This window comes from Pituophis catenifer, unplaced genomic scaffold (genome assembly GCF_029215685.1).
Source record: "Pituophis catenifer annectens isolate HBS135680 unplaced genomic scaffold, rPitCat1.0.hap2 SCAF_18, whole genome shotgun sequence".
NCBI lineage: Eukaryota > Metazoa > Chordata > Lepidosauria > Squamata > Colubridae > Pituophis > Pituophis catenifer.
The window spans coordinates 5710002-5772701 of NW_027256898.1; the positions used below are offsets into that span (position 1 = coordinate 5710002).

The 62700-nt window shown below is 42.0% G+C and overlaps 1 protein-coding gene and 1 long non-coding RNA gene across 3 annotated transcripts; both read right to left on the bottom strand.

Moving 5' to 3' along the window:
• Positions 1-27482: 27482 nt before the first annotated feature.
• On the bottom strand, positions 27483-38974 carry GPR157 (G protein-coupled receptor 157). Of its 2 annotated transcripts, XR_011601132.1 has the most exons (5): positions 37583-38973; positions 32825-33038; positions 30382-30579; positions 29167-29447; positions 27483-28583 (listed from the first exon to the last, which is right to left on the bottom strand). XR_011601132.1 is itself a non-coding variant. In XM_070956210.1 (4 exons), the coding sequence occupies exons 1-4, from the start codon at positions 37957-37959 to the stop codon at positions 29223-29225; spliced, it is 1014 nt and encodes a 337-aa protein (XP_070812311.1). In that variant the 5' UTR covers positions 37960-38974; the 3' UTR covers positions 29165-29222. The 2 variants fall into 2 exon arrangements, 1 of the variants encoding a protein (XP_070812311.1); XM_070956210.1 differs by lacking the exon at positions 27483-28583 and having other exon boundaries at positions 29165-29447; positions 37583-38974.
• Positions 38975-42891: 3917 nt separating this feature from the next.
• Positions 42892-48909, bottom strand: LOC139326106 (uncharacterized). Its single transcript, XR_011601134.1, has 3 exons — positions 48839-48909; positions 45526-45797; positions 42892-43201 (listed from the first exon to the last, which is right to left on the bottom strand). It is a non-coding gene; the product is annotated as an uncharacterized lncRNA (long non-coding RNA).
• Positions 48910-62700: the final 13791 nt, after the last annotated feature.

The following is a 62700-nucleotide window of genomic DNA, read 5'->3' on the forward strand; positions in this document are numbered from 1 at the left end:
CTTTTTAAAAATCGAGCCTTTTTGGTGCCTGGGGAAGAAAACGCGTGACTTAATGGTCAGGAAAAATGCTGCCCAGGAACCAAAATGTTTTTTGAAGCCAATTTTTTTTTTTTGAAACCAAATGCAAAAACGGACACCAGGATGAGTTTCGGGATGAACTTCCATGTCTAAAAATGGTGTTGCTTCCACTTTTTAAAAATCGAGCCTTTTTGGTGCCGGGGGAAGAAAACGCGTGACTTAATGGTCAGGAAAAATGCTGCCCAGGAACCAAAATGTTTTTTGAAGCCAATTTTTTTTTTTTGAAACCAAATGCAAAAACGGACACCAGGATGAGTTTCGGGATGAAATTCCATGTCTAAAAATGGTGTTGCTTCCACTTTTTAAAAATCGAGCCTTTTTGGTGCCTGGGGAAGAAAACGCGTGACTTAATGGTCAGGAAAAATGCTGCCCAGGAACCAAAATGTTTTTTGAAGCCAATTTTTTTTTTTTTGAAACCAAATGCAAAAACGGACACCAGGATGAGTTTCGGGATGAAATTCCATGTCTAAAAATGGTGTTGCTTCCACTTTTTAAAAATCGAGCCTTTTTGGTGCCGGGGGAAGAAAACGCGTGACTTAATGGTCAGGAAAAATGCTGCCCAGGAACCAAAATGTTTTTTGAAGCCAAATTTTTTTTTTTGAAACCAAATGCAAAAACGGACACCAGGATGAGTTTCGGGATGAAATTCCATGTCTAAAAATGGTGTTGCTTCCACTTTTTAAAAATCGAGCCTTTTTGGTGCCGGGGGAAGAAAACGCGTGACTTAATGGTCAGGAAAAATGCTGCCCAGGAACCAAAATGTTTTTTGAAGCCAAATTTTTTTTTTTGAAACCAAATGCAAAAACGGACACCAGGATGAGTTTCGGGATGAAATTCCATGTCTAAAAATGGTGTTGCTTCCACTTTTTAAAAATCGAGCCTTTTTGGTGCCTGGGGAAGAAAACGCGGTACTTAATGGTCAGGAAAAATGCTGCCCAGGAACCAAAATGTTTTTTGAAGCCAATTTTTTTTTTTGAAACCAAATGCAAAAACGGACACCAGGATGAGTTTCGGGATGAAATTCCATGTCTAAAAATGGTGTTGCTTCCACTTTTTAAAAATTGAGCCTTTTTGGTGCCTGGGGAAGAAAACGCGTGACTTAATGGTCAGGAAAAATGCTGCCCAGGAACCAAAATGTTTTTTGAAGCCAATTTTTTTTTTTGAAACCAAATGCAAAAACGGACACCAGGATGAGTTTCGGGATGAAATTCCATGTCTAAAAATGGTGTTGCTTCCACTTTTTAAAAATCGAGCCTTTTTGGTGCCTGGGGAAGAAAACGCGTGACTTAATGGTCAGGAAAAATGCTGCCCAGGAACCAAAATGTTTTTTGAAGCCAATTTTTTTTTTTGAAACCAAATGCAAAAACGGACACCAGGATGAGTTTCGGGATGAAATTCCATGTCTAAAAATGGTGTTGCTTCCACTTTTTAAAAATCGAGCCTTTTTGGTGCCGGGGGAAGAAAACGCGTGACTTAATGGTCAGGAAAAATGCTGCCCAGGAACCAAAATGTTTTTTGAAGCCAATTTTTTTTTTTGAAACCAAATGCAAAAACGGACACCAGGATGAGTTTCGGGATGAAATTCCATGTCTAAAAATGGTGTTGCTTCCACTTTTTAAAAATCGAGCCTTTTTGGTGCCTGGGGAAGAAAACGCGTGACTTAATGGTCAGGAAAAATGCTGCCCAGGAACCAAAATGTTTTTTGAAGCCAATTTTTTTTTTTGAAACCAAATGCAAAAACGGACACCAGGATGAGTTTCGGGATGAAATTCCATGTCTAAAAATGGTGTTGCTTCCACTTTTTAAAAATCGAGCCTTTTTGGTGCCTGGGGAAGAAAACGCGTGACTTAATGGTCAGGAAAAATGCTGCCCAGGAACCAAAATGTTTTTTGAAGCCAATTTTTTTTTTTTGAAACCAAATGCAAAAACGGACACCAGGATGAGTTTCGGGATGAAATTCCATGTCTAAAAATGGTGTTGCTTCCACTTTTTAAAAATCGAGCCTTTTTGGTGCCGGGGGAAGAAAACGCGTGACTTAATGGTCAGGAAAAATGCTGCCCAGGAACCAAAATGTTTTTTGAAGCCAAATTTTTTTTTTTTGAAACCAAATGCAAAAACGGACACCAGGATGAGTTTCGGGATGAAATTCCATATCTAAAAATGGTTTTGCTTCCACTTTTCAAAAATCGAGCCTTTTTGGTGCCTGGGGAAGAAAACGCGTGACTTAATGGTCAGGAAAAATGCTGCCCAGGAACCAAAATGTTTTTTGAAGCCAATTTTTTTTTTGAAACCAAATGCAAAAACGGACACCAGGATGAGTTTCGGGATGAAATTCCATGTCTAAAAATGGTGTTGCTTCCACTTTTTAAAAATTGAGCCTTTTTGGTGCCTGGGGAAGAAAACGCGTGACTTAATGGTCAGGAAAAATGCTGCCCAGGAACCAAAATGTTTTTTGAAGCCAATTTTTTTTTTTGAAACCAAATGCAAAAACGGACACCAGGATGAGTTTCGGGATGAAATTCCATGTCTAAAAATGGTGTTGCTTCCACTTTTTAAAAATCGAGCCTTTTTGGTCCCTGGGGAAGAAAACGCGTGACTTAATGGTCAGGAAAAATGCTGCCCAGGAACCAAAATGTTTTTTGAAGCCAATTTTTTTTTTTTTAAACCAAATGCAAAAACGGACACCAGGATGAGTTTCGGGATGAAATTCCATGTCTAAAAATGGTGTTGCTTCCACTTTTTAAAAATCGAGCCTTTTTGGTGCCGGGGGAAGAAAACGCGTGACTTAATGGTCAGGAAAAATGCTGCCCAGGAACCAAAATGTTTTTTGAAGCCAATTTTTTTTTTTGAAACCAAATGCAAAAACGGACACCAGGATGAGTTTCGGGATGAAATTCCATGTCTAAAAATGGTGTTGCTTCCACTTTTTAAAAATCGAGCCTTTTTGGTGCCTGGGGAAGAAAACGCGTGACTTAATGGTCAGGAAAAATGCTGCCCAGGAACCAAAATGTTTTTTGAAGCCAATTTTTTTTTTTGAAACCAAATGCAAAAACGGACACCAGGATGAGTTTCGGGATGAAATTCCATGTCTAAAAATGGTGTTGCTTCCACTTTTTAAAAATTGAGCCTTTTTGGTGCCTGGGGAAGAAAACGCGTGACTTAATGGTCAGGAAAAATGCTGCCCAGGAACCAAAATGTTTTTTGAAGCCAATTTTTTTTTTGAAACCAAATGCAAAAACGGACACCAGGATGAGTTTCGGGATGAAATTCCATGTCTAAAAATGGTGTTGCTTCCACTTTTTAAAAATCGAGCCTTTTTGGTGCCTGGGGAAGAAAACGCGTGACTTAATGGTCAGGAAAAATGCTGCCCAGGAACAAAAATGTTTTTTGAAGCCAATTTTTTTTTTTGAAACCAAATGCAAAAACGGACACCAGGATGAGTTTCGGGATGAAATTCCATGTCTAAAAATGGTGTTGCTTCCACTTTTTAAAAATCGAGCCTTTTTGGTGCCTGGGGAAGAAAACGCGTGACTTAATGGTCAGGAAAAATGCTGCCCAGGAACCAAAATGTTTTTTGAAGCCAATTTTTTTTTTTGAAACCAAATGCAAAAACGGACACCAGGATGAGTTTCGGGATGAAATTCCATGTCTAAAAATGGTGTTGCTTCCACTTTTTAAAAATCGAGCCTTTTTGGTGCCTGGGGAAGAAAACGCGTGACTTAATGGTCAGGAAAAATGCTGCCCAGGAACCAAAATGTTTTTTGAAGCCAATTTTTTTTTTTTGAAACCAAATGCAAAAACGGACACCAGGATGAGTTTCGGGATGAAATTCCATGTCTAAAAATGGTGTTGCTTCCACTTTTTAAAAATCGAGCCTTTTTGGTGCCGGGGGAAGAAAACGCGTGACTTAATGGTCAGGAAAAATGCTGCCCAGGAACCAAAATGTTTTTTGAAGCCAATTTTTTTTTTTGAAACCAAATGCAAAAACGGACACCAGGATGAGTTTCGGGATGAAATTCCATGTCTAAAAATGGTGTTGCTTCCACTTTTTAAAAATCGAGCCTTTTTGGTGCCTGGGGAAGAAAACGCGTGACTTAATGGTCAGGAAAAATGCTGCCCAGGAACCAAAATGTTTTTTGAAGCCAATTTTTTTTTTTTTTTGAAACCAAATGCAAAAACGGACACCAGGATGAGTTTCGGGATGAAATTCCATGTCTAAAAATGGTGTTGCTTCCACTTTTTAAAAATCGAGCCTTTTTGGTGCCGGGGGAAGAAAACGCGTGACTTAATGGTCAGGAAAAATGCTGCCCAGGAACCAAAATGTTTTTTGAAGCCAAATTTTTTTTTTTGAAACCAAATGCAAAAACGGACACCAGGATGAGTTTCGGGATGAAATTCCATGTCTAAAAATGGTGTTGCTTCCACTTTTTAAAAATCGAGCCTTTTTGGTGCCGGGGGAAGAAAACGCGTGACTTAATGGTCAGGAAAAATGCTGCCCAGGAACCAAAATGTTTTTTGAAGCCAAATTTTTTTTTTTGAAACCAAATGCAAAAACGGACACCAGGATGAGTTTCGGGATGAAATTCCATGTCTAAAAATGGTGTTGCTTCCACTTTTTAAAAATCGAGCCTTTTTGGTGCCTGGGGAAGAAAACGCGGTACTTAATGGTCAGGAAAAATGCTGCCCAGGAACCAAAATGTTTTTTGAAGCCAATTTTTTTTTTTGAAACCAAATGCAAAAACGGACACCAGGATGAGTTTCGGGATGAAATTCCATGTCTAAAAATGGTGTTGCTTCCACTTTTTAAAAATTGAGCCTTTTTGGTGCCTGGGGAAGAAAACGCGTGACTTAATGGTCAGGAAAAATGCTGCCCAGGAACCAAAATGTTTTTTGAAGCCAATTTTTTTTTTTGAAACCAAATGCAAAAACGGACACCAGGATGTATTTCGGGATGAAATTCCATGTCTAAAAATGGTGTTGCTTCCACTTTTTAAAAATCGAGCCTTTTTGGTGCCTGGGGAAGAAAACGCGTGACTTAATGGTCAGGAAAAATGCTGCCCAGGAACCAAAATGTTTTTTGAAGCCAATTTTTTTTTTTGAAACCAAATGCAAAAACGGACACCAGGATGAGTTTCGGGATGAAATTCCATGTCTAAAAATGGTGTTGCTTCCACTTTTTAAAAATCGAGCCTTTTTGGTGCCTGGGGAAGAAAACGCGTGACTTAATGGTCAGGAAAAATGCTGCCCAGGAACCAAAATGTTTTTTGAAGCCAATTTTTTTTTTTGAAACCAAATGCAAAAACGGACACCAGGATGAGTTTCGGGATGAAATTCCATGTCTAAAAATGGTGTTGCTTCCACTTTTTAAAAATCGAGCCTTTTTGGTGCCTGGGGAAGAAAACGCGTGACTTAATGGTCAGGAAAAATGCTGCCCAGGAACCAAAATGTTTTTTGAAGCCAATTTTTTTTTTTGAAACCAAATGCAAAAACGGACACCAGGATGAGTTTCGGGATGAAATTCCATGTCTAAAAATGGTGTTGCTTCCACTTTTTAAAAATCGAGCCTTTTGGTGCCTGGGGAAGAAAACGCGTGACTTAATGGTCAGGAAAAATGCTGCCCAGGAACCAAAATGTTTTTTGAAGCCAATTTTTTTTTTTTGAAACCAAATGCAAAAACGGACACCAGGATGAGTTTCGGGATGAAATTCCATGTCTAAAAATGGTGTTGCTTCCACTTTTTAAAAATCGAGCCTTTTTGGTGCCGGGGGAAGAAAACGCGTGACTTAATGGTCAGGAAAAATGCTGCCCAGGAACCAAAATGTTTTTTGAAGCCAAATTTTTTTTTTTGAAACCAAATGCAAAAACGGACACCAGGATGAGTTTCGGGATGAAATTCCATATCTAAAAATGGTTTTGCTTCCACTTTTCAAAAATCGAGCCTTTTTGGTGCCTGGGGAAGAAAACGCGTGACTTAATGGTCAGGAAAAATGCTGCCCAGGAACCAAAATGTTTTTTGAAGCCAATTTTTTTTTTGAAACCAAATGCAAAAACGGACACCAGGATGAGTTTCGGGATGAAATTCCATGTCTAAAAATGGTGTTGCTTCCACTTTTTAAAAATTGAGCCTTTTTGGTGCCTGGGGAAGAAAACGCGTGACTTAATGGTCAGGAAAAATGCTGCCCAGGAACCAAAATGTTTTTTGAAGCCAATTTTTTTTTTTGAAACCAAATGCAAAAACGGACACCAGGATGAGTTTCGGGATGAAATTCCATGTCTAAAAATGGTGTTGCTTCCACTTTTTAAAAATCGAGCCTTTTTGGTCCCTGGGGAAGAAAACGCGTGACTTAATGGTCAGGAAAAATGCTGCCCAGGAACCAAAATGTTTTTTGAAGCCAATTTTTTTTTTTTTTGAAACCAAATGCAAAAACGGACACCAGGATGAGTTTCGGGATGAAATTCCATGTCTAAAAATGGTGTTGCTTCCACTTTTTAAAAATCGAGCCTTTTTGGTCCCTGGGGAAGAAAACGCGTGACTTAATGGTCAGGAAAAATGCTGCCCAGGAACCAAAATGTTTTTTGAAGCCAATTTTTTTTTTTTTAAACCAAATGCAAAAACGGACACCAGGATGAGTTTCGGGATGAAATTCCATGTCTAAAAATGGTGTTGCTTCCACTTTTTAAAAATCGAGCCTTTTTGGTGCCGGGGGAAGAAAACGCGTGACTTAATGGTCAGGAAAAATGCTGCCCAGGAACCAAAATGTTTTTTGAAGCCAATTTTTTTTTTTGAAACCAAATGCAAAAACGGACACCAGGATGAGTTTCGGGATGAAATTCCATGTCTAAAAATGGTGTTGCTTCCACTTTTTAAAAATCGAGCCTTTTTGGTGCCTGGGGAAGAAAACGCGTGACTTAATGGTCAGGAAAAATGCTGCCCAGGAACCAAAATGTTTTTTGAAGCCAATTTTTTTTTTTGAAACCAAATGCAAAAACGGACACCAGGATGAGTTTCGGGATGAAATTCCATGTCTAAAAATGGTGTTGCTTCCACTTTTTAAAAATTGAGCCTTTTTGGTGCCTGGGGAAGAAAACGCGTGACTTAATGGTCAGGAAAAATGCTGCCCAGGAACCAAAATGTTTTTTGAAGCCAATTTTTTTTTTGAAACCAAATGCAAAAACGGACACCAGGATGAGTTTCGGGATGAAATTCCATGTCTAAAAATGGTGTTGCTTCCACTTTTTAAAAATCGAGCCTTTTTGGTGCCTGGGGAAGAAAACGCGTGACTTAATGGTCAGGAAAAATGCTGCCCAGGAACAAAAATGTTTTTTGAAGCCAATTTTTTTTTTTGAAACCAAATGCAAAAACGGACACCAGGATGAGTTTCGGGATGAAATTCCATGTCTAAAAATGGTGTTGCTTCCACTTTTTAAAAATCGAGCCTTTTTGGTGCCTGGGGAAGAAAACGCGTGACTTAATGGTCAGGAAAAATGCTGCCCAGGAACCAAAATGTTTTTTGAAGCCAATTTTTTTTTTTGAAACCAAATGCAAAAACGGACACCAGGATGAGTTTCGGGATGAAATTCCATGTCTAAAAATGGTGTTGCTTCCACTTTTTAAAAATCGAGCCTTTTTGGTGCCTGGGGAAGAAAACGCGTGACTTAATGGTCAGGAAAAATGCTGCCCAGGAACCAAAATGTTTTTTGAAGCCAATTTTTTTTTTTTGAAACCAAATGCAAAAACGGACACCAGGATGAGTTTCGGGATGAAATTCCATGTCTAAAAATGGTGTTGCTTCCACTTTTTAAAAATCGAGCCTTTTTGGTGCCGGGGGAAGAAAACGCGTGACTTAATGGTCAGGAAAAATGCTGCCCAGGAACCAAAATGTTTTTTGAAGCCAATTTTTTTTTTTGAAACCAAATGCAAAAACGGACACCAGGATGAGTTTCGGGATGAAATTCCATGTCTAAAAATGGTGTTGCTTCCACTTTTTAAAAATCGAGCCTTTTTGGTGCCTGGGGAAGAAAACGCGTGACTTAATGGTCAGGAAAAATGCTGCCCAGGAACCAAAATGTTTTTTGAAGCCAATTTTTTTTTTTTTTTGAAACCAAATGCAAAAACGGACACCAGGATGAGTTTCGGGATGAAATTCCATGTCTAAAAATGGTGTTGCTTCCACTTTTTAAAAATCGAGCCTTTTTGGTGCCGGGGGAAGAAAACGCGTGACTTAATGGTCAGGAAAAATGCTGCCCAGGAACCAAAATGTTTTTTGAAGCCAAATTTTTTTTTTTGAAACCAAATGCAAAAACGGACACCAGGATGAGTTTCGGGATGAAATTCCATGTCTAAAAATGGTGTTGCTTCCACTTTTTAAAAATCGAGCCTTTTTGGTGCCGGGGGAAGAAAACGCGTGACTTAATGGTCAGGAAAAATGCTGCCCAGGAACCAAAATGTTTTTTGAAGCCAAATTTTTTTTTTTGAAACCAAATGCAAAAACGGACACCAGGATGAGTTTCGGGATGAAATTCCATGTCTAAAAATGGTGTTGCTTCCACTTTTTAAAAATCGAGCCTTTTTGGTGCCTGGGGAAGAAAACGCGGTACTTAATGGTCAGGAAAAATGCTGCCCAGGAACCAAAATGTTTTTTGAAGCCAATTTTTTTTTTTTAAACCAAATGCAAAAACGGACACCAGGATGAGTTTCGGGATGAAATTCCATGTCTAAAAATGGTGTTGCTTCCACTTTTTAAAAATTGAGCCTTTTTGGTGCCTGGGGAAGAAAACGCGTGACTTAATGGTCAGGAAAAATGCTGCCCAGGAACCAAAATGTTTTTTGAAGCCAATTTTTTTTTTTGAAACCAAATGCAAAAACGGACACCAGGATGAGTTTCGGGATGAAATTCCATGTCTAAAAATGGTGTTGCTTCCACTTTTTAAAAATCGAGCCTTTTTGGTGCCTGGGGAAGAAAACGCGTGACTTAATGGTCAGGAAAAATGCTGCCCAGGAACCAAAATGTTTTTTGAAGCCAATTTTTTTTTTTGAAACCAAATGCAAAAACGGACACCAGGATGAGTTTCGGGATGAAATTCCATGTCTAAAAATGGTGTTGCTTCCACTTTTTAAAAATCGAGCCTTTTTGGTGCCTGGGGAAGAAAACGCGTGACTTAATGGTCAGGAAAAATGCTGCCCAGGAACCAAAATGTTTTTTGAAGCCAATTTTTTTTTTTGAAACCAAATGCAAAAACGGACACCAGGATGAGTTTCGGGATGAAATTCCATGTCTAAAAATGGTGTTGCTTCCACTTTTTAAAAATCGAGCCTTTTTGGTGCCTGGGGAAGAAAACGCGTGACTTAATGGTCAGGAAAAATGCTGCCCAGGAACCAAAATGTTTTTTGAAGCCAATTTTTTTTTTTGAAACCAAATGCAAAAACGGACACCAGGATGAGTTTCGGGATGAAATTCCATGTCTAAAAATGGTGTTGCTTCCACTTTTTAAAAATCGAGCCTTTTGGTGCCTGGGGAAGAAAACGCGTGACTTAATGGTCAGGAAAAATGCTGCCCAGGAACCAAAATGTTTTTTGAAGCCAATTTTTTTTTTTTGAAACCAAATGCAAAAACGGACACCAGGATGAGTTTCGGGATGAAATTCCATGTCTAAAAATGGTGTTGCTTCCACTTTTTAAAAATCGAGCCTTTTTGGTGCCGGGGGAAGAAAACGCGTGACTTAATGGTCAGGAAAAATGCTGCCCAGGAACCAAAATGTTTTTTGAAGCCAAATTTTTTTTTTGAAACCAAATGCAAAAACGGACACCAGGATGAGTTTCGGGATGAAATTCCATATCTAAAAATGGTTTTGCTTCCACTTTTCAAAAATCGAGCCTTTTTGGTGCCTGGGGAAGAAAACGCGTGACTTAATGGTCAGGAAAAATGCTGCCCAGGAACCAAAATGTTTTTTGAAGCCAATTTTTTTTTTGAAACCAAATGCAAAAACGGACACCAGGATGAGTTTCGGGATGAAATTCCATGTCTAAAAATGGTGTTGCTTCCACTTTTTAAAAATTGAGCCTTTTTGGTGCCTGGGGAAGAAAACGCGTGACTTAATGGTCAGGAAAAATGCTGCCCAGGAACCAAAATGTTTTTTGAAGCCAATTTTTTTTTTTGAAACCAAATGCAAAAACGGACACCAGGATGAGTTTCGGGATGAAATTCCATGTCTAAAAATGGTGTTGCTTCCACTTTTTAAAAATCGAGCCTTTTTGGTCCCTGGGGAAGAAAACGCGTGACTTAATGGTCAGGAAAAATGCTGCCCAGGAACCAAAATGTTTTTTGAAGCCAATTTTTTTTTTTTGAAACCAAATGCAAAAACGGACAGCAGGATGAGTTTCGGGATGAAATTCCATGTCTAAAAATGGTGTTGCTTCCACTTTTTAAAAATCGAGCCTTTTTGGTGCCGGGGGAAGAAAACGCGTGACTTAATGGTCAGGAAAAATGCTGCCCAGGAACCAAAATGTTTTTTGAAGCCAATTTTTTTTTTTGAAACCAAATGCAAAAACGGACACCAGGATGAGTTTCGGGATGAAATTCCATGTCTAAAAATGGTGTTGCTTCCACTTTTTAAAAATCGAGCCTTTTTGGTGCCTGGGGAAGAAAACGCGTGACTTAATGGTCAGGAAAAATGCTGCCCAGGAACCAAAATGTTTTTTGAAGCCAATTTTTTTTTTTGAAACCAAATGCAAAAACGGACACCAGGATGAGTTTCGGGATGAAATTCCATGTCTAAAAATGGTGTTGCTTCCACTTTTTAAAAATTGAGCCTTTTTGGTGCCTGGGGAAGAAAACGCGTGACTTAATGGTCAGGAAAAATGCTGCCCAGGAACCAAAATGTTTTTTGAAGCCAATTTTTTTTTTTTGAAACCAAATGCAAAAACGGACACCAGGATGAGTTTCGGGATGAAATTCCATGTCTAAAAATGGTGTTGCTTCCACTTTTTAAAAATCGAGCCTTTTTGGTGCCTGGGGAAGAAAACGCGTGACTTAATGGTCAGGAAAAATGCTGCCCAGGAACCAAAATGTTTTTTGAAGCCAATTTTTTTTTTTGAAACCAAATGCAAAAACGGACACCAGGATGAGTTTCGGGATGAAATTCCATGTCTAAAAATGGTGTTGCTTCCACTTTTTAAAAATCGAGCCTTTTTGGTGCCTGGGGAAGAAAACGCGTGACTTAATGGTCAGGAAAAATGCTGCCCAGGGACCAAAATGTTTTTTGAAGCCAATTTTTTTTTTTTGAAACCAAATGCAAAAACGGACACCAGGATGAGTTTCGGGATGAAATTCCATGTCTAAAAATGGTGTTGCTTCCACTTTTTAAAAATCGAGCCTTTTTGGTGCCTGGGGAAGAAAACGCGTGACTTAATGGTCAGGAAAAATGCTGCCCAGGAACCAAAATGTTTTTTGAAGCCAATTTTTTTTTTTTGAAACCAAATGCAAAAACGGACACCAGGATGAGTTTCGGGATGAAATTCCATGTCTAAAAATGGTGTTGCTTCCACTTTTTAAAAATCAAGCCTTTTTGGTGCCTGGGGAAGAAAACGCGTGACTTAATGGTCAGGAAAAATGCTGCCCAGGAACCAAAATGTTTTTTGAAGCCAATTTTTTTTTTTGAAACCAAATGCAAAAACGGACACCAGGATGAGTTTCGGGATGAAATTCCATGTCTAAAGTGGTGTTGCTTCCACTTTTTAAAAATCGAGCCTTTTTGGTGCCTGGGGAAGAAAACGCGTGACTTAATGGTCAGGAAAAATGCTGCCCAGGAACCAAAATGTTTTTTGAAGCCAATTTTTTTTTTTTGAAACCAAATGCAAAAACGGACACCAGGATGAGTTTCGGGATGAAATTCCATGTCTAAAAATGGTGTTGCTTCCACTTTTTAAAAATCAAGCCTTTTTGGTGCCTGGGGAAGAAAACGCGTGACTTAATGGTCAGGAAAAATGCTGCCCAGGAACCAAAATGTTTTTTGAAGCCAATTTTTTTTTTTTGAAACCAAATACAAAAACGGACACCAGGATGAGTTTCGGGATGAAATTCCATGTCTAAAGTGGTGTTGCTTCCACTTTTTAAAAATCGAGCCTTTTTGGTGCCGGGGGAAGAAAACGCGTGACTTAATGGTCAGGAAAAATGCTGCCCAGGAACCAAAATGTTTTGTGAAGCCAAATTTTTTTTTTTGAAACCAAATGCAAAAACGGACACCAGGATGAGTTTCGGGATGAAATTCCATGTCTAAAAATGGTGTTGCTTCCACTTCTCAAAAATCGAGCCTTTTTGGTGCCTGGGGAAGAAAACGCGTGACTTAATGGTCAGGAAAAATGCTGCCCAGGAACCAAAATGTTTTTTGAAGCCAATTTTTTTTTTTGAAACCAAATGCAAAAACGGACACCAGGATGAGTTTCAGGATGAAATTCCATGTCTAAAAATGGTGTTGCTTCCACTTTTTAAAAATGGAGCCTTTTTGGTGCCTGGGGAAGAAAACGCGTGACTTAATGGTCAGGAAAAATGCTGCCCAGGAACCAAAATGTTTTTTGAAGCCAATTTTTTTTTTGAAACCAAATGCAAAAACGGACACCAGGATGAGTTTCGGGATGAAATTCCATGTCTAAAAATGGTGTTGCTTCCACTTTTTAAAAATCGAGCCTTTTTGGTGCCTGGGGAAGAAAACGCGTGACTTAATGGTCAGGAAAAATGCTGCCCAGGAACCAAAATGTTTTTGAAGCCAATTTTTTTTTTGAAACCAAATGCAAAAACGGACACCAGGATGAGTTTCGGGATGAAATTCCATGTCTAAAAATGGTGTTGCTTCCACTTTTTAAAAATCGAGCCTTTTTGGTGCCTGGGGAAGAAAACGCGTGACTTAATGGTCAGGAAAAATGCTGCCCAGGAACCAAAATGTTTTTTGAAGCCAATTTTTTTTTTGAAACCAAATGCAAAAACGGACACCAGGATGAGTTTCGGGATGAAATTCCATGTCTAAAAATGGTGTTGCTTCCACGTTTTAAAAATCGAGCCTTTTTGGTGCCTGGGGAAGAAAACGCGTGACTTAATGGTCAGGAAAAATGCTGCCCAGGAACCAAAATGTTTTTTGAAGCCAATTTTTTTTTTTGAAACCAAATGCAAAAACGGACACCAGGATGAGTTTCGGGATGAAATTCCATGTCTAAAAATGGTGTTGCTTCCACTTTTTAAAAATCGAGCCTTTTTGGTGCCTGGGGAAGAAAACGCGTGACTTAATGGTCAGGAAAAATGCTGCCCAGGAACCAAAATGTTTTTTGAAGCCAATTTTTTTTTTTGAAACCAAATGCAAAAACGGACACCAGGATGAGTTTCGGGATGAAATTCCATGTCTAAAAATGGTGTTGCTTCCACTTTTTAAAAATCGAGCCTTTTTGGTGCCTGGGGAAGAAAACGCGTGACTTAATGGTCAGGAAAAATGCTGCCCAGGAACCAAAATGTTTTTTGAAGCCAATTTTTTTTTTTTTGAAACCAAATGTAAAAACGGACACCAGGATGAGTTTCGGGATGAAATTCCATGTCTAAAAATGGTGTTGCTTCCACTTTTTAAAAATCGAGCCTTTTTGGTGCCTGGGGAAGAAAACGCGTGACTTAATGGTCAGGAAAAATGCTGCCCAGGAAGCAAAATGTTTTTTGAAGCCAATTTTTTTTTTTTGAAACCAAATGCAAAAACGGACACCAGGATGAGTTTCGGGATGAAATTCCATGTCTAAAAATGGTGTTGCTTCCACTTTTTAAAAATCGAGCCTTTTTGGTGCCTGGGGAAGAAAACGCGTGACTTAATGGTCAGGAAAAATGCTGCCCAGGAACCAAAATGTTTTTTGAAGCCAATTTTTTTTTTTGAAACCAAATGCAAAAACGGACACCAGGATGAGTTTCGGGATGAAATTCCATGTCTAAAAATGGTGTTGCTTCCACTTTTTAAAAATTGAGCCTTTTTGGTGCCTGGGGAAGAAAACGCGTGACTTAATGGTCAGGAAAAATGCTGCCCAGGAACCAAAATGTTTTTTGAAGCCAATTTTTTTTTTTTTGAAACCAAATGCAAAAACAGACACCAGGATGAGTTTCGGGATGAAATTCCATGTCTAAAAATGGTGTTGCTTCCACTTTTTAAAAATCGAGACTTTTTGGTGCCTGGGGAAGAAAAGGCGTGACTTAATGGTCAGGAAAAATGCTGCCCAGGAACCAAAATGTTTTTTGAAGCCAATTTTTTTTTTTTAAACCAAATGCAAAAACGGACACCAGGATGAGTTTCGGGATGAAATTCCATGTCTAAAAATGGTGTTGCTTCCACTTTTTAAAAATCGAGCCTTTTTGGTGCCTGGGGAAGAAAACGCGTGACTTAATGGTCAGGAAAAATGCTGCCCAGGAACCAAAATGTTTTTTGAAGCCAAATTTTTTTTTTGTAACCAAATGCAAAAACGGACACCAGGATGAGTTTCGGGATGAAATTCCATGTCTAAAAATGGTGTTGCTTCCACTTTTTAAAAATCGAGCCGTTTTGGTGCCTGGGGAAGAAAACGCGTGACTTAATGGTCAGGAAAAATGCTGCCCAGGAACCAAAATGTTTTTTGAAGCCAATTTTTTTTTTTGAAACCAAATGCAAAAACGGACACCAGGATGAGTTTCGGGATGAAATTCCATGTCTAAAAATGGTGTTGCTTCCACTTTTTAAAAATCGAGCCTTTTTGGTGCCTGGGGAAGAAAACGCGTGACTTAATGGTCAGGAAAAATGCTGCCCAGGAACCAAAATGTTTTTTGAAGCCAATTTTTTTTTTTTTAAACCAAATGCAAAAACGGACACCAGGATGAGTTTCGGGATGAAATTCCATGTCTAAAAATGGTGTTGCTTCCACTTTTTAAAAATCGAGCCTTTTTGGTGCCTGGGGAAGAAAACGCGTGACTTAATGGTCAGGAAAAATGCTGCCCAGGAACCAAAATGTTTTTTGAAGCCAATTTTTTTTTTTGAAACCAAATGCAAAAACGGACACCAGGATGAGTTTCGGGATGAAATTCCATGTCTAAAAATGGTGTTGCTTCCACTTTTTAAAAATTGAGCCTTTTTGGTGCCTGGGGAAGAAAACGCGTGACTTAATGGTCAGGAAAAATGCTGCCCAGGAACCAAAATGTTTTTTGAAGCCAATTTTTTTTTTTTTGAAACCAAATGCAAAAACGGACACCAGGATGAGTTTCGGGATGAAATTCCATGTCTAAAAATGGTGTTGCTTCCACTTTTTAAAAATCGAGCCTTTTTGGTGCCTGGGGAAGAAAACGCGTGACTTAATGGTCAGGAAAAATGCTGCCCAGGAACCAAAATGTTTTTTGAAGCCAATTTTTTTTTTGAAACCAAATGCAAAAACGGACACCAGGATGAGTTTCGGGATGAAATTCCATGTCTAAAAATGGTGTTGCTTCCACTTTTTAAAAATCGAGCCTTTTTGGTGCCTGGGGAAGAAAACGCGTGACTTAATGGTCAGGAAAAATGCTGCCCAGGAACCAAAATGTTTTTTGAAGCCAATTTTTTTTTTTTTGAAACCAAATGCAAAAACGGACACCAGGATGAGTTTCGGGATGAAATTCCATGTCTAAAAGTGGTGTTGCTTCCACTTTTTAAAAATCGAGCCTTTTTGGTGCCTGGGGAAGAAAACGCGTGACTTAATGGTCAGGAAAAATGCTGCCCAGGAACCAAAATGTTTTTTGAAGCCAATTTTTTTTTTGAAACCAAATGCAAAAACGGACACCAGGATGAGTTTCGGGATGAAATTCCATGTCTAAAAATGGTGTTGCTTCCACTTTTTAAAAATCGAGCCTTTTTGGTGCCTGGGGAAGAAAACGCGTGACTTAATGGTCAGGAAAAATGCTGCCCAGGAACCAAAATGTTTTTTGAAGCCAATTTTTTTTTTGAAACCAAATGCAAAAACGGACACCAGGATGAGTTTCGGGATGAAATTCCATGTCTAAAAATGGTGTTGCTTCCACTTTTTAAAAATCGAGCCTTTTTGGTGCCTGGGGAAGAAAACGCGTGACTTAATGGTCAGGAAAAATGCTGCCCAGGAACCAAAATGTTTTTTGAAGCCAATTTTTTTTTTGAAACCAAATGCAAAAACGGACACCAGGATGAGTTTCGGGATGAAATTCCATGTCTAAAAATGGTGTTGCTTCCACTTTTTAAAAATCGAGCCTTTTTGGTGCCTGGGGAAGAAAACGCGTGACTTAATGGTCAGGAAAAATGCTGCCCAGGAACCAAAATGTTTTTTGAAGCCAATTTTTTTTTTGAAACCAAATGCAAAAACGGACACCAGGATGAGTTTCGGGATGAAATTCCATGTCTAAAAATGGTGTTGCTTCCACTTTTTAAAAATCGAGCCTTTTTGGTGCCTGGGGAAGAAAACGCGTGACTTAATGGTCAGGAAAAATGCTGCCCAGGAACCAAAATGTTTTTTGAAGCCAATTTTTTTTTTTGAAACCAAATGCAAAAACGGACACCAGGATGAGTTTCGGGATGAAATTCCATGTCTAAAAATGGTGTTGCTTCCACTTTTTAAAAATCGAGCCTTTTTGGTGCCTGGGGAAGAAAACGTGTGACTTAATGGTCAGGAAAAATGCTGCCCAGGAACCAAAATGTTTTTTGAAGCCAATTTTTTTTTTTGAAACCAAATGCAAAAACGGACACCAGGATGAGTTTCGGGATGAAATTCCATGTCTAAAAATGGTGTTGCTTCCACTTTTTAAAAATCGAGCCTTTTTGGTGCCTGGGGAAGAAAACGCGTGACTTAATGGTCAGGAAAAATGCTGCCCAGGAACCAAAATGTTTTTTGAAGCCAATTTTTTTTTTTTTGAAACCAAATGTAAAAACGGACACCAGGATGAGTTTCGGGATGAAATTCCATGTCTAAAAATGGTGTTGCTTCCACTTTTTAAAAATCGAGCCTTTTTGGTGCCTGGGGAAGAAAACGCGTGACTTAATGGTCAGGAAAAATGCTGCCCAGGAAGCAAAATGTTTTTTGAAGCTAATTTTTTTTTTTGAAACCAAATGCAAAAACGGACACCAGGATGAGTTTCGGGATGAAATTCCATGTCTAAAAATGGTGTTGCTTCCACTTTTTAAAAATCGAGCCTTTTTGGTGCCTGGGGAAGAAAACGCGTGACTTAATGGTCAGGAAAAATGCTGCCCAGGAACCAAAATGTTTTTTGAAGCCAATTTTTTTTTTTTGAAACCAAATGCAAAAACGAACACCAGGATGAGTTTCGGGATGAAATTCCATGTCTAAAAATGGTGTTGCTTCCACTTTTTAAAAATCGAGCCTTTTTGGTGCCTGGGGAAGAAAACGCGTGACTTAATGGTCAGGAAAAATGCTGCCCAGGAACCAAAATGTTTTTTGAAGCCAATTTTTTTTTTTTTGAAACCAAATGCAAAAACGGACACCAGGATGAGTTTCGGGATGAAATTCCATGTCTAAAAGTGGTGTTGCTTCCACTTTTTAAAAATCGAGCCTTTTTGGTGCCGGGGGAAGAAAACGCGTGACTTAATGGTCAGGAAAAATGCTGCCCAGGAACCAAAATGTTTTTTGAAACCAATTTTTTTTTTGAAACCAAATGCAAAAACGGACACCAGGATGAGTTTCGGGATGAAATTCCATGTCTAAAAATGGTGTTGCTTCCACTTTTTAAAAATCGAGCCTTTTTGGTGCCTGGGGAAGAAAACGCGTGACTTAATGGTCAGGAAAAATGCTGCCCAGGAACCAAAATGTTTTTTGAAGCCAATTTTTTTTTTTTTGAAACCAAATGTAAAAACGGACACCAGGATGAGTTTCGGGATGAAATTCCATGTCTAAAAATGGTGTTGCTTCCACTTTTTAAAAATCGAGCCTTTTTGGTGCCTGGGGAAGAAAACGCGTGACTTAATGGTCAGGAAAAATGCTGCCCAGGAAGCAAAATGTTTTTTGAAGCCAATTTTTTTTTTTTGAAACCAAATGCAAAAACGGACACCAGGATGAGTTTCGGGATGAAATTCCATGTCTAAAAATGGTGTTGCTTCCACTTTTTAAAAATCGAGCCTTTTTGGTGCCTGGGGAAGAAAACGCGTGACTTAATGGTCAGGAAAAATGCTGCCCAGGAACCAAAATGTTTTTTGAAGCCAAATTTTTTTTTTGTAACCAAATGCAAAAACGGACACCAGGATGAGTTTCGGGATGAAATTCCATGTCTAAAAATGGTGTTGCTTCCACTTTTTAAAAATCGAGCCGTTTTGGTGCCTGGGGAAGAAAACGCGTGACTTAATGGTCAGGAAAAATGCTGCCCAGGAACCAAAATGTTTTTTGAAGCCAATTTTTTTTTTTTGAAACCAAATGCAAAAACGGACACCAGGATGAGTTTCGGGATGAAATTCCATGTCTAAAAATGGTGTTGCTTCCACTTTTTAAAAATCGAGCCTTTTTGGTGCCTGGGGAAGAAAACGCGTGACTTAATGGTCAGGAAAAATGCTGCCCAGGAACCAAAATGTTTTTTGAAGCCAATTTTTTTTTTTTTAAACCAAATGCAAAAACGGACACCAGGATGAGTTTCGGGATGAAATTCCATGTCTAAAAATGGTGTTGCTTCCACTTTTTAAAAATCGAGCCTTTTTGGTGCCTGGGGAAGAAAACGCGTGACTTAATGGTCAGGAAAAATGCTGCCCAGGAACCAAAATGTTTTTTGAAGCCAATTTTTTTTTTTGAAACCAAATGCAAAAACGGACACCAGGATGAGTTTCGGGATGAAATTCCATGTCTAAAAATGGTGTTGCTTCCACTTTTTAAAAATTGAGCCTTTTTGGTGCCTGGGGAAGAAAACGCGTGACTTAATGGTCAGGAAAAATGCTGCCCAGGAACCAAAATGTTTTTTGAAGCCAATTTTTTTTTTTTTGAAACCAAATGCAAAAACGGACACCAGGATGAGTTTCGGGATGAAATTCCATGTCTAAAAATGGTGTTGCTTCCACTTTTTAAAAATCGAGCCTTTTTGGTGCCTGGGGAAGAAAACGCGTGACTTAATGGTCAGGAAAAATGCTGCCCAGGAACCAAAATGTTTTTTGAAGCCAATTTTTTTTTTTTGAAACCAAATGCAAAAACGGACACCAGGATGAGTTTCGGGATGAAATTCCATGTCTAAAAGTGGTGTTGCTTCCACTTTTTAAAAATCGAGCCTTTTTGGTGCCTGGGGAAGAAAACGCGTGACTTAATGGTCAGGAAAAATGCTGCCCAGGAACCAAAATGTTTTTTGAAGCCAATTTTTTTTTTGAAACCAAATGCAAAAACGGACACCAGGATGAGTTTCGGGATGAAATTCCATGTCTAAAAATGGTGTTGCTTCCACTTTTTAAAAATCGAGCCTTTTTGGTGCCTGGGGAAGAAAACGCGTGACTTAATGGTCAGGAAAAATGCTGCCCAGGAACCAAAATGTTTTTTGAAGCCAATTTTTTTTTTTTTGAAACCAAATGCAAAAACGGACACCAGGATGAGTTTCGGGATGAAATTCCATGTCTAAAAGTGGTGTTGCTTCCACTTTTTAAAAATCGAGCCTTTTTGGTGCCTGGGGAAGAAAACGCGTGACTTAATGGTCAGGAAAAATGCTGCCCAGGAACCAAAATGTTTTTTGAAGCCAATTTTTTTTTTGAAACCAAATGCAAAAACGGACACCAGGATGAGTTTCGGGATGAAATTCCATGTCTAAAAATGGTGTTGCTTCCACTTTTTAAAAATCGAGCCTTTTTGGTGCCTGGGGAAGAAAACGCGTGACTTAATGGTCAGGAAAAATGCTGCCCAGGAACCAAAATGTTTTTTGAAGCCAATTTTTTTTTTGAAACCAAATGCAAAAACGGACACCAGGATGAGTTTCGGGATGAAATTCCATGTCTAAAAATGGTGTTGCTTCCACTTTTTAAAAATCGAGCCTTTTTGGTGCCTGGGGAAGAAAACGCGTGACTTAATGGTCAGGAAAAATGCTGCCCAGGAACCAAAATGTTTTTTGAAGCCAATTTTTTTTTTTGAAACCAAATGCAAAAACGGACACCAGGATGAGTTTCGGGATGAAATTCCATGTCTAAAAATGGTGTTGCTTCCACTTTTTAAAAATCGAGCCTTTTTGGTGCCTGGGGAAGAAAACGTGTGACTTAATGGTCAGGAAAAATGCTGCCCAGGAACCAAAATGTTTTTTGAAGCCAATTTTTTTTTTTGAAACCAAATGCAAAAACGGACACCAGGATGAGTTTCGGGATGAAATTCCATGTCTAAAAATGGTGTTGCTTCCACTTTTTAAAAATCGAGCCTTTTTGGTGCCTGGGGAAGAAAACGCGTGACTTAATGGTCAGGAAAAATGCTGCCCAGGAACCAAAATGTTTTTTGAAGCCAATTTTTTTTTTTTGAAACCAAATGTAAAAACGGACACCAGGATGAGTTTCGGGATGAAATTCCATGTCTAAAAATGGTGTTGCTTCCACTTTTTAAAAATCGAGCCTTTTTGGTGCCTGGGGAAGAAAACGCGTGACTTAATGGTCAGGAAAAATGCTGCCCAGGAAGCAAAATGTTTTTTGAAGCTAATTTTTTTTTTTGAAACCAAATGCAAAAACGGACACCAGGATGAGTTTCGGGATGAAATTCCATGTCTAAAAATGGTGTTGCTTCCACTTTTTAAAAATCGAGCCTTTTTGGTGCCTGGGGAAGAAAACGCGTGACTTAATGGTCAGGAAAAATGCTGCCCAGGAACCAAAATGTTTTTTGAAGCCAATTTTTTTTTTTTGAAACCAAATGCAAAAACGAACACCAGGATGAGTTTCGGGATGAAATTCCATGTCTAAAAATGGTGTTGCTTCCACTTTTTAAAAATCGAGCCTTTTTGGTGCCTGGGGAAGAAAACGCGTGACTTAATGGTCAGGAAAAATGCTGCCCAGGAACCAAAATGTTTTTTGAAGCCAATTTTTTTTTTTTGAAACCAAATGCAAAAACGGACACCAGGATGAGTTTCGGGATGAAATTCCATGTCTAAAAGTGGTGTTGCTTCCACTTTTTAAAAATCGAGCCTTTTTGGTGCCGGGGGAAGAAAACGCGTGCCTTAATGGTCAGGAAAAATGCTGCCCAGGAACCAAAATGTTTTTTGAAGCCAATTTTTTTTTTGAAACCAAATGCAAAAACGGACACCAGGATGAGTTTCGGGATGAAATTCCATGTCTAAAAATGGTGTTGCTTCCACTTTTTAAAAATCGAGCCTTTTTGGTGCTTGGGGAAGAAAACGCGTGACTTAATGGTCAGGAAAAATGCTGCCCAGGAACCAAAATGTTTTTTGAAGCCAATTTTTTTTTTTTTGAAACCAAATGTAAAAACGGACACCAGGATGAGTTTCGGGATGAAATTCCATGTCTAAAAATGGTGTTGCTTCCACTTTTTAAAAATCGAGCCTTTTTGGTGCCTGGGGAAGAAAACGCGTGACTTAATGGTCAGGAAAAATGCTGCCCAGGAAGCAAAATGTTTTTTGAAGCCAATTTTTTTTTTTTGAAACCAAATGCAAAAACGGACACCAGGATGAGTTTCGGGATGAAATTCCATGTCTAAAAATGGTGTTGCTTCCACTTTTTAAAAATTGAGCCTTTTTGGTGCCTGGGGAAGAAAACGCGTGACTTAATGGTCAGGAAAAATGCTGCCCAGGAACCAAAATGTTTTTTGAAGCCAATTTTTTTTTTTTTGAAACCAAATGCAAAAACGGACACCAGGATGAATTTCGGGATGAAATTCCATGTCTAAAAATGGTGTTGCTTCCACTTTTTAAAAATCGAGACTTTTTGGTGCCTGGGGAAGAAAAGGCGTGACTTAATGGTCAGGAAAAATGCTGCCCAGGAACCAAAATGTTTTTTGAAGCCAATTTTTTTTTTTTGAAACCAAATGCAAAAACGGACACCAGGATGAGTTTCGGGATGAAATTCCATGTCTAAAAATGGTGTTGCTTCCACTTTTTAAAAATCGAGCCTTTTTGGTGCCGGGGGAAGAAAACGCGTGACTTAATGGTCAGGAAAAATGCTGCCCAGGAACCAAAATGTTTTTTGAAGCCAAATTTTTTTTTTTAAACCAAATGCAAAAACGGACACCAGGATGAGTTTCGGGATGAAATTCCATGTCTAAAAATGGTGTTGCTTCCACTTTTTAAAAATCGAGCCTTTTTGGTGCCTGGGGAAGAAAACGCGTGACTTAATGGTCAGGAAAAATGCTGCCCAGGAACCAAAATGTTTTTTGAAGCCAAATTTTTTTTTTGTAACCAAATGCAAAAACGGACACCAGGATGAGTTTCGGGATGAAATTCCATGTCTAAAAATGGTGTTGCTTCCACTTTTTAAAAATCGAGCCGTTTTGGTGCCTGGGGAAGAAAACGCGTGACTTAATGGTCAGGAAAAATGCTGCCCAGGAACCAAAATGTTTTTTGAAGCCAATTTTTTTTTTTTGAAACCAAATGCAAAAACGGACACCAGGATGAGTTTCGGGATGAAATTCCATGTCTAAAAATGGTGTTGCTTCCACTTTTTAAAAATCGAGCCTTTTTGGTGCCTGGGGAAGAAAACGCGTGACTTAATGGTCAGGAAAAATGCTGCCCAGGAACCAAAATGTTTTTTGAAGCCAATTTTTTTTTTTTTAAACCAAATGCAAAAACGGACACCAGGATGAGTTTCGGGATGAAATTCCATGTCTAAAAATGGTGTTGCTTCCACTTTTTAAAAATCGAGCCTTTTTGGAGCCTGGGGAAGAAAACGCGTGACTTAATGGTCAGGAAAAATGCTGCCCAGGAACCAAAATGTTTTTTGAAGCCAATTTTTTTTTTTGAAACCAAATGCAAAAACGGACACCAGGATGAGTTTCGGGATGAAATTCCATGTCTAAAAATGGTGTTGCTTCCACTTTTTAAAAATTGAGCCTTTTTGGTGCCTGGGGAAGAAAACGCGTGACTTAATGGTCAGGAAAAATGCTGCCCAGGAACCAAAATGTTTTTTGAAGCCAATTTTTTTTTTTTGAAACCAAATGCAAAAACGGACACCAGGATGAGTTTCGGGATGAAATTCCATGTCTAAAAATGGTGTTGCTTCCACTTTTTAAAAATCGAGCCTTTTTGGTGCCTGGGGAAGAAAACGCGTGACTTAATGGTCAGGAAAAATGCTGCCCAGGAACCAAAATGTTTTTTGAAGCCAATTTTTTTTTTTTGAAACCAAATGCAAAAACGGACACCAGGATGAGTTTCGGGATGAAATTCCATGTCTAAAAGTGGTGTTGCTTCCACTTTTTAAAAATCGAGCCTTTTTGGTGCCTGGGGAAGAAAACGCGTGACTTAATGGTCAGGAAAAATGCTGCCCAGGAACCAAAATGTTTTTTGAAGCCAATTTTTTTTTTGAAACCAAATGCAAAAACGGACACCAGGATGAGTTTCGGGATGAAATTCCATGTCTAAAAATGGTGTTGCTTCCACTTTTTAAAAATCGAGCCTTTTTGGTGCCTGGGGAAGAAAACGCGTGACTTAATGGTCAGGAAAAATGCTGCCCAGGAACCAAAATGTTTTTTGAAGCCAATTTTTTTTTTTTTGAAACCAAATGCAAAAACGGACACCAGGATGAGTTTCGGGATGAAATTCCATGTCTAAAAGTGGTGTTGCTTCCACTTTTTAAAAATCGAGCCTTTTTGGTGCCTGGGGAAGAAAACGCGTGACTTAATGGTCAGGAAAAATGCTGCCCAGGAACCAAAATGTTTTTTGAAGCCAATTTTTTTTTTGAAACCAAATGCAAAAACGGACACCAGGATGAGTTTCGGGATGAAATTCCATGTCTAAAAATGGTGTTGCTTCCACTTTTTAAAAATCGAGCCTTTTTGGTGCCTGGGGAAGAAAACGCGTGACTTAATGGTCAGGAAAAATGCTGCCCAGGAACCAAAATGTTTTTTGAAGCCAATTTTTTTTTTGAAACCAAATGCAAAAACGGACACCAGGATGAGTTTCGGGATGAAATTCCATGTCTAAAAATGGTGTTGCTTCCACGTTTTAAAAATCGAGCCTTTTTGGTGCCTGGGGAAGAAAACGCGTGACTTAATGGTCAGGAAAAATGCTGCCCAGGAACCAAAATGTTTTTTGAAGCCAATTTTTTTTTTTGAAACCAAATGCAAAAACGGACACCAGGATGAGTTTCGGGATGAAATTCCATGTCTAAAAATGGTGTTGCTTCCACTTTTTAAAAATCGAGCCTTTTTGGTGCCTGGGGAAGAAAACGCGTGACTTAATGGTCAGGAAAAATGCTGCCCAGGAACCAAAATGTTTTTTGAAGCCAATTTTTTTTTTTGAAACCAAATGCAAAAACGGACACCAGGATGAGTTTCGGGATGAAATTCCATGTCTAAAAATGGTGTTGCTTCCACTTTTTAAAAATCGAGCCTTTTTGGTGCCTGGGGAAGAAAACGCGTGACTTAATGGTCAGGAAAAATGCTGCCCAGGAACCAAAATGTTTTTTGAAGCCAATTTTTTTTTTTTTGAAACCAAATGTAAAAACGGACACCAGGATGAGTTTCGGGATGAAATTCCATGTCTAAAAATGGTGTTGCTTCCACTTTTTAAAAATCGAGCCTTTTTGGTGCCTGGGGAAGAAAACGCGTGACTTAATGGTCAGGAAAAATGCTGCCCCGGAAGCAAAATGTTTTTTGAAGCTAATTTTTTTTTTTGAAACCAAATGCAAAAACGGACACCAGGATGAGTTTCGGGATGAAATTCCATGTCTAAAAATGGTGTTGCTTCCACTTTTTAAAAATCGAGCCTTTTTGGTGCCTGGGGAAGAAAACGCGTGACTTAATGGTCAGGAAAAATGCTGCCCAGGAACCAAAATGTTTTTTGAAGCCAATTTTTTTTTTTTGAAACCAAATGCAAAAACGGACACCAGGATGAGTTTCGGGATGAAATTCCATGTCTAAAAATGGTGTTGCTTCCACTTTTTAAAAATCGAGCCTTTTTGGTGCCTGGGGAAGAAAACGCGTGACTTAATGGTCAGGAAAAATGCTGCCCAGGAACCAAAATGTTTTTTGAAGCCAATTTTTTTTTTTTTGAAACCAAATGCAAAAACGGACACCAGGATGAGTTTCGGGATGAAATTCCATGTCTAAAAGTGGTGTTGCTTCCACTTTTTAAAAATCGAGCCTTTTTGGTGCCTGGGGAAGAAAACGCGTGACTTAATGGTCAGGAAAAATGCTGCCCAGGAACCAAAATGTTTTTTGAAGCCAATTTTTTTTTTGAAACCAAATGCAAAAACGGACACCAGGATGAGTTTCGGGATGAAATTCCATGTCTAAAAATGGTGTTGCTTCCACTTTTTAAAAATCGAGCCTTTTTGGTGCCTGGGGAAGAAAACGCGTGACTTAATGGTCAGGAAAAATGCTGCCCAGGAACCAAAATGTTTTTTGAAGCCAATTTTTTTTTTTGAAACCAAATGCAAAAACGGACACCAGGATGAGTTTCGGGATGAAATTCCATGTCTAAAAATGGTGTTGCTTCCACGTTTTAAAAATCGAGCCTTTTTGGTGCCTGGGGAAGAAAACGCGTGACTTAATGGTCAGGAAAAATGCTGCCCAGGAACCAAAATGTTTTTTGAAGCCAATTTTTTTTTTTGAAACCAAATGCAAAAACGGACACCAGGATGAGTTTCGGGATGAAATTCCATGTCTAAAAATGGTGTTGCTTCCACTTTTTAAAAATCGAGCCTTTTTGGTGCCTGGGGAAGAAAACGCGTGACTTAATGGTCAGGAAAAATGCTGCCCAGGAACCAAAATGTTTTTTGAAGCCAATTTTTTTTTTTGAAACCAAATGCAAAAACGGACACCAGGATGAGTTTCGGGATGAAATTCCATGTCTAAAAATGGTGTTGCTTCCACTTTTTAAAAATCGAGCCTTTTTGGTGCCTGGGGAAGAAAACGCGTGACTTAATGGTCAGGAAAAATGCTGCCCAGGAACCAAAATGTTTTTTGAAGCCAATTTTTTTTTTTTGAAACCAAATGTAAAAACGGACACCAGGATGAGTTTCGGGATGAAATTCCATGTCTAAAAATGGTGTTGCTTCCACTTTTTAAAAATCGAGCCTTTTTGGTGCCTGGGGAAGAAAACGCGTGACTTAATGGTCAGGAAAAATGCTGCCCAGGAACCAAAATGTTTTTTGAAGCCAATTTTTTTTTTTTGAAACCAAATGCAAAAACGGACACCAGGATGAGTTTCGGGATGAAATTCCATGTCTAAAAATGGTGTTGCTTCCACTTTTTAAAAATCGAGACTTTTTGGTGCCTGGGGAAGAAAAGGCGTGACTTAATGGTCAGGAAAAATGCTGCCCAGGAACCAAAATGTTTTTTGAAGCCAATTTTTTTTTTTAAACCAAATGCAAAAACGGACACCAGGATGAGTTTCGGGATGAAATTCCATGTCTAAAAATGGTGTTGCTTCCACTTTTTAAAAATCGAGCCTTTTTGGTGCCTGGGGAAGAAAACGCGTGACTTAATGGTCAGGAAAAATGCTGCCCAGGAACCAAAATGTTTTTTGAAGCCAAATTTTTTTTTTGTAACCAAATGCAAAAACGGACACCAGGATGAGTTTCGGGATGAAATTCCATGTCTAAAAATGGTGTTGCTTCCACTTTTTAAAAATCGAGCCGTTTTGGTGCCTGGGGAAGAAAACGCGTGACTTAATGGTCAGGAAAAATGCTGCCCAGGAACCAAAATGTTTTTTGAAGCCAAATTTTTTTTTTGTAACCAAATGCAAAAACGGACACCAGGATGAGTTTCGGGATGAAATTCCATGTCTAAAAATGGTGTTGCTTCCACTTTTTAAAAATCGAGCCGTTTTGGTGCCTGGGGAAGAAAACGCGTGACTTAATGGTCAGGAAAAATGCTGCCCAGGAACCAAAATGTTTTTTGAAGCCAAATTTTTTTTTTGTAACCAAATGCAAAAACGGACACCAGGATGAGTTTCGGGATGAAATTCCATGTCTAAAAATGGTGTTGCTTCCACTTTTTAAAAATCGAGCCGTTTTGGTGCCTGGGGAAGAAAACGCGTGACTTAATGGTCAGGAAAAATGCTGCCCAGGAACCAAAATGTTTTTTGAAGCCAATTTTTTTTTTTGAAACCAAATGCAAAAACGGACACCAGGATGAGTTTCGGGATGAAATTCCATGTCTAAAAATGGTGTTGCTTCCACTTTTTAAAAATCGAGCCTTTTTGGTGCCTGGGGAAGAAAACGCGTGACTTAATGGTCAGGAAAAATGCTGCCCAGGAACCAAAATGTTTTTTGAAGTCAAATTTTTATTTTTGAAACCAAAGGCAAAAAAGGACACCAGGACAAGATTTAGCGTTGCCAGTTGCCCATCATTTGAGCGGAGAATCCGCTTTTTTCACATTATGTTCACTATTTTTTTGTCACAAAATAGTGGACATTTTTTTTATTCAAAAGCTTTATGGTGAAATTAAAATGTTATTTAATATTTTACATATTATTATAATATATTTCATGTTTTGAATTTTAAGTCAAGTTTTGAAGTGATTATTTTAATACGTGTTAAAATGTTTGGAAGAAAATATATAATTTAATTGGAACTTTTTAAAATTTTTTTACTACTTAAACCCCCCCCCCACTTGTCCGCTATTTTTTAGACGCAGACCTGGCAACCCTAATTGCTCGACTCCAGCATCCAGCCCTAATCAGGCTAGTTGAGGATGATGGGAGTTGTAGTCTGTCTGTCTGTCTGTCTCTCTTTTTCTTCTATGATTTCCAAATAGGGCGTTAACAGACACGGCTTTCTTTTCCAAAATTTTAATAAGGAGTTGCCGAGTGGGTGTGGCCAGGGGGCGTGGCCTAGTCGGCCTCCTGCACCATGGTGGGGGGAGCGTTTTTGCCCTCCCCGTGCTCCAGAGGCTTTCCTCAAGCCTCCAGGAGGGCAAAAACAGCCTCCCCAGGCTCCGGAGGCCCTCCGGAGGCTGGAAACGGGCTCGTTTCCAGCCTTCCCGAACTTCCAGTAGACCCGTTTTTTGCCCTCCCTCAGCCTCCCCGTGCGCCCTGCACTTACCTGCATCCAAAATAGGCCGTGTGGGGAATCCTGGGAGGGGAGGGGTGGGGTGGGAGGGGCCAGCCAGGAGTGGTATTTGGGGGGTTTCTCCAAACTGCACAGAATCTTAGCTAGGGGATCTCCCGAACCTCTGCGAACCCCTGCCTCTCCTCCGTTAAACCTAGAAAGTCTTATTCCTTAACATTTCACTCAACATGTTCTCCTCTTTTATTCTTAAAACTTGAATTAAACATTTTTTAAAAAACGTGTTCATAGCATCTTTTAAAAAGTCCAACAGTCTATGATTATTATTTTTTTTTTCTCTTCCTCCTCAGGTGAATGAATATCATCCGTGATAGGCACTCGGCATCTTTGTTACCTGTCCGAACAAAACAGAAAAAAAGGACCAATGAAAGGGTACATTTGACAGCAAGGGTAGCATTTTTGCAAAGATGGAAAGCAGGGAAAAATCCCTTTGGAAGGGGAAGTAATTTAAAAAAAATCTTAGACTGTGCAGAAATGAATAGATTAACTTTGATGATTAAAGAGAGAGAGGATACGGATTATTATAAGATATGGGGAAAATTTTATGATTGGTTAAAAAAGAGATATAGATAAAGATTGTGATCATTAAATAAGGAGAAATATTATAAATATTATAAATATTGTAAATATTGTAACAGAGAAATGGATATTATCCCTTCCCTTCCCTTCCCTTCCCTTCCCGCCCCTCCCCTCCCTTCCCTTCCCTTCCCTTCCCTTCCCTCCCCTCCCATCCCATCCCATCCCATCCCATCCCATCCTATCCTATCCTATCCTATCCTAAATTCTATTCTATTCTAATTCTATTCTATATTCTATTCTATTCTATTCTATTCTATTCTATTCTATTCTATTCTATTCTATTCTATTCTATTCTATTCTATCACCTTGCAAAATTAGAGCAAGCTAAAAACACTCACGGTGAAAATCCTGCCAGGCAACATTAGGTGATTTCCATCACGATGCAGGCCAACGTTCAGGGGCTGGATAAGTCCTCCCCTGTGCTATTGCTGCCTTGCAGCTCCCAGTCTTTGCAAAGGGGAGCCTCTGCCTGGAAGCTGGTCTCCAAACTCGGCGGGGGAGGCTCCGGGTTCGAGTGTCGCCAGCAGCACAAGGAAGAAAACAGCTTATTCCGGACGACTCGGGTGCAGAAGACAAAGAGGATGCAATTTGCAGCTCCTTGAAACGTGTTCCCAACTCCCTGGTGGGAAAAGGAGAGAGATGTTTATTTTTTTTTTTTTTTCATTTTGCTTCTGGAATTAAAAAAAAAAAAAAAGAAGAAGCTCTCCTGAGCTTTTAAACAGAGTACACTTCAATTCCCAGAATCCTTTGCCATACAAAGATGATTAGGGGACTGGAGGCTCAAACGTATGATGAATGGATGCAGGAACTGGGTATGTCTAGTTTAATGAAAAGAAGGACCAGGGGAGACACGATAGCAGTCTTCCAGTATCTCAGGGGCTGCCCCAAAGAAGAGGGAGTCAAGCTATTCTCCAAAGCACCTGAGGGCAGGACAAGAAGCAACGGATGGAAACTAATCAAGGAGAGAAGCAACTTAGAAATAAGGAGAAACAATTAGAATTAACCAGTGGAACAACTGGCCTCCAGAAGTTGTGAATGCTCCAACATTGGAAGTTTTTAAGAAGAGATTGGATAACCATTTGTCTGAAGTGGTGTAAGGTTTCCTGACTAAGGAGGGGGTTGGACTAGAAGACCTCCAAGGTCCCTTCTAACTCTCTTATCGTAAAACATCTGGAGCAGTGGTGAAATTCAATTTTTTTTTTTACTACCAGTTCTATGGGCATGGCTTGGTGGGCATGGCAGGGGAAGGATACTGCAAAATCTCCATTCCCACTCCACTCCTGGGGGAAGGATACTGCAAAATCCCCATTCCCTCCCCACTCCTGGGGGGAAGGATACTGCACAATCTCCATTCCCATCCTACTCTGGAGCCAGCCGGAAGTGGCATTTGCCGGTTCTCTGAACTGCTCAAAATTTCTGCTACCGGTTCTCCAGAACTTGTCAGAACCTGCTGAATTTCAACCCTGATCTGGAGGCAGCTGGATGCGCAAGGCTCCATCCAGGAAACCTGTTATTTTTTTTTTTTTGAAACTCGGTTATTTTTCAAAACTCACGTGAAGTATTACCAGTAGCCAGTTTCGGTCTGCAGGGGAACCGGAAAGGGTCAGCACAAACCGTACAGTGCTCCAGATACGCAGGAAGATGAAAATAATTGGGATTAAGGTCAGCTTCTTGTCCGCTACGGAGGCTTCTCTCGGTTGGGAAGACGGGTTCCTGGACAAAATGGGTCGATATTCAGAGAGGGCTGCGTGCTGGGAAAGAAAAAATATGTATAATTATTTTGGAGGTTTCTATGGCTTTTCGTTTTAAAATGTGATAGGCTCCCATTGACTGGATGGGAAGGGGGCTATATAAATTGAATAAATAAATAAAAGGTGATAATGATAAATGATAGATAGAAAGGTAGACAGACAGACAGACAGACAGGTAGGTAGACAGGTAGGTAGGTAGGTATAGATAGGTAGATATAGATAGATGATAGATAGATAGATAGTTAGTTAGTTAGATAGATAGATAGATAGATAGATGGATGGATGGATGGATGGATGGATGGATGGATGGATGGATAGATGGATGGACAGACGGACAGACAGACAGACAGACGGACATAGGGAGGGAGGGTGGATGGATGGATGGGAGGGAGGAAAGGAGGGAGGGTTGATAGAGATGATAAATAGATGATAGATAGATAGATAGATAGATAGAAAGGTAGAAAGGTAAGTAGATAGATATAGATAGATGATAGATAGATAGATAGATAGATAGATAGATAGATAGATAGATAGATGATGGATGGACAGATGGACGGACATAGGGAGGGAGGATGGATGGATGGGAGGGAGGAAAGGAGGGAGGGATGATAGAGATGATAAATAGATGATAGATAGATAGATAGATAGATAGATAGATAGATAGATAGATAGATGATGGATGGACAGATGGACGGACATAGGGAGGGTGGATGGATGGATGGGAGGGAGGAAAGGAGGGAGGGTTGATAGAGATGATAAATAGATGATAGATAGATAGATAGATAGATAGATAGATAGGTAGATAGGTAAGTAGATAGATAGATATAGATAGATGATAGATAGATAGATAGATAGATAGATAGATAGATAGATAGATAGATAATGGATGGATGGACAGATGGACGGACATAGGGAGGGAGGATGGATGGATGGGAGGGAGGAAAGGAGGGAGGGATGATAGAGATGATAAATAGATGATAGATAGATAGATAGATAGATAGATAGATAGATAGATAGATAGGTAGGTAGGTAGATAGATAGATAGATAGATAGATAGATAGATAGATAGATAGATAGATATTGACAGACAAATAGAGACAAAGGGAGAGGTGTGTGTGTGAGAGAGACAAAGACAGATAGATGGTGGGATAGAGAGATAAATAGACAACTATTGATCAGTAGACAGACAGATGGAAAGAGAGAGAGAGAGAGAGAAGGAGAGAGAGGGCACCCGAAAGAAAGAGAGATGCATAAGAGAGAGAGAGAGAGGTGGGGTACGGTAAATAGGTAGAAGAGACAGCATGGAGTAAGCAAGGCCATTTTCCAGAAATGTTTATTATATTACTCAAAAAAAAAAAAAAAAAATTAGAGCATAAAAGTTCTGCGACCAAGGGGTGTGTCCCTAACACCCCAAACTTGCCGAAGTGACCTTGTGTTATGCCCACATTCCACCAAGTGTCTCTCCCACCCTACCCCACCCCATAAGATTCAGCCCCAGCTCTGTTTACAGCCAATTTAAGACCGCAAAATAGAAAACTGTAAAACGGGGTAGAATTCCCTCTACGGAGTGGGATGAATGCAAATAGGCCACTTGCAGCTGCTTTGGGTTGCCAATGGGGCTGTTGTGGAAGACGGAACTGGGAACTCGACCCATCTCGCACCACACAGGTAGTCCTCAACTTACGACCACAGTTGAGCCCAACAATTCCCTTGCTAAGTGCGTTTTGCCTCACTTTACGACCTAGCTTGCCACAACTGTTCAGTGCCGCGGTTCGGCTAGTAACTACGGTCGTTAAGTTGTTAAGTTATCTATCGTCATTTACCTGCCCCATTATATGTAGTCCTCAACTTACGACCCCAACTGGAGCCCATTTCCGTTGCAAAGCGAAACCTAGCTTAATTTCTAATTTTGCCTCATTTAACAGCCAGTTGTTGTGAAATTAATTACCGCAGAGTTAGCAACACGGGGGGGGCGTTGTTAAGTGAATCGGGCTTTGCTCGGCAGAAGGTTGCCAAAGGGACTCACATGACACAATTGTCATAAATAGGAGTCCGTGGCCAAGCGTCTGGAATTTTGACGGCCTGACCGTAAGGATGCTCCAACCCGTCGTTAAGTGGGGGAAAACAGCCACAAGTCCCTTTTGGCAGTGCCGCTGTAACTTCAACACGGTCACTAAATGAACTGTCGTAAGTCGAGGAACACCTGTATAAGCTCACCCAAGCTGATGACATTCTGAGTACCCACCGCTCGGTTGATGTGTTTCTTGATCAGGATGTACAAAAACGGCAAGGTCACATAAGCAAGGATTTCCCACAATTTCCCGGCCAGTAACATCCAAAGAAGCCGATCTTCGGCATTGATGTCAATCCAGCACCAGCCAACCGAGACATCCGACGCGTCGTAACCGATTTTTTTCAAGGCCACGGCGGCCGCGGTGATGCCAAGAGGAATCCCCCAGCTGCAAACAGGGGAGTGGGAGAGAGAGAGAGAGAGAGAGAGAGAGAGAGAGAGAGGGAGAGAGGGAGAGAGAGAGAGGGGAAAAAAAGAAAGAAAGAAAAATTTGGAGCCATCAAACTGGGCAGAATGGATGGGCTAAATGAGCTAAAGATCTCTGGGGAATGAGAGAGGGGTGAAATCTACTTACCTTCTTTACCGGTTCGGAAACGCATGCGCCGCACAGAAGGTAAAAAACACATTACTTCCTGGTTAAAACCAGGAAGTAATGACACCCTGGCGGGTGGGCGGAGCTTCACTCCACCATCGCTACCGGGTCGCTGAATCACCGGCCAAGATCGCTACCGGACCGAGTGATCCGGTCCAATCCGGGAGCATTTCACCCCTGGAACGACACCCTTTGAAGGTAGGACGCCGGAAGCCAAGATTAGATTGCAAAAATGGCAGAGCTTGCTCGAATCAGTGGAACGACTTGCCTCCGGAAGTTGTGAATGCTCCAACACTGGAGGTTTTTAAGAAGATGTTGGATAACCATTTGTCTGAAGTGGTGTAGGGTTTCCTCCTGCCTAAGCTGGGGGTTGGACTAGAAGACCTCCGAGGTCCCTTCCAACTCTGTTATTCTATATATATAGAATAGCAAAGCTAAAAAAAAAATGAGTGTTTTTTGGAAGCTTTGCAGAGGTGGTATCAGCCGGTTCGGACTGATTCGGGCAGTTATTATTCACCTTTTTGGTTCTGTTTTTTTAAAAAAAGTTTTCTTGACATGCCCAACTTCTTAAACGGGCAACTTTTTCCATTTTTTTTTAACGCTCTAAATGGCTTTTATTACAAAGAAGCCATTTTAATAGTGCATCAGAAAACAATAATAATAATTTTCAGGCAAGCGGTTGAGAATTGTTTTAGAAAACCAGTGTTCCAATTTAGGCTTCCTTAGAAAGCATACAGCACAATCTTAGTCCCGGCAAGCCTCTTTTATTCATACGGCTGTGAATTATTGTCATTCCCAGTCCGAAAGGCTTTTCAAACAGCCTTGCAGGGGAGTGTTTACGAACACCCACCTTATCTCCCTTGGAAAGCTGCCAGAGAGCTAATTGCCACACGCAGGGCAAGGCCAAACTTAGCACAGAGTCAAACAAAGCTTTTCCAGAGTTTTTACCAACCAGATGAACGAATTGCTTCCTGCAAAAAGCTCACGTCCCGTTCGCTCCTCTTTTATGTCTTATGGGAGGGGCCAATCATCTCCAAGCCTTACTCCCAAGTCGACCCTGTTGCCTTAATTGTTCCTGTCTCCTGGCAGCTCTGCGCATGCGCACACTGGGAACAGGCTCCCGCTGTTCTTCTGCCTCGCTCACGTTAGACTCTGGAGACTCCGGAGGCAGCGAAGAATTACCAGATGGCCTTGGCCCCCTCTCTGCCTCCGACGCAGAGCCCTCGTCCGAGCCTTCCCCAGACTCCAGGACTGGCCCACGTTCCTCCCCAACCTCCTCACTGTCCGACTCTGCTGCCAGCTCTGCTGACCGCTGGCGGGCCACAACACACAGTCCCAGGCCATTTCCCCCCCCCCCACTTCTAACATGCTCTGGCTGGACTCAAAACAGTGAAAACGGATTGCGGAAGTGGATTATAATTGCAATCCGGACCGACTCTTGTCCAGTTTAATCCAGATGTGAATGAATTGAGAGGCAGATCGACTAACCCACCAGTGTCTCCGAACGTCTCAGTTCTTACTCAACTGAAGTGGCTCTCTAAAATTAGCTCGAGTTGTAAAATATTCCCCCTGAGCTATAAATACACTCTAGTCATAAGCAAAGAGCCTGACATTTCACTAATGCAATTTTGTAGGTTATTTGCAATATAATCCCTCTTCCAGGCAGTCCCTGAATAGCCGACGAAGCTAACTTCCCTGAATTAATTTGCACTTCTGAAACATCGAACCCCTTGCTCTGCACAACTGCAAAAAAAAAAAGGACCCAACTCAAATTAAGACTGCAGAGGTGGGATTCCACCGCCCATCACGCAAAGCCAGACTCATATTGATGGGAGTTGTAGTCCAAGACCCCTGGTTCTTTGGGGAAATGTTTCCTTTTTTGCGGGGGGGGGGGTGTTTCTGGGTCTGGCCACGAGTTCAGGCAGGCAGGAAGTCTTTACAGATTAACAGAGTCGGAAGGGACCTCGTGGGTCATCTAGTCCAACCCCCCACCCTTGGCCAAGCAGGAGACCCCTACACCATTTTTGACCGATGGCACTCCGGTCTCTTCTTGAAAGCTTCCAGTGATGAAGCTCCCAAAACTTCTGAAGGCGGACTTCTGTTCCATTGGTAAGCTGTTGGTTAAGCTGTTCCGAAGAAGAACAGGTAATCGTGCAGAGATGCAACGGGCAGACTCATTCGGCGGAAAGCCACACACAAGGCTTAGGACCAGGGTACTTACGGGACCGCCTTCTGCCACCAGTAGCCTCTCACCGGCCAGTACGCTCCCATAGAGAGGGGCTCCTCAGGGTGCCGTCGGCCAAACAGTGTCGACTGGCAGCCCCCAGGGGGAGAGCCTTCTCTGTGGGGGCACCTACGATCTGGAACGAGCTCCCCCCGGAGATACGGAGGATCCTGGATTTACGCGCTTTCCGCCGTGCCCCTCAAGACCTTTTTATTTCAACAGGCTGGGCTGGCCTAACTTCCCTTGTAATACATTTCACCATTCTTACCCTTAAATCCTCACTCTTAACCATACAGTTCAAACATATCTATAATTTTGGGGTGTTGTTTTTTTGTTTTGCATTTTACAAGGCAGGTCAAAACCACTGGGGAATTGGAAAAGGACCTCTCAAGAATTTTTTATTTCACCAGGCTGGTCTGGCCTAATCTCTCCCATTCTCTTTTTAATGTAAATTTCAATGTAAATTTTAAATTTGTTCTTAACCTGGGGTTTTAAATTTGTCTTGGGCTCAATTGATTTAATTCGATTTTACTTCTGCTCTTAAATTTATTTATTTTTTAAATTTGATTTATATGCCGCCCTTCTCCGGAGACTCAGGGTGGCTTACAATGCGTTAAGCAATAGCCTTCATTCTTTTGTATATTTATACAAAGTCAGCTTCTCTTTTTTCTCTTTCTTTCTTTCTTTCTTTCTTTCTTTCTTTCTTTCTTTCTTTCTTTCTTTCTTTCTTTCCTTCCTTCTTTCCTTCCTTCCTTTCCTTTCCTTTCCTTTCCTTTCCTTTCCTTTCCTTTTCCTTCCTTCCTTCCTTCCTTCTTTCTCTTTCTTTTCTTTTTTTTAAAAAAATGATTTATATGCCGCCCTTCTCCGGAGACTCAGGGCGGCTTACAATGCGTTAAGCAATAGCCTTCATCCTTTTGTATATATTTATACAAAGTCAGCTTATTGCCCCCACAAACTGGGTCCTCATTTAACCTACCTTAGAAAGGATGGAAGGCTGAGTCAACCTTGAGCCTTGGCGAGATTCGAACCTGCAGTCATTGCAGGCAGCTGGTCTTAATAACAGGGTGCTTTAGACCACTGTACTACCAAGGCTCATTTTTGTATTCTAGGTGTTTTTATCTTGTGCCTGTTCACCGCCCTGAGTCCTTCGGGAGTAGGGGGGGGGTATATAAATCAAGAGCCTTGGTAGTACAGTGGTCTAAAGCACCCTGTTATTAAGACCAGCTGCCTGCAATTACTGCAGGTTCGAATCTCCCCAGGCTCAAGGTTGACTCAGCCTTCCATCCTTTCTAAGGTAGGTAAATTGAGGACCCGGATTGTGGGGGCAATAAGCAGACTTTGTATAAATATACAAAAGGATGAAGGCTATTGCTTAACGCATTGTAAACCGCCCTGAGTCTCCGGAGAAGGGCGGCATATAAATCAAATTAAAAAAAAAAAAAAGAAAAGAAAGAGAAAGAAGGAAGGAAGGAAGGAAGGAAAGAAAGAAAGAAAGAAAGAAAGAAAGAAAGAAAGAAAGAAAGAAAGAAAGAAAGAAAGAAAGAAAGAAAGAAAGAAAGAAAGAAAGAAAGAAAGAAAGAAGCTGACTTTGTATAAATATATAAAAGTATGAAGGCTATTGCTTAACGCACTGTAAGAAAGAAAGAAAGAAAGAAAGAAAGAAAGAAAGAAAGAAAGAAAGAAAGAAAGAAAGAGAAGCTGACTTTGTATAAAATGTACAAAAGGATGAAGGCTATTGCTGAGCACATTGTAAGCCGCCCTGAGTCTTCGGAGAAGGGCGGCATATAAATCAAATTAAAAAAAAAAAAATAAAATAAAATAAAATGTAAAAAAAAAAGTAAAAAAAAAAATGTTTAAAAATAACACACACACACACCCCCCAAAAAACCCCGCACCAATAAAGATGATTATGAATTGTTGCGGTTTTTTTTTTTTTGTTTTTTTTTTTGGAGGGGATGGTTAAATGCCCAGCTCTTTCTTTGGGCCAGTTGGCCAGGGGCGTTGCAAGGCGCTAGTCCTCTGCGATCCTGCTTTTTGGGGGGGGGGGTGGACAGGAGGCAGGCGGCTGGAAGAGAGGCGTGGGGGAAAGGGGAGCCCGGGGAGGCCCCCCACGCACCTCACCAGGTGGAAGAGGCAAAGCAAGCCGGCGCCGCTGGAGCCGCGGACGATGGCGCAGTAGAGGTCCAGGGCGACGGCCACGGTCCAGAAGAAGGCGCTGGTGTTGGCGAAGGTGGAGAGGGCGCCCTGAGCCACGCAGTCCCAGGACGAGCCCTCGAAGTCCTGCAGCACCCCGTAGGCGTAAGCGGCGGCCGAGAGCAGGTCGGCCCCCGAGAGGCAAGAGAGCAGCTGCCGCGGCCGCGTCCGGAGCTCCGGCCACCAGGCCTGGGTGCCCAGCAGGAGGCAGCAGCCCAGCACGGAGAGGGCGCAGGAGGAGAGCACCAGCCCGCGCTCCCAGGGGGAGACCGGCGTGGCCGGCGGGTCCCGCAGGAGCATCTCGGGGGGCGAAAGGGACAAGGAAGGGGAAGGGGAAGGAGAAAGGAAGGAGAAAGAAAGGGGAAGGAGAAAGAGAACGGGGAAGAAAGGGGAAAGAAGGAGAAAGGGGAAAGAAAGGAGAAAGAAAGGGGAAGGGGAAAAAGAACAGGGAAAGAAAGGAGAAAGGAAGGAGAAGGGGAAGGGGAAGGAGAAAGAAAGAGAAAGAAGAAAGAGAACGGGGAAAGAAAGGAGGGGGGAAGGGGAAGAAGAAAGAAAGGGAAAGGAGAAAGAAAGGGAAAGGAGAAAGAAAGGGGAAGGAGAAGGAGAAAGAAAGGGAAAGAAGAAAGAGAAAGGGGAAAGAAAGGAGAAAGAAAGGGGAAGGGGAAAAAGAACAGGGAAAGAAAGGAGAAAGAAAGGGGAAGGGGAAAGAGAACGGGGAAAGAAAGGAGAAAGGAAGGAGAAGGGGAAGGAGAAGAGAAAGAAAGAGAAAGGAGAAAGAGAACGGGAAAGAAAGGGGAAAGAAGGAGAAAGGGGAAAGAAAGGAGAAAGAAAGGGGAAGGGGAAAAAGAACAGGGAAAGAAAGGAGAAAGAAAGGGGAAGGGGAAGGAGAAGAGAAAGAAAGAGAAAGGAGAAAGAGAACGGGAAAGAAAGGGGAAAGAAGGAGAAAGGGGAAAGAAAGGAGAAAGAAAGGGGAAGGGGAAGGAGAAGGAGAAAGAAAGGAGAAAGAGGGGGGAGGGGGAGGAGAAAGAAAGAAGAAAGAGAACGAGGAAAGAAAGAAGAAAGAAAGGGAAAGGGGAAGGAGAAAGAAAGAAAGGAGAAAGAGAACGGGAAAGAAAGGGGAAAGAAAGAGAAAGGGGAAAGAAAGGAGAAAGAAAGGGGAAGGAGAAAGAACGAGGAAAGAAAGGAGAAAGGAAGGGAAAGGAGAAAGAAAGAGAAAGAAGAAAGAGAAAGGGGAAAGAAAGGAGAGAGAAAGGGAAAGAAGAAAGGGAAAGGAGCGAGCGAAGAACGAAAGGAGTGGGGGGGGGGTCTGGGGGGGGGTCTCCGGAGCGCAAAAGCGGCGCTGCCGACCTCCCTCCTCGCTCTCCAGACAGCTCCGGGGCGCGGCTCCCTTACCCTCCGGCGGGCGGGCGGCGCCGGGTTCAGCAGGGCGGAGGCATCGTCGGAGACCCGACCGGGAAGAGCCCAGCGGCGCCCCCGTGGCGCGCCACCCCCTCCACCCCCATCCCAGCTGACTGGCGTGGCTCCTCCTGCGCTCTGGCGCCGGACCAAAGCCTGCCTCGGGAAAAAGGGCGGCTCCTGAGCATGCACAGAGGGCGGCCCTTCCTGCAGGCCGGCCGGGGCTCTGCTAGGGAGGGGCGCCAAAGGGACTCCCGGGACTTGCCAAAGAGGCTTTTAAAGCCCCTCCCTAGCAGAGCCCCGGCCGGCCTCCAGGAAGGGCCGCACTCTGTGCATGCTCAGGAGCACCTTTTTTAAAAAGGGCCGTGCTGCGTCTCTGCAGGAGTCCCTGCTCTGGGCTGTAACTTGGGTTTTCTAAAGCTGCGGGTCTGCGTGGCTGGAATAGAGTGGCAGGTGTCAATCCAATCGTGCATCCAGACTGGACATGGTCAGGGGAGTGTCCCCGTGCTGTCTCTGCATGAGTCCTATTAAAGAGCCTTGGTGGCGCAGCGGACTAAAGTGCTGTTAAAGTAGCGCTTAGCTGCCAGCTGCCTGCAATTACTGCGAGTTCAAATCTCAGCAGGCTCAAGGTTGGCTCAGCCTTCCATCCTTCCGAGGTAGGTAAAATGAGGACCCGGATTGCGGGGGAAATAAGCTGATTTTGTATAAAAAAGAACATCGCAAAAGCCCTACTAAGCAGGTCTATACAAAAGTATGAAGGCTATTGCTTAAGGCATTGTAAGCCGCCCTGAGTCTCCGGAGAAGGGCGGCATATCAATCGAACCAATCAATCAATCAATCAGTCAGTCAGTCAATCAATCAATCAATCAATAGGAAAAGCTATCAGGCAGTCAGATTAAGAACGCACCTGATGAGGTGGAGTAAGCTGAAATATCACGACCGACAGGGGGCTGGGGGGCTGGGGGGGAAATCCCTCCAAGTGAACAGGAATTTATAATAAATGTTTTTATACATTTGTCTTTATATTTGGCTGTCGTTCACTGCCCGGAGTCACTTTTTGTGAGATGGGTGGCCAAATAAATTTGATTAATAAAATAAAAGAAAAAAAGAAAGAAAGAAAAGAAAACCATAAAATAAATAATAATAAAATGAAATAAAACAATAAAATAAAATAAAACCATAAAATTAAATAAATAAATAAATAAATAAAATAAATAAAATAAATAAAAATAATAAATAATAAAATAAAATAAATAATAATAATAAATAATAAAATAAAATAAAATAAAATAAAGAACTTTGGCCTCTTTGCAGTAAAATCAACCCCCTACCCTAATCATACATTTTATTATAACCCTAGAACTAAGGAAAAAGTTCCTGACAGAACAATTAACCAATGGAACTGCTTGCCTCCAGAAGTTGTAAATGCTCCATCACGGGAAGTTTTTAAGAAGAGATCGGACAACCATTTGTCTGAAATGATACAGGGTTTCCTGCCTAAGAAGGGGGTTGGACTAGAAGACCTCCAAGGTCCCATCCAACTCTTCTCTTCTCTTCTCTTCTCTTCTCTTCTCTTCTCTTCTCTTCTCTTCTCTTCTCTTCTACTCTACTCTACTCTACTCTACTCTACTCTACTCTACTCTCTTGTGGACTTCAATTTCCAGAATTCCTGAGCCAGCCTGGTTCAAGCTTGCTCAGGAATTCTGGGAACTGAAGTCCAGAGGTCGTAAAATTGCCATAGTTACCCATCCCGGCTTAGGAGGTACCCGGGCTGCTTGCTCAAGAAGATCACAAGCTTAGTTAAATAGAACCTCCATATTAAAGGGCAGTATACCTCCAAAATGCACGCCCTGGGATTGATTCGTCGTGGGCTTTTTTCTGGAGTTGGAAAGAGATGGTCAGACTTTCAGGGCGCGGCTGAGGAAACGGGCCTCCAAAGTCTGGGTGGATCGGGCCCTTTTAAAAATAAACACCCTTAAAGCAATAAAGGTGTTTTTATTATTATTATTATTGGTTAATCTTCAGTGAGATTCACAGCCTTTGAGGCTGGTTAATAGCTCAGCAGCTCGAGTTCCTAACCAAGGACCTAGGAACTGTTAAGGTATCGTCGGAGGATGTAAGCTGTTCCGAGTAAGGTGGTTTTTTGTAGTCAAAATTTATTACTATTATTATTATTATTATTATTATTATTATTATTATTATTATTATTATTATTATTATTATTATCTTTATCCTGTCCTGCTGGAATGCAGAAAAGCAGCCCTCGCCACATAATAAACCTTGAAATATTCTGCTTTAAAACTCGGTTTCTTCAGCGTTAAGCCTGATGAGAAGACAAGGATATGTTTGATTCGCTCATCAGAATGTGAATAGGACAGTGGAGAAAAATACAGGCATGAAGTGGGATTCGTTTTGATTTTTATTCAACCGAGCATGAATGTCACAGAAACACAAATTTGTGCCTTACGGATTTCTCGGGCAAAACTCCAGCCTGCAGATTTTTCCTTGTTTCTAATCTGATTTGCCCATGGTGCTAAACAGGGGTTTATTTAAAGATGTTTTATTTTATTTTTTTTAAAAAAAGTTGTTTTTTTTTTTTGCATAAGCAGAGGTTTATAGAAAGACTGCATTCACCCAACAACCGAATGGTAATCCAACAGTATCATTGGGGTGGGGGTGGGGGTGTGATATGAATAGCAGCGTTCCAATATCCGAGGGGCCGCCACAAAAAAGAGGAAGGGTCAACCTATTTTTCCAAATATGCACCTGAAGGCAGGACAAGAAGCAACGGATGGAAACTAAACGAGGAGAGAAGCAACTTAGAACTAAGGAGAAATTTCCTGACCGTGAGAACAATTAACCGGTGGAACAGCTTGCCACCAGAAGTAAGTGGGCGCTTCATCATTGGAGGCTTTTAAGAAGAGACTGGACAGCCATTTGTCCAGAATGGTGTAGGGCCATGAAGGCGAACCAATGGCATGCGTGTTGCAGGTGGCACACGGAGCCATATCGGTGGGCACACAAGCGTTGCCCTAGCTCAGCTCCAACATGCATGCACGCACCGGTCAGCTGATTTTCGGGCCTTCCGTGCCTCCTGGAAGTCGGGAAACAGGCTGTTTCCGGCCTCTGGAGGGCCTCTGGCGGGGTTGGGAAGGCTGTTTTCGCCCTCCCCAGGCTCCAAGAAAGCTCTCCTCTGCGCTATTTCTAGAATCTCCACATTTTTTTTACATCGTGGCGACGAAAACTGGATGCAGGATTCCAAGTGTGGCCTTACCAAGGCCTTATAAAGTGGTCTCAACACTTCACTGTTCTTAAAAAACCTAGAGGAAAATAAAATATAAATACACCAGCACCCCCAAATGCTGGGCCGCATGGTTGCAATATTTCCCTTCTTTCTAGGTTTCACATAGTTGTTTTCCTCACACCAGTTTTCTGGGTTCAACACCCGTTTATCGCTTTTAAAAAAACCAAAAAACAAACAAACCGGGGAACGGAAAGGAAAACTGTACCAAGAACCATTCCTTTGTTTTTAAATCAGGAACTTTTCGAGAGCTTGTGGCCTTCGCAGCTGTCCCCTTCCTGTTTCCCCACAAATTATCCATCTTCCTTATACGTCTAGGACAGGGGTCAGCAATCTGCGGCTCTGGAGCCGCATGTGGCTCTTTCACCCCTCTGCTGCGGCTCCCTGTCACTCAAAATATCACTCACAGCTGCCAATGTGTGACACTTGCCGGCACGTGATTTATTGAGTTTCTCAACCCCCGGTAGGCCAACCATGGATAAATGCAAGAAAAGAAAAGTTTCAGAAGAAAACAGAAGGTTTAATTTGACGACATATGCTAGTTTTGTGGCCGCTCAAGAAATAGTCAGGCACGGGAAGAGTTTTTGTGGCTCCCGGTGTTTTCTTTTCGGTGGGAAACGGGTCCAAATGGCTCTTTGAGTGTTTTAAGGTTGCAGAATCCCTGGTCTAGGAGAAAACGCTGTTTTCCGGGGAGGCTTGCAAATGTGCAGCACTTCTCAAGCAGTATGCTTGCTGATTGCTTCTTCAGTCATCACATCCAACAACCAGCTAAGACACTGCCAAAGAAATACGCACTGGGGTGTCGTTTCTCACCTTCCCCATCCTTTCCTCCGTCGACGCAGGCCCCTGTGCGGAGAGATGGCAAGAGACTTGGCTCAAAACAAGAAAGGTGGCAAGGAAAAAAAACAACCACAACAAATCGGTAAGTCAAACAGGACTAGAAACTTGGTTCTGATTGACTGGATTTAAATGCGTCAGGGGTAAAGACATTTTGGAAAATTGTTCTCAATCTGCCATCCTTTTTTGGGGGGAAGGGGCTTCCAGCAATGCCACATCTGTCCACTAGCCCATGGTATCATCTGGCAGATCCTTTTGCTGGATCCCGGAAGGGATCTGCCCAGGAATCCTTTCCAAAAATAGAAAGCTCAAATCAAAGGATTCCTAAAAGTCAGAGCTGAATAATCACAAATTGTCCTGAGTCATGCAAGAATTAGAAACATGACAAAAATGCATTAGGAGGGAAGGGAAGGAAGGAAGGAGGAAAGAAAAAGAAAGAAAGAGTGGAAGAAAGAAAGACTGTGGAAGAAAGAAAGTGGAAGGGAGGGAGGGAGGGAGGAAAAAAGGAAGGGAGGGGAGGGAGGGAAGGAAGGAAGGAAGAAAGAAAGAGAAAAAAGAAAGACAGTGGAAGGAAGGAAGGAAGGAAGACTGTGAAGAAAGTGGAAGGAAGGGAGGGAGGGAAAAAGGAAGGGAGGGAAGGAAGGAGGAAAGAAAGAAAGAGAAAAAAAGGCAGTGGAAGAATGAAAGAAAGTGGAAGGGAGAGAGGGAGGAAAAAAGGAAGGGAGGGAAGGAAGGAAGGAGGAAAGAAAGAGAAAAAAGAAAGACAGTAGAAGGAAGAAAGACTATGGAAGAAAGAAAGTGGAAGGAAGGAAGGAAAAAAGGAGGGAGGGAGGGAGGGAGGGAAGGAAGGAAGGAAGGAAGGAAGGAAGGAAGGAAGGAAGGAAGGAAGGAAGGAAGGAAATTAAGGCAGGCAGGCCGGTGATGAAAACAGTTCTCTGAAATAGGAGAAATCACACGAATGTTATGTGTTATTGCATTCAAGAGAGCACAGAAGAAAATTTTACTCTTCTTTAAGGAAATTGCACCCAAACGCACAGTGGTACATTGCGCCAGGTTTCTAGTCCTCAACCTTGCTAAAAAAAAAAACAACCCTCCAGAAAACTCCAAAAAATACCTCCCACATCTAGCCATCAGGTTTCTAGTCCTCAATCTGGCAAAAAAGTATGAACTAATACTCAAGCTTTATTTGTTGTGATTGTAAAAAGGGGACGAATGTCAGACCGATGTCTCAGCTGTCAGAACAAGGCCAAAAAATAAATAAAAGAAAGATAAGAAGAAAAAATATAGGCCTCTTGACACCTTCAGTTGCAATGCAAAGAAACGGCAATGACTTTTCCAGCCGGGCAAAGCTATCCAAATAAACTCAATAAACAAACTCAAGTGGCAAAAAGCTAATTTTTTTTAACGTTGGGTACCTAAGTGTAGCACAACCAACCCACAAAATCCTTTGTATGAATGCCATCTTTAACCCAACTGCAAAAAGTATCCGAGTTCCATTATTAAACCAACAATATTTACAAAAAAGTGAATAGCTCGACATTGAAAGAGATCAAGAATGTAATTTTTGTTATCCCAGAAGAAAGAAAAAGAAAGAAAGAAAGAAAGAAAGAAAGAAGCAGGGAGGGAGAGAAGGAAGGAAGGAGGGAGGGAGGAGAGAAGAGGAGGGAGGGAGGAAGGAATGAAGGAAGGAGAGATGAAAATGGGGAGGGAGGGAAGAAGATAAGTTGGGGGGAGGGAGGAGAAAGAAGGAAGGAAGAAAGGAAAGAAGCAAGCAGGGAGGGAGGGAGAAGGAAGGAAGGATAAAATGGAGGGAAGAAAGGAAGGAAGGGGAGGAGCAAAGAAGGAAGGAAAGAGGGAGGGGAGGAGGAAAAGAAAGGAAGGAAGGAAGGAAGGAAAGAAGCAGGGAGGGAGAGAAGGAAGAAAGGGAGGGAAGGATAAAATGGAGAGAGGGAGGGGATAAAATAGAGAGGGAGGGAGGAAGAAAGGAAGGGGAGGAGCAAGGAAGAAAGGAAAGAGGGGAAGGGAGGGAAAGAAAGAAAGGAAAGAAAAAAGCAAGCAAGGAGAGAGAGAAGGAAGAAAGGGAGGGAGGGAAGGAAGGATAAAATGGAGAGAGGGAGGGGATAAAATGGAGAGGAAGGGAGGAAGGGGAGGAGCAATGAAGGAAGGAGGGAGGGAAAGAAAGAAAAAAGGAAGGATTAGAGTAACTCAGAAAGAAAGAAAAGGGGAAGGAAGGGAAAAACAGAAAGAGACAAAAAAAAAAAAATAGGGAAGAACTGGAGAAATAAAATTTAAAAAAAAGGACGCAGGGAGGAAAAGCGGAGAGTTGAGCCTACCTGTTCCAATGGCATCTTTCTCCAACTGCTTCCGAGACAGGACAAACGCCAGTTTTGCCCCACCGCCACGGGCACAGATCTGGCACAGGAGCACCTTCCTCTCTCTGGGTGGGGCCTCTCCCCAGGTAGCCTTTTAACCCAGTGTGGTCACCCCAGGTGTGTATGTGTGTCTCTCCCTCTCTCTCTCGTGCACACACATACACTACACAGCAAAGACCAACCTTTGACTGGGGCGAGCTGACTCCAGCCACACCTGCCCAGATCCTCCAGAGCTGGAAAAAGCGACAAGGCAGTTGTGTATGTATATGTCACACAAGTCACTTGATCTGAACGTCGCCTCTTGCGGCTACATCCTGGTCCAGGCCGCACACAGAGAGGGCAGGAATGCAAAACTTGGCTTTTTTGTGTGTGTGTGGGGACAGGCAGTGTGTGTGTGTTTGGGGGGGAGGAAGAGCCGGAGCTTAAAACCCAAACAGATCTTCAAGCGGCTAGTCCCTTTGAATCGAGTTTGCTTGATATTGTTTTTGCTTTTTTTCCTGCCTTTAAACATAAATGAGTTGGACACGGCTTAATTCCTCCCCTCCCGGTGGATTTTATCCTGGAAATTCTTTTTTATATGGTAACGGGGGAAAAAAGAGTTAGGGGGAAAAAAAATCCCCCCCGGCCGCTTTTATTTATCTATTTATTATATTTCTATACCGCCTTTCTCCCGTAGGACTCAAGGCGGTGTACAGTCAAGAAAAACACAGACACACAAACATCATAAAATTGCTCATTAAAATTATTACTTAATTTTAGAAGTTGCAAACTTTGGGGAGGAAGGGGGTTTCAATTCCCAGCCAAACCCACTTCTCCGAACGAGCGTCCATTCTCAGCAAAATTATTTCCCCAAGAGGACGGGTTAAGAGGGAGAGAAATAAACGGGAGCGAGCAAAGGGCAGCTCACACCCTAAACATACACACACACTCAGGAGTGAATGAGTCACTGGTAGCCAGAAACCAACAGCAAATAATGCTGTGAGGGACCCACAAAAAAAACACAGAAGCGTTACGCAACGTTGACAAGAGATTGCTGACTAATGGAGTCGTTCCTAAGCTTTGCACCCTTCTAGCCAGCTTCAGATGCAATCTGAGGAGTGTTTTTTGCTGCATCTCTGGCTTCAGATGCAATCTGAGGAGTGTTCCTGCTGCATCTCTGCATGATAACCTATTCTGGGCTCACTTTCTCTTCCTTTGCCACATTTGCAAAGGAGTCCAACTGTCGCCTCCCTGAGTCCATTGTTGCCAGCTTCCTGTTACGAAGGCTTAGAAGAGTTTGGAAGGGACGAGGTTCCAAAGGGATCCACAAGATCACAAGAAAGCTGGGGGGCAGGTGTTAGAGGAGGGATTCGCGACAATGTATGACCGGCATAGCTTGGGATTTTTTTTTTTAGGTTCATTCATTCATTGTATTGATTAGCCCTTGGGCCATACTGAAGTGCGGCACTCCAGAAACAAATTATTCCTAAAATTCGATAGAAGCCATTTCAAATAGAATTGGATATAAAATACCATTTCAAATGAAATTGGGAGAAAATGCAGTCTAAAATGAAATTGGGAGAAAATGCAGTCTAAAATGAAATTGGGATAAAATACAGTCTAAAATGAAATTTTGACGCGGTGGCTCAGCGGCTGAGACGCTGAGCTTGTCGATCGAAAGGTCGGCAGTTCAGCGGTTCGAATCCCGAGCGCCGCATAATGGGGTGACTTGTCCCAGCTTCTGCCAACCTAACAGTTTGAAAGCACGTAAAAAAAAATGCAAGTAGAAAAAATAGGGACCCCCTTTGGTGGGAAGGGAACAGCGTTCCGTGCGCCTTTGGCGTTGAGTCATGCCGGCCACATGACCACAGAAACGTCTTCGGACAGCGCTGGCTCTTCGGCTTTGAAACGGGGATGAGCACCGCCCCCTAGAGTCAGGAACGACTAACACATATGTGCAAGGGAAACCTTTACCTTAAAATGAAATTGGGATAAAATACAATCATTTAAGATTGAGAGAAAATACAATTATATATTTCGGTGTCACCACCCCTACAATCTACCCCAATCGGTCCCACCTAATGCAGCTCTCAGCTGAACCATTTTGTTTTTAAGTCCTGGGCTATGTTAAATGTTATTTTCAGATGCTGGCCGCACGTACAGGATGTTATTTTGATATATATATATACAAAAAACTACAAAAAACCTTGGTTACGTAGGGAAAACCTGGCTAGAAGAAAAACATATATATATATATATATATATATGTAAAGCTGTGTAAAAATGAGTGTCTAAAAGGAGGGAGTCATGAAACGAGAAGAAATAGAGACATCAAGATGGGATTAAATTATCAACTACCGTTCTCCCTAATTCCAAAGCCATTATATATTCTCTGGGTGGGATACGATGATGCAGAAGCCTTAACTTAATCAAGAGACTTTTTCCCAGCTTTGACTCATTGAAACAAGACGTGGAGGAAAAAGACAAGCGATGCGTTGGAAGGCACCTCATCAAACTCCCATCCAGCAACTTCATTAAAGGGAAAGGTTCCCCTTGCACCTATGTGCTAGTCGTTCCTGACTCTAGGGGGCGGTGCTCCTCTCCCTTTCAAAGCCGAAGAGCCAGCGCTGTCCGAAGACGTCTCCGTGGTCATGTGGCCAGCATGACTCAACGCCAAAGGCGCACGGAACGCCGTTACCTTCCCACCAATGGTGGCCCCTATTTTTTCTACTTGCATTTTTTAAGTGCTTTCGAACTGCTAGGTTGGCAGAAGCTGAGACAAGTCATGGGAGCTCACCCCATTACGCGGCGCCCGGGATTCGAACTGCTGAACTGCCGACCTTTCGATCGATAAACTCAGCGTCTTAGCCACTGAGCCACCACGTCCCTATGAGCAACTTCATTAAGCCTCGCTTAATTAGATCAATCCTTTTTTTTTTCCTCTTTCTTCTTCTTCTTCTCTTTCTTCTAAATCAAATGCATCAGTTGTTTGCAAAAGTGACTCGTTTGCCCTGGAACTGGGCTTGTTGCCAGAATCCTGTCGGTGGATTATGGGGCTTGGAGGAATGCAGCTGGCTTAGGGAGGGCTTTGCACCCTGAACCAGGAGGGATGGGTGTCGGAGAATCCTTCCCGAAATTTAACAGATGGCTGCATTGTCCCTGGGTCACCTCTGCGAAGGAAGAACGCTTCTGTTTGCCGTTTGCTCTTTTCGCTTTCTTGCAACCACCCCCCCTCTCCACACACACACACAAACCCACACAAACGCACACTGACAGTTGTGAAGTGTAAACTTACTTTCAAGGAAAAGGTGGGTCCTGAAAAATGCATCCAGGGACTGGAGTCACACAGGAGTTGTGATGAGGTTGTGGGCGGCTGCCTGCCTGATCTTTAACAAGTCTAGACTAGTCCAAGCAAAATCAGCTTTTTTTTTTCCTTTCCTTTTCTTTTTTTTTAAACTTCCCTCCTCTAGGCTGCAGATGAGCAAAACAAGCCCCACAGAACGAGCTAAGCCATTCAGCTGTGGCTTCACAGGAACAACAACCCAGCTAGGTCGGCTACCCCTACGAAAATAGGTGGGGAGAGGAAAAAAAAGAAGAGACAAGTCCTTTTGTAGTGGATTGCAGAAGAACTTCTTTCTGCGCCGGTTTTCGAGTCGCTTCTTTGGGGAGAAAAGCTTAAGATCGGACAAGAAAGGAAAAGGCAACTTGATCTACCCCGCGGGGTCGTTGTGTCGGATTTCAACAAGGTTGGGAACAAGGAAAGGCACGCAGCCTGCATGTCTCTCTCTCTCTCTCTCTCTCTCTCTCTCTCTCTCTCTCTCTCTCTCTCCAAAAATCAGAAATTCGTCTGCGCTGGTGGAAATTTGAACCCGTGACCGGGTTCGCTTCTCAGCCTGTGAAATGGAGCAATGCGGATCGGAAGGAGCGCAGAGACACCCCAAAGGATGTATCTGCACCAGGTTTTTTTTTTTTTTTTGGATTTCTGATCTCTGGAGAACCAACCTTGGACGCTGGACGTTGCCAGGAATGGGAGGGAAAGTGAATTTGGAAAGTCCGCCTGGATGCTGATAATAATGCAATGAATATACCTAGGCTGGAAAAGAACCAACTATGGGGGAAAACACAATAAAAGGGTTTGTTTTGTTCTTTTTAGAAAGAACGCAGCTCTTTCAGATGAGTCTCCTGTGATAGAGATTACTAGCAGTTGCAGGGAGCTACAGCTAGATGATAGGTAGATAGCTAGATGATAGCTAGATAGCTAGATAGATAGATAGATAGATAGATAGATAGATAGATAGATAGATAGATAGATAGATGATAGCTAGATAGCTAGATGATAGATAGATAGATAGATAGATAGATAGATAGATAGATAGATGATAGATAGATAGATAGATAGATAGATAGATAGATAGATAGATAGAGTGAATGAGTGAGTGAGTAGAGGCAGATATTTCCGTCTCTGGGCACAATGAGAATATATATATGCTGAACAAAACTCCGCATTGGCGACAGGAAAGGCATCTGGCCATTAAACACTCCGTCAGCTCCATTCAGTTGCCCAGACTCCACCCTGCAAGAGATTATGGTGTGGTTAAAAGATGATGAAAGATAGATAGATAGATAGATAGATAGATAGATAGATAGATAGATAGATAGATAGATAGATAGATAGGAGGGATTTTTAGATAGGAGGCACAATTGGAAGGAGTTTGAATGCTAATCTGTTCAAAAAGATCCCAGAGGGAAAAAGCCAAATGCCTTGATAAAGGCCATCAAAGGAACAATACAAGCACCGGGTTTAGTGGCAGTCTACCCTAGAAGAAAAAAAAAAATCCAGCGACACCACCGAAAAGAGGAAGAGGGTGCAGACTGAATCCTTGGTGGATTTAAAGACAGAAATTGGTCTGGCCTAGATTGATATAAAGGGACAAACTATGTTGGTTTTGGAATAATTTGGAAATGCATCCTTTGTTTGCAATGGGGGACAGGCTGCAGCGGTGACATCATATGTCCCCCAAATCAGGCAGCCATTATTCCTTATTTTTGAGACCCTTCAGTTCATCCATCCGTGGCTGGGCGCTTTATAAATCCTCGCAAATTCCGAACAGAAAAATTTGTCATTTCCCTCCATTGACCAGCATCAAGAGCCCCCCCCTCCCCACACTCCCCAATCCCTACAATTTTCCCTCCCATTTTTAATCATCCAAAGATTTCCGAATAAGAGGCTGGAATTGCCAAATGTGCCAGCCAGGTTGCGAAAACCGCTTAAAAGTGCACGAGCGATGCAGTTTTTAAGAAAACTGCTTCGAACCCGTTTCTTCGGCAGGCCATTTTTCTCGGAGAGGGTTTACCTCCGAAAAAAATCCAACCCTTTAAATTGCCTTTCTCTTCTCAAGTCAAAGGGGAATTTAAAACAGTGAAGTCAAGGGGCTAGGCCTCATCGAGGCCCGCCGAGATCACCAGGGGGGCCAGGGAGCACAGCCTTGCCGACTCATCCCCTCTAAAGCAGCCGGAATCGAAATTCAGAGCATCCGATACGGGCAACTTTTGCTTAGCACCTGAAATCCATTTCCGTCGTGACCCATTTCCTGGGTTTTCAAGCCATAAAGTCAGCTAATGGAAGTTCCCCAGTTTGCAGGGATGGAAGGGCTGAAAAAAATAGGCAGGTAGGAAAGAAAAGAAAAGAAAAGAAAAGAAAAGAAAAGAAAAGAAAAGAAAAGAAAAGAAAAGAAAAGAAAAGAAGGAATGGGGGGGAAAAAAAGGAAAAAAGCGACATCAAGGAAGCGAATGTTTCACAACCAGCCAGATTTTGAAAAGGCAAATGGAAATCCTTTTTCGGTGGTCCGGATGTAACTTGGCGCTAATTTTTCCCTGCAGTATTATTTAAAAGTCTCTTTTGACTTTGGAGCTGGAGTCAAACACCACACTGCCCTGTGCCAAGACAGAAAGAAGTACCTTCCACCACTTCCTTCCTGCGTCTTTCTCATCTGGAAATCTATCTGTCTGTCTATCTATCTATCTATCTATCTATCTATCTATCTATCTATCTATCTATCTATCTATCTATCTATCTATCTATCTATCTAGCAATCAAATCTATCTATCTATCTATCTATCTATCTATCTATCTATCTATCTATCTATCTATCTATCTATCTATCTATCTATTTTTCCAATTCCCCAGCCTTGCTATCCATCCCACAATGCTTCTCTTCCCAAACCAAATTTACTCACGAGAAATTTGAGTCCCGATGCAACTTCTCCAGGTGCTGCTGCCGGCCGCGGCTTCGAATCTCTCCTTGGGTTCTCCGCAAATATTTCCGCTTTCGAACTCGGCACCCTGCCGAAAGGGCTCCCCACCCCCCCCACCCCGCTTCTCCCTTGGGTCTCTGGGAAGAGAGAGAGAGAAAAAGAAGACAACGTGGGGGGGGGAGAAAAGAAGCTGCAAAAAAATGAGGGGGGGGAATAGGGGGCAGGATGGGGGGGTTGTTATAAGGTGGAGGATGAAATTAGAATCGGGTCTAGCGAGTGATAGAAAGACATGGGGGGTGGCATTAAGAGTGACCCCCAAAAAGAGGTTGAATTGGATGTCTTTTTTTTTCTGTCTCTGTCTCTCTCTCTCTCTCTCTCTCTCTCTCTCTCTCTCTCTCTCTCCCTCTCTTTTCCTCTGGTTGAAGAGAGGATGAAAGCAGAATTCATTACAACCCCTTCCCCCCCCCCCAAAAAAAAGAAAAGAAAGAAAAGGAAAAGGAAAAGGAGAAAAAGCAAAAGTCGCGTACCTCTTTAGGGCAGAGAGAAGGACGAAAAAGCTGGCCGTCTCAAGCCAAGCACCGAAACTTGCTGCAATATTCGGCTTGCCGGAGAAAATGACATTGTCCAAGCAAACTGCTCCGCTCAGCACACTTCCAATAGTGCCGCAGCCGTGTAAAACCGGTGCTGCAGGATTTTTTTTGCACATCAAGATGTGCAGGAGGATCTTAAAGGGGCAGGCAGCTTACTCCAGGAAGGTCAGCCTGGAAAGGAGGAAGAAAGAAGAAGGGGGGGGAGAGAGAGAGAGAGAGAGAGAGAGAGAGAGAGAGAGAGAGAGAGAGAGAGGAGCAATCAGGAGGGAGGGGGGGCACGGCGCAGGCACCCTCAAGGTCGCCGGCGAAGAAAACTCCCGTGTCCCTGTACACGGTTCGGTTCGGCATCTTTCTTTGGGAGGGGAGACAAAAGAGAGAGCCTTGGGTTCCAGCGGCGTAAAGCGAGGACTTTTACCTGCGCATGGGTGAGGAAGGGTGATCCCTCACCACCGGATCACTGCAGCAGCCTTGGGAGATCCCGCATCCTCCTGGCTGCTGAACATCCTTTTTGAGGGGTTAGCTTAAAAAACAGAAACAAAATAAAAACTATAAAGCTCTGAGTGATAAGGATGCTATCGTCATTAACGTCATTTTAACATCTCCAATGGCTTATTTTATTTTTTTAAAATGATTTTCCTTCTATTTGCTGTCGGATTGAAGAAAATGCCACTGTCCAAGCTGGGCAAGATACTTCGCGGAAAGACTTTAAACCAACAAACCACCATCGATCCTGATTTAGATGTTGGCTTGTTCGCACGACTGCTTCAGAAACACACACAGTATGCCTGACTAAGGTGGCTCAGGGGCTAAGACACTGAGCTCGTCGATCAGATAGATCGGCGTTTCAGCGGTTCGAATCCCTAGTACAGTTCTCCTGTGGGAGCAGGGGGTTGGACTAGATGACCTCCAAGGACCCTTCCATCTCTGTTACTGTTACATGCCTGTCTGCCCAGAATAAATGAGAATATTATAGAGTACAGGTAGTTTTCCACTTAGGACCATCGTTAAGCCCCAAATTTATGTTGTTCGGTGAGTTTTGGCTCACTTTACAATGTTTTTTTGGTGGGGGCCAGATTCGTTAGGTGAATTACAGCAGTTGTAAAATGAGTCCCCCCCCCCCTCATATATCAGTTATGAGGTAAAGAAAGCCCCATAGATTTTTCTCTTCCCTCTGTGGGTTTACAGATTGTGCTAAACCATGGTTGAATTAGACACAAGGTGTCAAACAAGCTATGATTATCACTAAGGTTCACATACTACAGAAACCAAAGAATTCACTGGTAGTCCTTGACTTATGACCCACACATAAGTGATAAAAACTACCGGTTCGAGCGAACCTTTAGTTAAAAAACGCTACCAGTTCGTCCGAACTGGTATTTCTGACGATCAGCTGTGCAGCACGGTTTAGCTTTGTTAGAAAGTAGGAAATCCAAGCAACTGAATTTTGATCATGGGGATACTCTGGCGGTCGTAAGTGTAAATTCCTTTTTTTCCAGCATGGTCGTAACTCCGAACAGTCGTTAAACAGATGGCCGTACCTTTAGTTTCATCTTGAAAGGATTCTGGCAGAATTCACTATTTTTGCACCTTTTTTTTCCCCGTCGGAATTTTTAGTGATTTGACTCAATTTCTTCCGACTGTTAATTAAACACCCGTGTTTTAATCTGAACAATATTCAAAAGTGCAATCAAATTACAGAAAGTCCTCGATTTACAATGGGAGGGGGGGGAAGCCAGATTCACTTAACAACCGGGTGACTAACTTATCCACTGCAGTGATAACGTTTAACGACCGTGGCAAGAAAGGTCGTAAAATGAGGCAAACCTCACTTAACAAACGTTTCACTTAACAACATTAAATTTCGGGCTCAATTGTGGTCGTAAGTCGAGGACCCGGATTGACAAGGGTCGAGGAACAGGCTCCAAAAAGAATCAAACCCACATTCTCACCAACTAACCTAGATTCCTTAAGGCCACACAAAAGGGGAAAAAAAAAAATCCAAATATAGGGATTGTCTCAAGACTTGTATAATACAGAATTCTACCCATTAGTCTCCCATAAGACCTGTTAGGTTCAGCTTGTAGCTTACTCCTAACTTGTTGGTAAGGCGACTGGTCAGACTGTTTTACCTACACCGAGACTGCTTATTATCTTGTATATAAAGTATTTTTCTCACACGAGCTGCACGTTTATCTCCTTCCCTGTGTGTTTCTGCTCTGCTCGTTGCACAAGCAACAAATAATTTTTACACACACCCTAACAAGACCGATCACAGATAAAAGCCATTTATGTCGTCACAAAATTGGTTTATTGGAGCTCACGCAATCCGTGTGCAAGGTAGAGTCACAGTTTTCAGTGGAATTCAAGCAAGCCACCTTTTTACACATTCACATCAGCACAAATTTTCATCTCATCAAGCCATCGCGTATAAATAATCTAGCTCAGGGGTCGGCAATCTGTGGCTCTGGAGCCGCATGTGGCTCTTTCACCCCTCTGCTGCGGCTCCCTGTCATTCAAAATATGCATCACAACCGCCAGTGTGTGACACCAGCCAGCACGCTATTTATTGAGCTTTTCAACCTCCGGTAGGCCAACCATGAATAAATCCAAGAAAAGAAAACAGAACGTTTAATTCAACTACATATGCTAGTTTTGTGGCCGCTCAAGAAATAGTCAGGCACAGGAAGGGTTTTTGTGGCTCCCGGTGTTTTCTTTTCTGTGGGAAACGGGTCCAAATGGCTCTCTTGAGTGTTTAAGGTTGCAGACTCCTGATCTAGCCAAGCCAAGAAAAGGAACACGGCTTCGTTTTTAATTAATCTTTCTGGGACAGGAAGTCCTCGACTTAGGACCACAACTGAGCCCAACGTTTAGTGTTGCTAAGTGAGACATTGGTTAAGTGAGCTGTTAAGGGAATCACTGCGGGGGATAAGTTAGTCACCCTGTTAAGTGAACTTGGCTTCCCCAATGACTTTGCCCCAATGTCAGGAAGGCCGCAAAAAAGAGGGATCTCGCGTGGCCTTGGACCACTGCAACCGTCGTTAAGTCTGAACCAGTTGTCAAGCGTCCGAATTTTGGATCACGTGAAAAACGGCCACAAGTCACATTTTTTTCAGTGCCGTGGTAGCTTTGTAAGGAAGTTAACTTTTGTAACCTGCTTCCAGAAGTTGTGGAAGCTCCAGCGCTGGAGATTTTTAAGAAGAGATTGGACCATCATTTGTCTGAAATGGTATAGGGCCGTGATGGCGAATCTACGGCACGCGTGCCGCAGGTGGCACGTGGAGCCAAATCTGTGGGGACACAAGCGTTGCCCCAGCTCAGCTCCACCAGCTGATTTTCAGGCCTTCCGGGCCTACCGGAAGTCGGGAAATGGGCTGTTTTCGGCCTCCGGAGGGCCTCTGGTGGGGGGGGGGAGTGAGTTTTCGCCCTCCCCAGGCTCCAATGAAGCCTCTGGAGCCTGGGGAGGGCGAAAAACAAGCCTACCGTGCCCGTGTACCAAAAGCGGGGAGGGGTTGTGCGCACATGCGCGGGGGGCAGGGCGCATTGACTTATGGGTGTGGGTACATGCGACACCACCACCCCCGCATGCTCCCCCCGTGACAGCAAAAAGATTGGTATCGGTGGTATAGTTTCCTGCCTAAACAGGAGGTTGGACTAGAAGACCTCCAAGGTCCCTTTGCAATATTCTATTCTATTCTATTCTATTCTATTCTATTCTATTCTATTCTATTCTATTCTATTCTATTCTATCCTATCTTATCCTATTTTATTTTGCATTCTACTCTACTCTACTCTACTCCATTCCATTTTATCCTATTCTATTTTATTTTGCATTCTACTCTACTCTACTCTATTCTACTCTACTCTATTCTATTCCATTCTATTCTATTTTATTTTGCATTCTGTCCTGTCCTGTCCTGTCCTGTCCTGTCCTGTCCTATCCTATCCTATCCTATCCTATCCTATCCTATCCTATTCCATTCTATCCTATTTTATTTTGCATTCTATTCTATTCCATTCCATTCCATTCCATTCCATTCCATTCTATCCTATTCTATTTTATTTTGCATTCTACTCTATTCTACTCTATTCTACTCTATTCTACTCTATTCTACTCTACTCTACTCTACTCTACTCTACTTCACTCCACTCCATTCCATTCTATCCTATTCTATTTTATTTTGCATTCTATTCTATTCTATTCTATTCCATTCTATCCTATTCTATTTTATTTTGCATTCTACTCTACTCTACTCTACTCTACTCCACTCCACTCCACTCCACTCCACTCCACTCCACTCCACTCCACTCCATTCCATTCCATCCTATTCTATTTTATTTTGCATTCTATTCTATTCTATTCTATTCTGTTCTATTCTATTCTATTCTATTCTATTCTATTCTATTCTATTCCATTCCATTCCATTCCATTCCATTCCATTCCATTCCATTCCATCCTATCCTATTTTATTTTGCATTCTATTCTATTCTATTCCATTCCATTCCATTCTATCCTATTCTATTTTATTTTGCATTCTATTCTATTCTATTCTATTCTATTCTATTCTATTCTATTCTATTCCATTCCATTCCATTCCATTCCATTCCATTCCATTCCATTCCATCCTATCCTATTTTATTTTGCATTCTATTCTATTCTATTCCATTCCATTCCATTCTATCCTATTCTATTTTATTTTGCATTCTACTCTATTCTATTCTACTCTACTCTACTCCACGGCACTCCACTCCATTCCATTCCATTCCATCCTATTCTATTTTATTTTGCATTCTATTCTATTCTATTCTATTCTATTCTATTCTATTCTATTCTATTCTATTCTATTCTATTCTATTCTATTCTATTCCATTCCATTCCATTCCATTCCATTCCATTCCATTCCATTCCATCCTATCCTATTTTATTTTGCATTCTATTCTATTCTATTCCATTCCATTCCATTCTATCCTATTCTATTTTATTTTGCATTCTACTCTATTCTATTCTATTCTATTCTATTCTATTCTATTCTATTCTATTCTATTCTATTCTATTCTATTCCATTCCATTCCATTCCATTCCATTCCATTCCATTCCATTCCATCCTATCCTATTTTATTTTGCATTCTATTCTATTCTATTCCATTCCATTCCATTCTATCCTATTCTATTTTATTTTGCATTCTACTCTATTCTATTCTACTCCACTCCACTCCACTCCACTCCACTCCATTCCATTCCATTCCATCCTATTCTATTTTATTTTGCATTCTGTCCTGTCCTATCCTATCCTATCCTATCCTATCCTATCCTATCCTATCCTATCCTATTTTGCATTCTATTCTATTCTGTCTTGCGCATGCCGGGAAGCTGAGCTTCCGGTTTCCAGTGCGTGCATGTGTGCCGGCCAGCTGGTCTTCGCATGCGTGTGCATGCCAGAAACCGGAAGACCATGTGACCGGCGCAAATGTGCAGTCCAGAAACCGGAAGCTCTGCTGCTCTTCCGGTTTCCAGCACTCCCACGCGTGCCAGCCGGGGAGCTGCCCCGCGCACATGTGCGCGCTCCCGTTTCGGCATTCGGTGCCGAAAAAGTTTGCCAACACTAGATAGGGTTTCCTGCCTGAGCAGGGGATTGGACTAGAAGACCTCTAAGATCCCTTCCAACTCTGTTACTCTGTTAAAACTGCACAATGAATAAATGGACGTAATCTCGCCCCTCAAAATTAGAATTTTTCAAGCCACTGGGGTACTGCTCGCCTCCAGACGCTGCTCTCATATCCAGGAATAATTGGAGCTGAAATTTGCAAACCTCTTTAGAAAGACAGGTAGGGAAACAACTAACTCCTTAATTAGCCAAATCTTGCCGCTTTAAATTAGATCTTCGTGCGCTTAGTCAATATCAGTGAAATATCGGGATTAGATGAGAGGAATAGATAGAGGAAAAGAGAAAGAAAGGGGTTTTGCAAATTGGGAAGAAGAGAATAAAGCTGGATAAATGGATTAATATTTGGGTGCACACAATTAATGCTTCTGGCTTGTAAAATGCTTGATAAGATTAATAGCAATTTCACATTTAGGTCTTCGTGGTTGAAATATAGAATTAAACGGGTGTATTTGCAAAGGTGGTGAAGAAAGGCGCCAGAGGAAAAATGAATAAAAGTCTGTTTAAAAAGAGGAAGAAAAACCTCCTATTTTATGGGCTGGTGCAATCATCACAAGACATACCAGAACGAAATCTGAAATTCTTATTTTTTTCCCCCAATCAGTTGAAGGCACGAAAATCAGAAAAATGTGATCGGGGAAAGTATAAAATTGACAAAATTGAGATTCTAGAAATAGCAGCAGAAATCTGATCAGAAGAAAAAGAAGAATTGATTTTGCAGCTTTGAATTAAGCTAAGCATCGAAGAAAATACTTAAAACAACTAACAAGGTTCTGAATGCTGCCGGACTACAACTCCCATCTCTCTGGCCGTGTAAAATGGATGACAACCGTAATGCCTTCCTTCAGCAGGTCACAAATTCATAAGAAGTTTTCAATTTTTTCATTTTGGCGTCCTCTGGCTTTGCTATCCTGCAATTCCTAAACTTTTTAAGTTTGTGGGGATGATTGTCTTTGTAGTTGCTAGAAGGCAAGCTTGGGGAAACTTTTCCTCAAAAGAAAATTTTAAAAAATGAAAAAAAATGAAAAAAGAAATGCCATCACAAAAAAAGTTGAGGATAAGATTTCATTGACAGATATTGTTTTTTTTTTTTAATATATCAATTGATTGACGTTTAATCTCACTCTCTATACAGGTAGCCCTTGACCACAATTGAGCCCAAATCTTCTGTCGCTAAGTGAGACGTTTATTAAATGTCAGCGCAGTGGAGGTGGTCGATTGAGTAATATCGAGTGAGGTTGGTTGTTTGATCTCAGATCTTGACCCTCAATGATCCCGAACAGAAAAATCTTTTTAGAGCTCCAGAATTCCTTTGATAAGTAGCGAAGATCCACCCCCCAAATTATGACAGCAGTAAATCACAATCAAGAATCAAATAAATCATCATCATCTTCATCTAACGACCTCAAAATCCCTTGGCAGGGTAGAATCCGGGCAACTTAATGGAGCTAGCAGAGTGTTTTAATGGCCAGATGCCCTTCCTGTCACCATTGCGGAGTTTTGTTCAGCAGATATATTCTCAGAGCGCCCAGAGAGAGAAATATCTGTCTCTGTAAACCACTGTGAAGCGGTATATAAGTCTAAATCCTATTATTTTTCCTTCCTTCCTTCCTTCCTTCCTTCCTGCCTGCCTGCCTGCCTGCTTGCCTGCCTTCCCAGTGGTGAGAATGCAGTATTGCAGACTGACTCTGCTGACTGCCAGGAGTTCGATCCTGACCAGCTAAAGGTTGACTCCACCTTCCATCCTTCCAAGGTCGGTAAAATGAGGACCCAGATTGTTTGGGGTAATATGCTGATTCTGTAAACCGCTGTGAAGCGGTATATAAGTCTAAGTCCTATTATTTTTCCTTCCTTCCTTCCTTCCTTCCTTCCTTCCTTCCTTCCTTCCTTCCTTCCTTCCTTTCCTTCCTGCTTGCCTGCCTGCCTGCCTGTCTGCCTGCCTTCCCAGTGGTGAGAATGCAGTATTGCAGGCTGACTCTGCCCACTGCCAGGAGTTCGATCCTGACCAGCTCAAGGTTGACTCCGCCTTCCATCCTTCCAAGGTCGGTAAAACGAGGACCCAGATTGTTGGGGGCAAGAGGCTGACTCTGTAAACTGCTTAGAGAGGTCTGTAAAGCACTGTGAAGTGGTATATAAGTCTAAGTGCTATTGTTATTCCGCCTTCCTCCCTCCCTCCCTCTCTCCCTTCCAGTGGTGAGAATACAGTATTGCAGGCTGACTCTGCTGACTGCCAGGAGTTCGATCCTGACCAGCTCAAGGTTGACTCAGCCTTCCGTCCTTCCGAGGTGAGTAAAATGAGGACCCAGATTGTTGGGGGTAATATGCTGTCTCTTACAGAGGGCTGTAAGCAGAGGGGTTATTCAGCTGGTAACGGTAACAGAGTAACAAGAGTTGGAAGGGACTTTGGAGGTCATCTAGCTCAACCTCCTGCTCACGTAGGAGACCGGCACTAGGGATTCGAACCACCGAACTGCTGACCTTTCTGATCGACAAGCTCAGTGTCTTAGCCCCTGAGCCACTTGGCCAGGTGGTTCGAACCGGTTCAAGTGAACCGGTAAGAGTGATCTGCGGGTGGCTCACATTTTTGTTGCTGGGCGAATCCCATCTGTACTTGTAAGGCACTGTGAAGCGGTATATAAGTCTAAATGCTATTGCTATTGTGCCTTAAGGAGAGACGCAAACGTGTTGTTGCGTCTCTACTCTGCACAAGCCACGTTGCAACAACATCTCTGCAGCTGGAGAGGGGGGATACTTCCTAATCTACACATCGACTTTCTCCCACACTGGCTTGGATAGATCTGAAATCTTTGTATTTATGCGGGATTTTGCTGTGCTTTGCCACTCAGGCAACCGTGTCCTGGATGATGGGTTTGCCAGCAGGCTGTCCTGCCAGCCCTTAGAAGAAGGGCACCGATGCAGCAAAAACACTGCCCGGAGAGGACAAACAGGCCCCCTTTGACATGGGGGGGGCCTGGCAAGCTTGGCAAAATTGGGGCCAGGAGACCCATCGGACGCTTCTGGCATCCGAGGTTGGCTGCCGGAGACCAATTGAGCTGAACGTCTTCAGCTCTGGCTGAAATCCTGGCTTACGAAATTTCCTGACAGTTAGAACAATTAATTAGTGGAATGGCTAGTCTCCAGTAGTCGTGGCTGCTCCAACGCTAGAGGATTTTCAAAAAAAAAAGAGATTGGAGAACCATTTGTCTGAAACGGTACAGGGTTTCCTGCTAGAAGCAGGGGGTTGGACTAGAAGACCTCCGAGGTCCCTCCCAACTCTTCTGTTATTCTGGCTTCGCTTTTCTTGCATTCATATCCCTTGGTTCGTGCAAAATTACGGCCTGGTTTCTGGATCCTGCAGGATCTGGGTTTTAGGCTGGCATTAAAAGGAGAATTCAGAAATAATTCTGCCAGATGCCAGTTGCTCATCCTCCCAGGGACTGGGGAACATGGGAATTGCATCCCAAAACTTCCGAAGAAGGGAAAGGGGGGGGGAGTAGCCTTTTGCAGATGGAGAACTGCCCCCAAATCCATGAACAAGTTTGTCTCAAATTCCCCTTGTTTCAAGAACAGCAAGCCATGTAGATAGTAAATATACAAATATTTGTTGGAGGTGCAAGAAAGAGGTCGGAACATACAAACACATGTGGTGGGACTGTGACAGTGCACCAAAAATATGGGACATGGTGTTTAGAGAAATTAGAGCACTTTTGGATGTAAATTTAGACATGCCACCGAGAATTGCATTATTATTGTTGCTGGTGGAACAACGGGATATAAATGAAACAAACAAACAAAAAGAAATGATTGTAAATTTGATAATGGCAGCTAGATTAGCGATGGCTAAATACTGGGGATGAAATTGGGATAGTCAAAGAAATGAATGGTGTAATGAAATTTGGAGCATGGCAACAAACGATAAATTAACACCAGAAATTAAATTTTAAAAAAGGGATGATTAAAACAAACAATTATAATGAAATAGGGAGGGATTTTATAAAATCAGTGTTGGTGGAAGGCAAAGGGAATAAACCTCCTCAAGAATATATGCTGTTTCGGAGGGGATAAGGGCACATTTAGAATTTTTATTTATTTATTATTTATTTATTTTTCAGATTTCTATACCGCCCTTCTCCTTTCGGACTCAGGGCGGTGAACAGCCAAAGTAAAACATTTGTACACAAAAGTTAAAATAGATTTAAAATAATTAAATATAGAATTATATAGAATTATTCTATATAAATATAGAATAATTAAATAATAGTATATATTGTATATTTTTAAGCTGTTATAGAAAAAGAAATATAAGGAGGGGAAAAATGGTCTCCGGGGATGGGGGTGCTTTGTATTATTTTTCTTTTCTTTTTTTTCTTTTTTGTATTTAGATGTGTATGTATATGTTCGTATTGTTTGCATTACTTGTATTTAAAATAAATTAAAAAAATAAAATTAAAAAAAAAGGTAAAAAAAAAAAGAACAGCAAGCCAGCTTTTGGAGTTATTGCTCGTCTCTCGAAATTTAAAATTTCAAGCCATGGCTTACTGGGAGACACAAATCCAGGCCCCTAACCAGATCCAAAAGAAGAACGGGAATGCATTTGTTCCCAGCCTCGATCCCATCACTGCGGGAAGAAATCAGCAAATTTTGGGAAGAGC

Bases quoted from the DNA above. Each gene is read 5' to 3' on its own strand.
- GPR157 (XM_070956210.1), bottom strand. From the start codon at position 37,959: ATGCTCCTGCGGGACCCGCCGGCCACGCCGGTCTCCCCCTGGGAGCGC. The intron at 33,039-37,582 runs GTGCGTGGGGGG...CCCTGTTTGCAG, and splicing joins TGCCTCTTCCACCTGGTGAG to CTGGGGGATTCCTCTTGGCA. The intron at 29,448-30,381 runs GTGAGTTTTGAA...TTTTCCCACCAG, and splicing joins GGCTACTGGTAATACTTCAC to GGAGTTGGGAACACGTTTCA.